This window comes from Adiantum capillus-veneris, chromosome 14 (genome assembly GCF_014529385.1).
Source record: "Adiantum capillus-veneris isolate H3 chromosome 14, ASM1452938v2, whole genome shotgun sequence".
NCBI classification, from domain to species: domain Eukaryota; kingdom Viridiplantae; phylum Streptophyta; class Polypodiopsida; order Polypodiales; family Pteridaceae; genus Adiantum; species Adiantum capillus-veneris.
This window is the reverse complement of record NC_140944.1, coordinates 92966797-93038885: the sequence shown is the minus strand read 5'-3', so window position 1 is coordinate 93038885 and position 72089 is coordinate 92966797.

The following is a 72089-nucleotide window of genomic DNA, read 5'->3' as shown; positions in this document are numbered from 1 at the left end:
GAATTTGTCCAAAACTTCTTGTGCCTCTCCCGAGGGCCCACATACCCCTCTCCTCGACTATACGCCATGGCTACATATAAAAAATGGTATCCTATGATTGGACGTGTGTGTGTTCTAAATTCAAAGGTCAAAGCCTTTTGTTTCAAAAAATAGTTTGAAATTTGCTACAGTTGAGCCAGCTTGTTCTTGCAAGGTGCAAAGGGTGCATGATATAAAGCCCACACAAAATCCCGTCTAAATGAAAGCATTCTCAATCAGTGAGTTGCACGAGAGCTTGAGGTGTAGGCAATCATGGAAAGTGGAAAGCTGCCACATGTGCCTGAAGAGATGCACTTTGAAGACAGCCTCTTTCCGCTAACATTCCATCCGAGGCTTGCAATTGCAAAAGAGATGTTGCACGCATGGGCAGAGAAGAGTCTCAACCCTCATGACATAGAAGCATTGCATAAGCTTCGCATCGATCAGCTTGCATTCAGCATGTGGCCAATGACGTTGGTAGAGCCGCCCAACCGATTACTTACATTGGGCCAATTCATGTTTTGGCTTTTTTTGTTCGATGATGAGGTGGACGGTTGCACCGGTGAAGATGGTGGGGTCCTCCAAGTGGAGTCTCTGTGCAAGCGTGTCCTCGATGCTTTGTTTGGGGACGACAAGGCAACGCCATCATCTTTGGAAGGGAAGGAGCCGGCCTGTGTTACCGTGGCTAGAGAATGGTGGGTGGAACTAAAAAAGAGAATGCCACACAGTCAGCAAGCTCGCTTTCAGGTAAGCCTCACTGCATACGTGCAAGCGCATCCAGACGAGCGGCGGATCATTGTGGGCTCCAAGATGCAGCCGGCCAGTGTGGAGGAGTACATGAAGTTACGCTATGATACGTATGCATCGGCGGCATTCTATTTACTGACAGAGTATAGCTTGGGCATTGACCTAGATGAGGAGGCGCTCCAAAGCTCTCTCCTTCGCCAACTACACCAAGCTGCGGGTGAGTACATGTATTGCATAAATGACATCGTCTCCTTTCCAAGGGAGTTCAAGAAGGATCAAGATGCCGTCCTCAACATTGTAAATCAGCTCCACACCCACACTTGCAAGGAGCAGAAGGGTCATGTGCCCATCCACGTCGTTGTGTCGCAAACTTGGAAAATGATTCAAGAACGCAATCTTGACTGTGCACGCCTCGCCCAAGAAATCACTGCCTCTCCTCTGTTGGCTTCCAAGCAAGATCTTCAGAGCTATGTGAAGAGTCTTTGCCTTGCGACAACCGGCAATTGGGCTTGGCACGTGATGGCCGAGCGATACAAGGTAGAAGATGCTCCAACTCCATATGATTAGCTAGGCTTGCCTCCCCGAACTCTCTCATATATATGTCGAGGATGTTAAAAAAGCTTTACTTAACGTCCAATCAAGTACGACACGCAGCTTCAGAGATTTGAAAATCAACATATTAAGAATAAAGCCTTTGTCATCACTTGGTTCATGCATATTCCATGGTATGAATGTCTCTATATTAATTTTTTCGTTAGAGTATTATATGCAAATCTATACTAATAGATAAAAGGGGAGGGAATCCGGCTACAACACCCGAAGAGCGATGGTGCCAGACTACGAAGCGGTAGCCCCTGCCAACCGCTCTCTCTCTCTCTCTCTCTCCCCCAACTTTCCTCCTCCTCCACTTCGCTTGCCGTTCGTGCACCTGCAGTAGCGTGAGAGGCTGCGAGATTTCGGCTCATGTTGGCGCTTCTAGCTGCTACTGGTCTAGGAGGAGAGCACTCAAAGAGCAATAAATGTGAGCACATTCGTGTTGGGCAAGCTACAACTCAAAGCCCTGGACAAGACGCTTCCTTTGGACACGACCGCCACTTCCTCTTCCATTGTGGGCTGACAGCACAGCGCACAAACCTCTCAAGTCTAGAACAGTGGGCACCAACTGGCACACTCTAACTGCATATTGCGGTGCCTTGAGCTGCACGAATTCCCTGTTCCATCGCCACCCAAGTGCGGGACCGGGGGTTATAAGAACCTCAATGGATCAGTGGCTATATCATCACGCCAAGGATATCGTAGCAATGTACAGGTTTGGTTGCCTATTGAGAGGTTGCCGTAATGTCTGCTCAGGCCACCATTTTCTTTCTGTACGCCTTGCTCACAACTTCAATGGAATGCTCACCCACAGATCCCTCCTCACTTCTCCCACGCAGGGTTGCTGCCCGCCAGCTCTCTCTCTCTCTCTCTCTCTCTCTCTCTCTCTCTCTCTCTCTGTAGCGTTGCAATCTCTCTCCTCTTTCTTCTCCGACACACTTGCACTCTCCCTGCACCGCCCCGCTTTGCCATTGCATATATTGAACGCCCTTATTTAAGATCTCCACGCCTCTCTTGGTCTCATCTGCCCTTCTTGATTGGCTCACCGGGCGAGAGAAAGAGAGTAGAGAGGGAGAGGGAGAGAGTAGAGAGGGGGGAGATCTATGTGGATGGGGGCAGGTGGGAAAGGACGTGCGTCGGAAGAGAGAGAGAGAGAGAGAGAGAGAGAGAGAGAGTGGGGTGAGCGGTCACACAAAGATTAATGCTAGAAGCTGCATCTACGACCAGCTTTGTCAACATATCGGGAGTTTTTTCCTTGGAAGGCTGACCTACGTGCATGCAGCGAGCGTTTCATTTCCTTGATAGCAATGGTGAATACTACCTCAGCATCTCAGATTGGCCTTGCGACAACCGGCAATTAGTCTTGGCACGTGATGGTCGAGCAATACAAGGTAGAAGATGCTCCAACTCTTGGAAGGCGGGGACAGGGGTGGGGTGGGGGCAAGTGAGGGAAAGAGGGGCCATACCGCAGCCGGACGCGGCGCTGCTTCACTAGTATATATATATATATATATATATATATATATATATATATATATATATATATGCATGTGTGTGTGTGTGTGAGAGAGAGAGAGAGAGAGAGAGAGAGAGTATAAATGCAATGTGTGTCTGGTTTTGTTCTTGAAAATAAGCACAAGAATAAAGACTTTGTGATCACCTAGTTTCCTACATATTCCATGGTATGAGTTTCTCTATATTAATTTTTTGGTTGGAGTATAATTAAATGTACTTATATTTGAAACTTGAATTTGAAACCCTTTTTTGGCCTGTCCCAAAGGGGTGAGGCCATAGCGATGACTCCCCTTTTTTCTTAAGGAAAAAGGAGAGTTAATTTCTTTTATTTCCTATTTTTTGATTGGCAGATGTTTATTCATTGTTTGCAGCACGAAGCCTCTCAAGGAAATGATGAAACGGAGAGGTTGAGGGAGGAAACTAGAAAGGGATAGATCTCTCTCTCTCTCTCTCTCTCTCTCTCTCTCTGTGCATGCACAAGTAAAGATGGACGTGCAGAAGAGGGCTGAAGGCCGACATTTTGATGACGTAGCTATTACAACTCTCTCCTCATCCTCTCGTGACCTAGCTCACACTGATGATAAGGATCTGCCCTGGATCTTCCTCAGCCACTCTGGCCACCAGAAGGACGAGCTTGTGAGCCCCTCTACCATGCCCTCCACCGTGCCGAACACAACCCTTTCTTCGACCTTGACTGCGTCGATTCTCTGCCAGTGGCCACAGCTACGGCGTTGGATAGATATCGGGGCGCTTGCCATCGTGGCAAGCAACGCCTCCTAATTTCTTAGTCACCTTCAACGGGTCAGAACCGGTTCACCAAAAGGAAGGTCAACACGCAACCAACACGATAACGAGCTCAGGACCTGGCTTGTGAGAGACAGTGACTCTACCACTACGTCGCCCATGTCTGCAAGATGCAAGCAATTGTATCTAGCTTAGCTTGACGCTCTAGCCACCCAATAAATTGTGTGACCGATTGTGCCGGTTACCTCCACCTACACGGGGGCAAGCACCCCAATACTTAACCATTGCCCCATAGCTACCCGCCCCACATCTTCCAAGCTTGCCGAGCTTGCAAAATGGGAGTGGTGGTGCTGAGCGAGGACTACGTGCAGAGCCTCTGGCCGCTCTATGCTGGCTTTACCTGCTCCGGTGGAGTCACAATCGCAACCTCAAAACAATTTTGCCGCTTCAGCAGCGAGTCGACCTCCAGCAATAGATCTCCTGAGTGGGGATTCATTTGTAGGTCCAATTGAATCACCTCCCTAACTTGACATTTGAGAATAGTTGAAATCAAAATTTTCCACTTAAACTTGTCCTAAAAACCGTCATTTGTTGTAAATTATCCTGTTTAATTCAGATTTTGTACTAGCTTCATCATGGTCAAGGTCGCTTTGGACTTGCAGCATCTACGATTTTATGTATCACCAAGATAATAAAAATTATGTTCGAGTATGTTTTTCTTCTTTCTGGTCTGCAGGAGTGTATTATGATCTATACAGTCATTAATGGGGAATGAACTGTTCCAGAATGTCCGTGTTTTGCACCTTGAGGACTTCAAGAGTTCATGACCTGGTACCATATTGGCATGAGAGAGAGAGAGAGAGAGAGAGAGAGAGAGAGAGAGAGAGAGAGAGAGAGAGAGAGAGAGAGAGAGAGAGAGAGAGAGAGAGAATTTGGTTATCCCTGTTCCCTCTTGAGCAAGAGGTTTAGACTTCAAAACTTGTCTGATAGATCTTTGCCGTCAACTCTTGGGATTGTTCCCACAGATGTCTCTTCTTCTTCTTCTTCACACACACACTTAACATCCTAGAAACAATCTTGAGAGATCTCAAAGATCTTTCTATAAAGTCTTGAGTTTAAGATCTCTTACTCAAAGAGGGAGCTGGGATAACCTATCTGCCATGGGTGGGTGATAGGGAAGTCATTCTAGTTTCCTCTTCTTATTCACATCTAGTAATGCTCACCACTGTTGCTACCTCTAGCCCTATGCCCAACCATTTCGAGCTCTCGTAGCTATACCCTTTTGCCATCCCACGCTTGGATTGTGCTGCCACTACGCGCAGCTTACTGTTAGTGCCACCTTTGCCTCATCAGCATTTACTGCTTGGTTGGTATCATCTCTTTTGCCTCGTGCTTGTGTTTGCTGCTCATGGCTGCAGTATGGCATTGCCCATGTCTGTTGCCGTGTGCTTTTGGTGTTCCATTGGCCCTTTTGCACGGCATGAGGGAGAGCTAGTTGTGGGTGTGCTTGTGTTGCACTTACCTATCTTCATCTGCCTTCTCCGACTAGGAAAGAATGTTAGAAACAGAGAACTCACGTACATATGTTATGCCAGGTTTTAGCATCCACTTTACCATTGTTGTCTGCCAACACGGTCGCTTCTTTGGATGCATCAATGGTGGCTGCACTCGACTATGGAGCTTTCGTTGCTGCTTTGGTTTGTTGTCTCCTGACAGGTGATTTCCTTCTCTTCTATTGGTCTCCTTGGCATTTTTCTTCCTTATTTTCTTTTTCTTTGATTGATTTGTGTGGTGTGGCGTTTGTGTGTTTGTGTTAGTCTTGATGAAATATGGAGCCAACACAGCATTAAGGTAGGAAGAGTCGACTTCTCTCTCTCTCTCTCTCTGTGTGGACGACGGACAATTGCTTCTTGCCCTCCCAACTTTCCTCACGAGCGGCAGGGCTGGGTGTGCTACTGTGTTTTAAGCATGGAGGGGGTGCAAAAGAAAGCAATATTGAGCAGTGGCAATGTACGGTACAACTAATTCGTTCAAAATGGTGAAATTAATGTAAGAAAAAGGGAAAATTATCAAAATACCACTTTGATTTGTGGAAATTCCCAGAATACCCCTCAAATTTAAAAAATTCTCAAAATACCATTGTATAAAAAATTCTTGGTTGATCTTTGTTGGTTAAAGATTAACAAGTTTCTGTCTAAAGATTGGTTTTCATAGGGTAAGCCTCGTGATTTTATCACTTTTTTGCCTCTTGTTAGTAAATAAATAAGGGGCGAGGATGGGCCTGAGTACGAGTAGGGTAGAGAGGTTTAGGCGTAATTATCATGAACAAATTGAGTTAGTTTGCATACAAGTGTGCTTGGAGATTATATGCGTAAAAAAACAAAAAAGAAACATAGGAAGATTATTGTGCACTCGTAACAATTGGAAAGACACCAGAGCGGGAGCACATGCCTTGGCCCGTTAACTTTGTATAAGCCAAGTATTTGTTGGCAGTTCCCTAAGGCACACAGGCATTGTTTTGATTTGGATGTTAAAATAGTTTGACAACTAGCTTTAGAGATTTGCGTTAACTCTAAGTGAAGTGGAAATTGATGGTATGAATTTCATTTTAATCCATCTCTCTCTCTCTCTCTCTCTCTCTCTCTCTCAAGTTTGTGTTTGTGTATGTGTGTGTGTGTGTGTGAAAGTGAGATTCTTGGGCTTGTTAAGCTTGTTAAGAGCAAGCCTTTTTTGTGTGTCTGGTTACTAGAAGCTACTTGTCACCAAATCCTGTTGGAATCTAAATAGTTTCAAGTATGCATCTCCTTTTGTGTACCATAGGTGTTTTTCTTCCAAAACTCCTATTGCCTGGTTATTGCTCCTTTTCCTTTCATTCTTTCAATTGCCTCTTGTAGGTACTCTTCCATATTGTTGTTTATAATTGTATATGTAATCTTACATATCATCATAGATCAATAATGATACTCGGAGACATATTTGTGTGCAACAGGATGTATTTATCTATTTGCGTGTGTGCATTTCCATTCATTTTATTGAAACACATGCATGTGCATGTTGCTCATGGTAGCATAGCTTGGTTTCTTTGGAGAGATGTCAATAGGAGAAGTGTATGATTGTTGCTGACAACACACCCTAGTTGTTATTGTGTGTGTGTGTGTGTGTGTGTGTGTGTGTGAGAGAGAGAGAGAGAGAGAGAGAGAGATTATAAGAATAAAATTTTAATAATGTTACACTATATTCTCAAAAATTTCAATAAGTGTAAAGATGTCGTTTCTTCTTCTTGAAAATCAGCATTTTAACAATAAAGACTTTGTGACCACTTGGTTTCATGCATATTCCATGTTATGAGTTTTTGTATATTAATTCTTTGGTTGGAGTATTATATGCAGTTATAAATAATTAAAATTTGGTTTTGAAACCCTTATTTTAGCAAAAAAAGGATTTAGGATGGGATTGATTACAAGTAGGGTAGACACGTTCATGCTTAATTATCATGGACAATTGAGTAAGTCTGCATCCAAGTGTGCTTGGAGATTTGATGTGCAAGCAAACACAAAAGGCGCATGCATGGGAATATCATGTGCCCTCATAATAGTTGGCAAGACACTAGAGCGGCAAAATCATCACAATGCCTAGGATTGGCGTTGTTTAAGTGTAAGAACTAGGGGAAACTAGACTCAAGATCCTCCTCCCAACCTCCCTTTATATAGGCGGGCTCCTAACCCCTTGCCCTAGACGGATCCCTTGTCCACAGTGTCTAGTCCGACCCTTGGCCGTAGTCCATGACCATCCTAGTGAGGCGGTCCGGGGCGGGCAACAAGAGAGGCGACCTCTAAACACCCCTCAAGGCTCCCGTGCTGCTCAATTGGGGCTGGGGCAACCACAAGCACAACAAAACAACAAACCCACAGCCAAACCCAAACAAGATAGGGGCACCACCTAGTTATGGTATGCGAACTAGAACACAAGAGAGATTTTGGCACAACCAAGAAGATGCACCACACAACACACACAAGCAACCTCACACCAAGACACACACAAAATGGACCAGAGAGAGCTAGAGCAAAGGGAAGAGAGAGAGAGGAATGGATCTTGCGTAATACCTTATTTGTGACTTGCAAATGGAGATGTTTCGTTATGATGCTATCGTAGAACTTATACAAAACTCACTCAATGCTTAGTGATTGCTAAACATTGCCAAAACACACACACACACTGTCTTAGGGTGTGGGAGACCTCTCACCACAATACCCTCTTACAATGGACACAAAACTGGCAATGAAAAACACACTAAAACACTTTCTAAAATCAAGAGCAATCGATAAAAACTCAAATACACAAGTCACCTTGAATTCACCAAACCGTTGTCAGGAGTTTTTTGGAGCAAGGGATTTCACTTATGTACATACACATGCATGGTGCATCAAATAAAGGATTGCCCATTTTCTAGAGCCAGGTGGTTATGTGGGGCCCACATGTGTACAGGTAGGACAGCATGTACATAGTGCATCGATTTTCACTATCATCAGTACCAGTATGTTTTTTCTACAATAATGAGGAGTTTATAGCGCGTAAAACTTCTCGAGGAAGCTATCCGCGGGCCGACGACGTGAGATCAGCAGGTGCGTCAGATGGCATCTAGTGGCGTCGGGAGGGCGAGCAGGGTCAATACTTGCACGTGGATGAGTACGGACACAGCTTGGGTGTTTTCTTGTGATAATTATGCAGAAAGGTCATCATTAGGACCACTTTTTGGGGCCACTTCACGTGGTGGCGAGATGCATTATTGGAAAAAAGCTGAGTGCCAGGTGTGCGAATGATGCAAAAAGGTGACAACTATGCACTGCGAGGTCAGTTTTTGGCCTGTTCGGGGTCCGTTTGAGGTCATCTAAAAGGCCAAGGGTGCCCAAGTAATAAAGCTAAGTGTGGGAACTGAAAAAATAGAGAGAAGACCAGAAAAAATGTGGAGAAGAGAGGAGGAACAGCCGCAGGTGTGTTTTTGGAGCCTGTTTTGGCCGTGAACTGCTCATCCGAGGTTGGATTTGAGCACTTTGACATTGTAGACTGGGGTTTTAGGCCGTTCCGGACGCGATGGGGCTGTCCATTTTGCCAAATTCCTCACTCTTTTTCTGCTGTTTTTCTGTGTAAGTTTCTCCTATGAGCGAAGTTTCTGCTCTAGTTTGTGATTGTATCTGGCTTATTTTACCCATATTGTGTGAGCTATTTGCCCCATTGGTGTTGGCCCAAGCTCAATTGTATCTAAACATCAGAAATTCTCCTCTTTTGAGCTGAGTTTTTTGGGTGTGTGTGTGTGTGTGTCTGTGTGGAGTGGGCAAGTGGATAGTCTCTCTCCTCTCACTCCAGAGGTGTGTTCCCTGTCTCGGCCAGGTGTGTTGTCTAAGCCGAGTGGTGCCCCATAGTTTGTGTGTGTGTGTATCTTCCCAAGAGTGTGTGTCGGGTCGTTATAGAGGCGTTGTGTGTGTTTTCATCCCGCTCACATTCTTTTGGCGCCCCCACGGAGGATCTTCTTCGAGTACCTTCTGCTTCGAGCTTCGAGCTTCGGGATTACAGGTTGCAGATTACAGATTACAGGTTACAGGGACAGGTACAAGTACAGGTGATTCACTCAGGTACAGGTAGCTGGAGTACAGTGATATACTAGCAGTGATGTCACTTGCAGTTGTTGTGGGAATGCATCACTTGGCGCCTATTTGAGCGCATTGTCTGCTGGATTGTACGTTACTTGTGGAAACTGCCATTGTACGCATTTGTGGAGCCATACTTGGTTGTATTTGGCAGTCCCAGCCATTTCTGAGACTTGGTCTGGAAGATAGTCATTTATGAGACTTGACTATATGCGATTTGCATTAGCCTTCGTGTGAGGGTCGATAGCGTGAGGTTTTTATTGAGCTAGGGGATTCTCAAATGTAGAGATCCTTTCGGTGATACAGGTAGCTCGAGCACCCTTTTTGTGACCTCGCCATAGGCTATGTACTAGTGAGTCCTATTTGATGCTCGGGTTCTATTGTTGGCAGTTTATGCATACAGATACAGGCTATATTTTGGGTTCTCATTGCTCTACTTCTGGGGAAACTCTGTCAAAATTTTCCCAAGTTATGATGGCTGGTTTTTTGGTATTTTGAGCCATTTATGCTGTTATGCTGCTGAAATTTGGGCAAAAATCAGAGGATAAGTCAGGTGTGCCTTCTTGGGAGCTTCATGGTTGGCTTTAATGGATGATCAAAATGGCCCTCATTTCACTCCTTTTCATTTAACTCAAAGGATTCAAATTAATGTTCATGTGTCCAGGAAGATCTTTTTCCAGTAGCGCATAGTCTTTATGTTTGGGCCAAGAAGGTTATGAGAGATCTTGGAATGTCCTTTGCCTGTTGTAATTTCGATGATCAACTATGAAAACTCATTTGATGTGCATGTGTTTGTTCTCATCTAAACCTGAGCTCCATTGAAGTTTCTGGGGATTGGGTAGTGAAAAGTTTTGGGTTCTTGCACGTGTGTTTGAAGGGGTTCTCTAGCCATGGCTTTCTCTTATCCGGAGTTTCATGGAAGAAGTGATGAAGATGTGGAGGACTTTCTGGAAAAGATGGAGGTTGCCTGCATTAGCAACCAGATTCATGACCCTACGCAAATGTTACGCCTTCTCCAAATTTGTTTGAAGAGTGATGCACGAGTTTGGTCTAAAGCATTTGAAGAGGAGTTGCGTGTGGCTGATCCACCTGTAAGGTTGAGTTGGGAAAATCTACGACATGGGTTGGAAGTGGAGTTTGTGAAGATAGAAGATCCTGACAAGGTGTGGCAAGAAGTACAGGCTTTGGTGCAAAAGGAAGGTGAGCCAGTAGATGCGTACATACGTAAGTTTTCATTGGCATGGGAGCGAATGTGCAAGGCTTTAGCACCACAGGTACCCCCGCTTGACATGATGAAGAAGGACAGGTTCTTAGCTGGTCTTTGGGAGAATATACGTTGGAGAGTGGAGCTAAAGAAGCCTAGGACATATGAAGATGCACTAGAGGTAGCAAGGAACAAAGAGTGGAAGCTGAGGAAAATGAGCCAGTTAGGGGTGGAGTCTTTTCCCATGAGGTCTGAATTTCAGCCTATAGAGTCTTTACAAGGGCGCATGTCAGGGGTTCATCATGAACCAGTAGTTCCTGTTACTACTCAGGTTATGCCAACAGTGGTCACTACAGCAGTGCAAGATGATGGGCTAAGGCAAGACATGAGGCAAATGGTAGATTTGATGAAGAATCTCAGTCTAAACATGCTAGGTCAAGTGGGAAATAATCGAGGTCGAGGGAGGTTTGCAAATCAGCAAGGAGGTGAAGAAAGGCCTAGGAATGGTGTTGGACAAAGCAATGGTAGGTTTTGGAGGCAGACGCCCACATGTTATAATTGTGGAGAGTTGGGTCACATCAGCCCACAATGTGATAAGCCACCAAGGATGGGGGGAGACATGTATCCATTGCCAAGACAGGTGCTAACTAGGTCAAATGATTATGGCATCGAAATTAAGGGAGACGAAGGAACCAGTGGACTGACCCAGGAGGAAAAGGGAAAGACAAAAGTGCTAAGTGTAGTCACCTTGGAGAAGGCATCAAAGCTAGAGGATACACTAGTGATGCCTATTGGGAAGAGGACCACAGAGGATAAGGAAGGAAGAAGTGCCCCAGGTCCTAGTAAGAAGAAAGGAAAGAGCCATGAAGGCGAGGATGTCAAGGCCAAGAGGAAAAGGAGAGCTCGTCGAAAGTTTCATGTTTCAGATTTTCCACTAGGGGATGGGCAATTAAGCTATGACTTGAAGGAGGATCTAACGAGCAGGAAGGCAGATGCTACTTTTGGGCAGCTTATAGAGATGGTGCCTAAGCTAAAGCGACAGTGGAAGAGGATGGTTAACCCAATGGAGAAAGAGCCAGAGAGAGGTTCAGTGAAGGTGTTGGCAATGGACGAGCTACCAGACATTTGTCCAATAGTAGATGTGTGGCATAAAAGGAAAAATTTGGGACAAGGTTATGTGGATGGCGGAGCCCAAATATGCGTCATAACACACTCATGCGTTGAGAAGATGGGTCTCACAGTGGCTGGGGTGTCAGGTTTTCGGATCAGATTGGCAAACCATCAAAAAGTAAAATGCTTAAGTGTTGTAAAGAGCTTAGAAGTGGAGGCATATGATGCAAAGGCAGTGGTTGATTTTCATGTGAGGCCAGCAGGGTTGGGAGCATATCCTATTATACTGGGAAGACCATGGTTACGTGTAGTGGGAGCTGTTCAAGATTGGCGACATGGTACGATTAGCCTCTATGGAAAGACTGGTACCAAGAAGCTTTATAATATGGACACAAGGAAACGATTAGAGGAGCTTTATGAAGATGAGGATGAGTCTAGTGATGAAGACTCTTCCACAGTGACAGATGAGGACAGTGATAGCACTACCAGCAGTGATGAGGATGCTGATGTTGCATTTCTTTTGGTGAAGGGCCTTATGAAGTGATTGAAGGGCTGATGCAAACGAAAGTTGAGTTGTCAAAGAAGCAGGAATTAATGACGCAAATGATTAGTGGAGACCTCTCAGCTATGGAGAAGGATATATTTTTGCATATGCTGGCTAGTTTTCCTGATTTGTTCATTACTTCATATGAAGAGATCAGAGGGTTCAAGGGTGAAGAGATGCATATAGAGCTGAAAGAAGGTGCTAAGCAAGTGCAGCAAAGGCTAAGAAGGATGGGTCAAGAGCAAATGGAAGCCTTGCGGGTAGAGGTGGACAAGTTATTGAAGGCAGGGTTCATAGTTCCAGTGGAGACCACAGAATGGGTGAGTCCAGTTGTAGCCAGTCCAAAGAAGGATGGGAAGTGGAGAATTTGTGTGGATTTTAAACCCTTAAACGCAGCCACTAAGAAGAACCCACATCCTCTTCCATTCATTGATCAGATCTTGGATTCAGTGGCAGGTTATGAGAGGTACAGTGTGTGTGATGGTTTTTCAGGCTATTTTCAATTGAAGATTGCTCTTAAAGACCGCACAAAGACAACCTTCATTACGCCATGGGGCTGCTATTGCTACACAGTGTTGCCGTTTGGGTTGTCAAATGGACCATCTTTCTATCAAGAGAGAGCGAATTGGGTGTTGGGACCATTCATTGGTAGTTGTGTTTAAGCTTTTATGGATGACTTCTGTGTTTATAGCAGTAGGGCTAAACACCATGAGAAGCTACAGATGGTATTGGCTCGATATGATGAATGTGGAGGACAACTAAAACCAAAGAAATGCCATCTATCACAGCCAAGGGTGAAGTTATTGGGCCACATGGTGTTAGAAAATGGCATTGAGGCTGATCCAGACAAGGTTAAGTCTATTATTCTTCTTCCATCACCTACGAGTACGAAGCAATTGGCAACCTTTATACAAAAAGTGAAGTACATGGCACGGTTTATTCCATTGTCTTCGTAGCTTCTTTATCCATTACAGCAAGTGGCAAGGCATGATCCATTGCAATGGGATGACAAGTGTGAAGAAGTGTTTCAAGAGGGGAAAGAGGTGTTAGGGGGGTTGTCAGCCATGCAGGCTCCTGATTGGGAGAAAGTTTTTTATGTAAATCCATCAGTAGGGGATGATGCCATTGGAGCCATGCTATTGCAAAAGGGGAAGGGCAGCCATTATATGAGGCCAGTGTATTGTGCAAGACGAGTGAAGTTGGTAGCGGAGAGAAAGTTATCGGAAGTAGAGCTAGTGATGGCCAGTGTAATATTTGCTTGTCGATGATTTCGTCATTACTTGCTACCACGGCCTTTTGTTTTCTTGACGAGTTATGCCTTTTTGCCACAGTTAATTAATGGTACTAACATGTCAAATGTGGTGAAGAAATGGGTAATTGAACTGCAAGAGTTTGAGTTCTCTTTTCTAGTGGAAGATAGTACAAGGGCTACCCTAGCTGATTTGTTGACCTACAAGGAGAATCCCCTTATTGTTAAGGAAGAGGTGGTGAGAAAGGTAGTTGAAGAAGTGCCACATATCAGCAATGCACATGTGTTGTTCTTTGATGGTTCATACAGAAAGAGCCACGATGCAGCTTCAGGGGGTATAGCACTTTATGATCTAGAGGGGAAGCTAGTATGCAAGAGAGGGTTTAAATTGGATGCTCATAGTAACAATGAGGCTGAATATGCTACTCTGGAAGCCGGATTACACATTTGTTTGAAGGATGGGGTTCGAAGGTTGAGCATAAAAGGTGATGCCTTGTTAGTGGTGAAGCAAGTGCTGGGTGTGTGGAAGAGCAAGAACACCTCATTGACGGAAATGTGCTTCAGAATTAAAGGCCTGTTAAAAAAGTTCAAAGCATGGATCATCAGACACATTGAACGTGCTCTAAATGGAGAGGCACATGAAGCAGCTCAAGGCATGATTGGGGAGCTATTCGTGTTGAGGACCACTTTACCTCTTTATCATGGCCGGGAAAGTTTGGCTCAAGAAGAGGAGTTTTTGCTAACAGGAATCATTCCAAAGGAGATTCAGAAGTCTAAGAAGTATGGCTTTGTGCGTAGAGCATACAGGTACAAATTGATTGGTGATGTCTTATACATGAAAGGGGCTGATCTCGTGTTGAGACGTGTACCTTGGCGGGAGGAGCTTTACAGAGTGTTGGAAGAGAATCATGAAGGCGCATGTGGTGGCCATTTTGCTCTAAAGATCACCTTGCATAAGATTTTGCAAGAGGGGTATGTATGGCCTAGTTTGCACAAGGATGTTCACCATTGGTGTAGGTCTTGCAATAGGTGTCAAGCATTTGGGAAGAGAGTGTTGAAGCCAGAGCTACGAAAAACCATTATGGCGTTTGATGTGTTTGAAAAGTGGGGAATTGATGCAATAGGCCCGTTACCTATCACAAGAAGGGGAAAAAGCTATATCTTGACAGCAGTGGACTATCTCTCTAGATAGGCAGAGGCTATAGCAGTAAAACAGATCACTGCAAAGGATGTGACAAAATTTGTGTATGATGAAATATGTTGCATGTTTGGGGTGCCATTAGAGCTACTTTCAGATAAGGGGCCAGGATTTAGAGCTAAACTGCTAGACTTCTTATGCACAAAGATGAAGATTAGGCACCAACATACCACTCCTTATTACCCGCAGTGTAATGGCTTAAATGAAAGATTCAATGGTGAGTTGGTACAAATTCTTTCTAAAGTGACAGAGCACCAAGGAAAGAATTGGGATTTGGAATTGCCTAGTGCATTATGGGCTTACCGTACTTCGGTGAAGACAGGTACAGGGTTTACTCCATTTCATTTGGTGTATGGAAAGGAAGCACTATTGCCTGTGGAGGTAGAGTTGCCTGCGGTCAAGATGTTAGAGATGTTGCTTGGGTCGCCTAGTGATGCATTCAAAGAGAGGCTCTTGCAGTTACAAGAGGTCCAGTTGGATAGGATGAGCGCTTTGGAGCATTATGGGCAGATGCAGGATAAGGCTTTGGCAAAGAAACATGACTTGGTTTTGCGCTACAATAGTAAGCTGGACAACACCTTCCAAAAGAAGTTTCAAATTAAGTGGGAAGGCCCTTTCAAGGTAGTGGAGTGTTTTCCAAATGGCACATATCAGCTGGCTAACCTGGATGGTGTTCTACATAAGTCAAGGGTAAATGGGTTGCGTCTTAAATTGTATCATGCTAGATTGATGATGGTGGAGCAAGATGAGATGTCTGTGGATCAAGCAGTGTTGGTGAGGGATGAGGAGACCTGTGATGCGGCGAGTCTCATATCTCTCTTTGCTGCTGCTGATCATGAATGATCTAGCAGGCTAGGGGATGGGCAAATTATGTCAGGAGTTTTTTGGAGCAAGGGATTGCACTTATGTACATACACATGCATGGTGCATCGAATAAAGGATTGCCCATTTTCTAGAGCCAGGTGGTTATGTGGGGCCCACATGTGTACAGGTAGGACAACATGTACATAGTGCATCGATTTTCACTATCATCAGTACCAGTATGTTTTTTCTACAATAATGAGGAGTTTATAGCACGTAAAACTTCTCGAGGAAGCTATCCGCGGGCCGAGGACGTGAGGTCAGCAGGTGCGTCAGATGGCATCTAGTGGCGTCAGGAGGGCGAACGGGGTCAATACTTGCACGTGGATGAGTACGGACACAGCTTGGGTGTTTTCTTGTGATAATTATGCAGAAAGGTCATAATTAGGACCACTTTTTGGGGCCACTTCACGTGGTGGAGAGATGCATTATTGGAAAAAAGCTGAGTGCCAGGTGTGCGAATGATGCAAAAAGGTGACAACTATGCACTGCGAGGTCAGTTTTTGGCCTGTTCGGGGTCCGTTTGAGGTCATCTAAAAGGCCAAGGGTGCCCAAGTAATAAAGCTAAGTGTGGGAACTGAAAAAATAGAGAGAAGACCAGAAAAAACGTGGAGAAGAGAGGAGGAACAGCCGCAGGTGTGTTTTTGGAGCCTGTTTTGGCCGTAAACTGCTCATCCGAGGTCGGATTTGAGCACTTTGACATTGTAGACTGGGGTTTTGGGCCGTTCCGGACGCGATGGCGCTGTCCATTTTTCCAAATTCCTCACTCTTTTCCTGCTGTTTTTCTGTGTAAGTTTCTCCTATGAGCGAAGTTTCTGCTCTAGTTTGTGATTGTATCTGGCTTATTTTACCCATATTGTGTGAGCTATTTGCCCCATTGGTGTTGGCCCAAGCTCAATTGTATCTAAACATCAGAAATTCTCCTCTTTTGAGCTGAGTTTTTTGGGTGTGTGTGTGTGTGTGTCTGTGTGGAGTGGGCAAGTGGATAGTCTCTCTCCTCTCACTCCAGAGGTGTGTTCCCTGTCTCGGCCAGGTGTGTTGTCTAAGCCGAGTGGTGCCCCATAGTGTGTGTGTGTGTGTGTATCTTCCCAAGAGTGTGTGTCGGGTCGTTATAGAGGCGCTGTGTGTGTTTTCATCCCGCTCACACCGTATTGCACAAATGGAAGGACGAAGATTTGAACGTCGAATCACGCCTTTGATGCACCAAACCTCAATTTATTGATGATGAAGGAGCATATACAATAGTGGTTTTGAGATTTGAGGAACTCACGCTCTCTCACTTGCAATGTGTAGCTTGAAGGCTTCTCTCACACCAAGAGTGAATCTCACAAGTGGTTGTTACACCTAAGTCTCTCCTCACGCATAGAGTGTTGGGGTGCTATGTGAGATGTTGGAGGTTGTTTTACAAGAAGGAGAGGGGCCTATTTATAGGTTGGAGACCCCTCATTAAGATTATTGGAAATCCTAATTTACAAGCTAACAAATCAGGATTATGATTTTTTTGAATATCAAAACATTGTGGGCCTTCTTTGTCTGCTTGAGTCATGGGTGTGGGCTCAAAAGAGAGCATTATTGATGGTAGATAAGGTGAAAGTAAGTAAGGAGAGAGAGAGAGAGAGAGTGAGAGAGTTACTTTGTACATGTCTTGAGGTGAGGTGTCTTTTATGGTTAGGTCAATGCTATTTTGTGTTAGTATGTTAGTGGTTAGTGTTAGTAATCACTAGAAAGTTAATGATATATTTACAATGGGTAGAATGGGGTGGATGGTTGGAGTAAGATGGTTGAATGAAGTGAGCAAATCCTTGTGATGGTGAAGCTTGAAGAAGTTTTGGACTTACTTGTGTAGGTTCTCAAAATGACTATCGATCTTCTTCTTCGTCTTCTCTTCTTTACGCCACCGCCGCCAAGGTTGATCATCGTGATGAAAATGGTAATTCCGTTGATGAGATCTTTTGATTTGCAGAGGTTAAGCATGGTACACATGCTGAATTTATGTATATATATAAGGAGTAAGATGGAATTGTACTTTGGAGATAATAGAGAGAGGCATAGAGATGGTGTATGTACATGGAGAGCTCATATGAGAGCTATGGGAGTAAGTGGGGAGGTTAATGGTGAAGAAGGTGAGAGAAACCATTGAAGGTGCAGGTTTGAGTGAGGGATTGAGAGGAATGTGTGTGTGTGTGTGTGTGTGTGTAGAGAAGTGTGGAAAGAGGTGAGAGAAGACTATGGGCTACTTGTGATAAAAGTGGACAGACTAGGGTCCACTCAAAAAATCATATCTCATCGTTGGTAGCTTCAAAAATCATGAAAAAATTTAAGGTGATTATTCAAAGCGTGGGCTATATTTTCTCTTTTGACCACTGCTCCAAATGCGGAGTGGAGATGGATATTAAAAATCCCACCAAAAGACCTGTTTTTTCTTCACAAAAAGTCTTCAGTGGCCCCCTCCTTTGTTGAATTTGTACAATGCATCCAAGAGTGAGCCCCTCCTTTGTCATATCATAATACAAAGCATCCAAGTTGCCCTTGACACATGCATGGAAGAGGATTATTGGTGAATAAAAAAATATATACATGGTAGGACTAGTGTATGGACTATTCATGGACTTTAGCTCAATGAGCACATGGTATTAGAATAATGAGTAAAAATAATAATAAAAATATGGAGGAGTTATGGATATGGAAAGATATTGGAATCATACGATATGGTCCCTGAATTATTTTGGGTGAAAGAGGAAAAGGTATACAAGTAAATAATATAATAAACGTGACCAATGAGTAGAAATCAATTTTTTGTTTTCACGAGGGTGAGGGTGAAAATGTGGGAGTGATTTGTATAAAGGAAAAATATAAGGTTATAGTATGTACATATTGGCAAAAAATATACTTATGGTGTAAGAGGGTGAAAGAAGGCATACACAGGTTTAATAAAACACACACCTAAGGATAAATATTTAAATAAAATACCAGAATAATTATAAAAATCTCTATATTTAGGCCATATATATAATGAAATATTTACACACAAATGGGCCATAATATATTTTATTTTTTTGATTTTATTTATTTTTTTGATTCAACTAGCTTAGTGACTAGCTAGTTGAGGATTTTAAGAAGATATGGGAAAAGCCCCCTAACTCACACACGCCTATTTACAGTGAAATGGTAGGGATAGCCATAGTGTTTGGGTGAATTTGGTAGGGTGAGGTAGCTTACTATGGCAATTATGGAAAGCCGACAACAAAACAAAAAACCCACAGCCAAACCCAAACAAGATAGGGGCACCACCTAGTTATGGTATGCGAACTAGGACGCAAGAGAGATTTTGGCACAACCAAGAAGATGCACCACACAACACACACAAGAAACCTCACACCAAGACACGCACAAAATGGACCAGAGAGAGCTAGAGCAAAGGGAAGAGAGAGAGAGGAATGGATCTTGCGTAATACCTTATTTGTGACTTGCAAATGGAGATGGTTCGTTATGATGCTATCGTAGAACTTATACAAAACTCACTCAATGCTTAGTGATTGCTAAACATTGCCAAAACACACACACACACTGTCTTAGGGTGTGGGAGACCTCTCACCACAATACCCTCTTACAATGGACACAAAACAGGCAATGAAAAACACACTAAAACACTTTCTAAAATCAAGATCAATCGATAAAAACTCAAATACACAAGTCACCTTGAATTCACCAAACCGTATTGCACAAAAGATTTGAACGTCGAATCACGCCTTTGATGCACCAAACCTCAATTTATTGATGATGAAGGAGCATATACAATAGTGGTTTTGAGATTTGAGGAACTCACGCTCTCTCACTTGCAATGTGTAGCTTGAAGGCTTCTCTCACACCAAGAGTGAATCTCACAAGTGGTTGTTACACCTAAGTCTCTCCTCACGCATAGAGTGTTGGGGTGCTATGTGAGATGTTGGAGGTTGTTTTACAAGAAGGAGAGGAGCCTATTTATAGGTTGGAGACCCCTCATTAAGATTATTGGAAATCCTAATTTACAAGCTAACAAATCAGGATTATGATTTTTTTGAATATCAAAACATTGTGGGCCTTCTTTGTCTGCTTGAGTCATGGGTGTGGGCTCAAAAGAGAGCATTATTGATGGTAGATAAGGTGAAATTAAGTAAGGGGAGAGAGAGAGAGAGAGAGAGAGAGAGAGAGTGAGAGTTACTTTGTACATGTCTTGAGGTGAGGTGTCTTTTATGGTTAAGTCAATGCTATTTTGTGTTAGTATGTTAGTGGTTAGTGTTAGTAATCACTAAAAAGTTAATGATATATTTACAATGGGTAGAATGGGGTGGATGGTTAGAGTAAGATGGTTGAATGAAGTGAGCAAATCCTTGTGATGGTGAAGCTTGAAGAAGTTTTGGACTTACTTGTGTAGGTTCTCAAAATGACTATCGATCTTCTTCTTCGTCTTCTCTTCTTTACGCCACCGCCGCCAAGGTTGATCATCGTGATGAAAATGGTAATTCCGTTGATGAGATCTTTTGATTTGCAGAGGTTAAGCATGGTACACATGCTGAATTTATGTATATATATAAGGAGTAAGATGGAATTGTACTTTGGAGATAATAGAGAGAGGCATAGAGATGATGTATGTACATGGAGAGCTCATATGAGAGCTATGGGAGTAAGTGGAGAGGTTAATGGTGAAGAAGGTGAGAGAAACCATTGAAGGTGCAGGTTTGAGTGAGGGATTGAGAGGAATGTGTGTGTGTGTGTGTGTGTGTGTGTAGAGGTGTGGAAAGAGGTGAGAGAAGACTATGGGCTACTTATGATAAAAGTGGACAGACTACGGTCCACTCAAAAAATCATATCTCATCGTTGGTAGCTCCAAAAATCATGAAAAAATTTGAGGTGATTATTCAAAGCGTGGGCTACATTTTCTCTTTTGACCACCGTTCCAAATTCGGAGTGGAGATGGATATTAAAAATCCCACCCAAAGACCTGTTTTTTCTTCACAAAAAGTCTTCAGTGGCCCCCTCCTTTGTTGAATTTGTACAATGCATCCAAGAGTGGGGGCCCCTCCTTTGTCATATCATAATACAAAGCATCCAAGTTGCCCTTGACACATGCATGGAAGAGGATTATTGGTGAATAAAAAAATATATACATGGTGGGACTAGTGTATGGACTATTCATGGACTTTAGCTCAATGAGCACATGGTATTAGAATAATGAGTAAAAATAATAATAAAAATATGGAGGAGTTATGGATATGGAAAGATATTGGAATCATACGATATGGTCCCTCCTTAAATTATTTTGGGTGAAAGAGGAAAAGGTATGCAAGTAAATAATATAATAAACGTGACCAACGAGTAGAAATCAATTTTTTGTTTTCACGAGGGTGAGGGTGAAAATGTGGGAGTGATTTGTTTAAAGGAAAAATATAAGGTTAGAGTATGTACATATTGGCAAAAAATATACTTATGGTGTAAGAGGGTGAAAGAAGGCATACACAGGTTTAATAAAACACACACCTAAGTATAAATATTTAAATAAAATACAGAATAATTATAAAAATCTCTATATTTAAGCCATATATATAATGCAATATTTACACAGGGCCATAATATATTTTATTTTTTTGATTTTATTTATTTTTTTGACTCAACTAGCCTAGTGACTAGCTAGTTGAGGATTTTAAGAAGATATGGGAAAAGCCCCCTAACTCACACACGCCTATTTACAGTGAAATGGTAGGGATAGCCATAGTGTTTGGGTGAATTTGGTAGGGTGAGGTAGCTTACTATGGCAATTATGGAAAGCCGAAAAATGGCTATCACTAGTTCTTAGGTTAGAGGACCCTTGTCCTTACATTACTCCCCCCTTAAGAAGAGTTTTCGTCCTCGAAAACAAAAGTGGTGATATCTTCGTAAGGAGACTGATGTTTTCTGTGTTGGCATCCTATATGTGAGCCCACTGATACATGATGCAATTGAGGTTCAATGAAACCATGAGCAACATCTTGATTTTCAACATTGTTGTCCGTTTGCAAGAACTTAGTTCTAAATGGTAACTCCATTTATAACTCACTTGAGTACTGTAAAGGAGGAACCATAACTAAGAGTTGTCCAAAGGCATAACCAGTTTTCAGATCTTTTGAAGGTATTGGAATAATGCAAGAAAACCTTGGCGCAACTGTCCACGAAGTTGAGAGCTAGATTTTCCACTCGCTTGAGTATCTTAAAAAGCTTCATAGCTACGAAAAAGTAGAGTAGGGTGTGTCCTTATGTCAGACTTTTGATCATATTGAAACACATAGAACTACATGTTCATCCCTAATGAAGGTTACTTGCCAACATACTTTGTCAGCACACCTGGTAAGTCCTTGACGTATGAAACTATTGTAAGAATCTTCAACCCCACCACAACAGGTGTTCAAAGTTGAAAAACCGTACTTAAGCAAATTCTAGAATAGGGAGAAAATTGTCTATTCAGAAATGCGTTGTGCTAACGTATGCTCTTAGCATATCCTTTAGCAAAAGAAATATTTGTAAGTTGCACATCCAACACGAGATGAATATCAGCAGTAAGAGTAAGGTGTTGTTCCCCAACCACTTACAGATGGTCTTTCCTGACTGTCGATAAACTAGGACTCAATCATTGAGTAACTCGCCATATATTTTATATGGAGTGAAGACAATCAACTAGATTAAAAGCGGGTGGACTAGAGTAAGCTCCTAGAGTTTAGACCATTCAACCATAGACACCTATCCTGAGCCAGTGCCTTGTATGGCAGGGTGTAAACTCCTAATAAATCTGCAGGAGAGATTGCACAGGCAGTGCAAGAAGATGCGGAGAGAATAAAGTTTATGAATTGGCATGCCGCTTCAAATAAATTAGTGTTAACCACTAGGGCCCATAACACCTAGTGTGCATGCATTTAACACAGATTCATCCAAACCGCAATTCCATGACGAGACTTTCCACAGTACGTAAGTGAAAGCCATTCAATAAGAGTTGGACCATAACAGAATGTGAAAGATCAGTCACACCTAGGTACCAACCCTGAGACATTCTTAGTAGCTTAGCATACTTGGCTATATGTAGAAACGACCCTCCGTTAAGGTGGTTTCACAGCACTTGTCATCGCAAAAAATCTGTACTGAGTACCCGACAATTTCTAGCCAACTAAAATTGTTCTTGATACGGTGTGTTCCAAATGGTCTAATAAACGGATGCGATCAGCACATAGGGACTTCGTCGCGACAGATCATTAAAAATTAGGCGACAGTGTCAGTCCCAGAGACTCATATTCACCACATGTGGAAGATGTCTCAAAGAAAACCTTGGCGCAACTGTCCACGAAGTTGAGAGCTAGATTTTCCACTCGCTTGAGTATCTTAAAAAGCTTCATAGCTACGAAAAAGTAGAGTAGGGTGTGTCCTTATGTCAGACTTTTGATCATATTGAAACACATAGAACTACATGTTCATCCCTAATGAAGGTTACTTGCCAACATACTTTGTCAGCACACCTGGTAAGTCCTTGACGTATGAAACTATTGTAAGAATCTTCAACCCCACCACAACAGGTGTTCAAAGTTGAAAAACCGTACTTAAGCAAATTCTAGAATAGGGAGAAAATTGTCTATTCAGAAATGCGTTGTGCTAACGTATGCTCTTAGCATATCCTTTAGCAAAAGAAATATTTGTAAGTTGCACATCCAACACGAGATGAATATCAGCAGTAAGAGTAAGGTGTTGTTCCCCAACCACTTACAGATGGTCTTTCCTGACTGTCGATAAACTAGGACTCAATCATTGAGTAACTCGCCATATATTTTATATGGAGTGAAGACAATCAACTAGATTAAAAGCGGGTGGACTAGAGTAAGCTCCTAGAGTTTAGACCATTCAACCATAGACACCTATCCTGAGCCAGTGCCTTGTATGGCAGGGTGTAAACTCCTAATAAATCTGCAGGAGAGATTGCACAGGCAGTGCAAGAAGATGCGGAGAGAATAAAGTTTATGAATTGGCATGCCGCTTCAAATAAATTAGTGTTAACCACTAGGGCCCATAACACCTAGTGTGCATGCATTTAACACAGATTCATCCAAACCGCAATTCCATGACGAGACTTTCCACAGTACGTAAGTGAAAGCCTTTCAATAAGAGTTGGACCATAACAGAATGTGAAAGATCAGTCACACCTAGGTACCAACCCTGAGACATTCTTAGTAGCTTAGCATACTTGGCTATATGTAGAAACGACCCTCCGTTAAGGTGGTTTCACAGCACTTGTCATCGCAAAAAATCTGTACTGAGTACCCGACAATTTCTAGCCAACTAAAATTGTTCTTGATACGGTGTGTTCCAAATGGTCTAATAAACGGATGCGATCAGCACATAGGGACTTCGTCGCGACAGATCATTAAAAATTAGGCGACAGTGTCAGTCCCAGAGACTCATATTCACCACATGTGGAAGATGTCTCAAATAAGGTTGGCCGAAAAAGCGACATCCATCAAGTACAAGATATACTTGTGTGTGGAGGAACTGCAAAACACTCCGCAACAAGAGGGAGAGGGACGCTCATTATCTTGCTCCACACTGGCTAAACCGAACTCCTTGGGTTCCTAGACCATGTTGTATCCCATGCGACAACATGTGCCAAATTGAACCTTACAAGTAGGTTCGTAACAGCATAAGACAGAAAGATAGTTTGGACACTTCGCCCAAAATACTTTGTGCCGACAAGCCCTTGGCATGGCTCAGTAGTATTCAAGCGTACTTAGACGTCCTGAAAAACCAAGCAAAGCATACTAAAAATGAAATGACACCAAATCAATAGATGCGTACCTGGAGATTTGAACGTCAAATCAACGTAACAGCTAGGTTACCTAAACGGGTGAAGCTCTCTGTCTTTAACCATTTAGGAATGCAATCATTGTTCTTTAATTGGCTGCTCCGCTCGGGCTTTCTACACTTACCTGGATTCAAATGGAGAGGAGCACGTCCCCTACCTGAAAAAAAAACAACATTGCACTGGGAACCCTAGGTGTTGCCTTTGCAATCCAAGCCCTTGGATTAGAATCTACCTAGTCAAACCCCTTGATAAGACTCTTTGTAGGAATTGCTCAACTAGCAGATAATGGTAACCAACATAGTTAACCGTGTACAGATTGAGTGGAATCAACTTGAAAAGTGTGTTCATTTGCTACCGCGTGGTAGATTGCGGAATTCTTTCCTTGAAAGTATAACTAGGAGAGATCAACTCTGATCCTCAATGCAGATCAAAACTGTGATCCTTAATGCCTATGGGGTGATGTAGCAATCACCCGCCGGGTCTTACCCCAAAACAGTATGTCCATAGACACTCTGTAGTGCTATAGAGAGAGCAGGAGACCCACACAAGTGAATTACGATCTCTTATGGACAACCATGCTGTCACAACTGATTGCTGCATTTATACTCCATGGTAGAGATCAGCCGGTGTGAGTTTACAAGGAATACCAAGAAGTGGATCTTACCCTAGATTTAGCAATGGGTCTTAGCCAACGTGCGTGGTTCATACCCCTCATCGCAATTAGTGTTCAATCATCGAACCGATGAAGACTAATGTGGATGGCACCTTGCCCCATTCCTAGCCGAGAGTTTAGAGCATCTTGGCTCAGGAGGAGTCACTGGTGAAACATGTAACAAAACCTTCGTAGAAGATTTTCATTTTGTTCCTTAGAGAAAGAGATAAAGAACGAAAAGAAGAGCATGATGGGCTGAGGAACTTTCCTTACGATTTTAGAGTGTGTGCCTAAGCTATGTGCGAGTGTGCTAGCGGAAGCGTAATCCATGAAGTGGTGGAGGTCATTCCTCCTGGCTAGCATGCCTTGCATATAAAAGTCGAAGCCCGTGGCTACCGTAAAAGTTAATACCAAAAATGCCTTGCATCTATTGGACTGGTAGTGATTCGATGAAATAAATTTCTTGTACCGACGGGACTGGTAGCAAGTCAGTGAAATGTGGTCCTAATTAATGTAGATGCCCTAAACTTGGTTGCCACTGCTCTTGGCCCCAAGTTAATGGTAACACGATTTAGAAACTGTTGGTGCAAAAAAAGTTGGTTTGCACGAGGAAGAGCTCTATGCCGAGCTATGGGTACTAGCAGGCGCATGGCAAAGGGCTAAAGCAGGAATGAAGGCCCTGGGCAGGCAAGTGGTAGCACATATATATACGCGATGCAATTTTTTAGGCCAAAAAGGCCCCAGACTGGTCCATTTGGGGTGATGGGTAAAGGTGCTCGAGATTCTGATTTGATGCTCTAGAATATGGTCTTCGAGATGCTTTGCAAGTTGGTCCAGACGGCTCCTCAAACGGAGTCCGGGTGTGAAAGTTATGATTGTCCGAAGATGGAATGCTTTACAGGTCCCGACCAGCAGGGCAGGTACAGACAGGTGGCAAAAAACTGGAATCAGTGGACATGCGTGTAAAGCTCGAGTTGTGGAGCATGCCGGTCTTTTCGGTTCGACATTCGGAGCTCAAACAAGCAAGTTATGGCCTGAGGAAATATTTGATGGAGGTCAGGTACGTGCTCACTAGGCCACGTCGATAGGCATGATGACAAAGATATTTTTGAGCTTGCTCGGGTCCTGGAAAATTGCATCCAACGTGGGGAGTCAGTCAAGACTTGCAACTGGCTGATCGAAGTCGTGTGCATCGAAATGGGCTGAATCTAAGTTGGCAAGCGGTTACGGCGAAAAGGGTTCAGATGTCTATTTTTATTTCTTGAAACGAGTTTTCCGAAACCATGGTGCACAGTTGTGGAGAAAAGCAAGGATTTCGGGGCCGGTCTCTAGAGATCCTATGTGGTGTGATTGGAAGAAATTACACGGCAGGTGCAACCATGCACAAGCAACGACTCTGTGGAAAGCCCATGCCTAAAAGCCTCCTTGGCTATAAGTGCAAAAAAACTTAAGTTTGGTGGAGGGAGCTTCAAAAGCAAAAGAGAAGAGAAGTGAGGGAAAAAAAACAAAAAGAACACCTCAAAGAGGCAGTGGTAGCGCTGGCGCCACTGCCAACAAAATAAGCCTTTTTTTTCTTTGCCTAAAAAAGAAACCAAGAGGAAAAGAAGAGAGAAGGCAGCGGTTTGGAGGATTTTGGTTTTCCTTGGTTTTTTGGTTGGACTGAAGAAGAAGGAAAGGAGGTTTTTTCAAGCTGTGGGATTTTCTTTGGGCCTTGGCTTTGGAGTTGGGAGAAAGAAAGAAGGAAGAGGAGAAGGTGTTTTCTAGTGTGCGCTTGGCGAATCGGAGCCGCGCGAGAGGAAGGAGCTTTTTGGCGAAGGAAAAAAGGAGGAAGATCTTCATACGCTCAGCCTCGGCAGTCGAAGCCGAGAGGCATGGTCCGTGAAGCGGCGCAAAAAGAGCAATCACCTTGCAGAGGAAAAGGCCTTCGAGGGCTCGCTCCTTAGAAGCTGGGGAAAGCTCACGAGGAACAGGTCTCATGAAAACCTTTGTGTATGGCTCGAGCGGGGCTCGCCCTTGGTGTTTTTTTTGGTGTGCGCCGGTTGCGGCGACGGTGTTGTACCTATATCTGGTGTGAATGAAGAAGAGAAGCCCCCATTGCAGTTGATTTTGGCGTAGTCTCGTCCCCCCTTTACCCCCTTCTCTTCTGATCTCGTGTGTGTGCGTGCGGGCATGTCGGCAAGTGTGTGCCGCCCCAACGAAGTGTTGCAGAGAGAGAGAGAGAGAGAGAGAGAGAGAGAGAGAGAGAGAGAGAGAGAGAGAGAGAGAGAGAGAGAGAGAGAGAGAGCGTGTGGCATTTTGGGCGTGTGGGAGAGCGTAAAAGCTACTGCATTGAGGTGCGCGGCTTGTGTGAGTTAGGGTGTGGAATTGAGACAGTTATTTCCAATGTTGAAGGATTTCAGCTACTAGTGTGGAAATATTTCAGACAGCAGACTAAACAGAAATCAGAGACTAAACTGAAATGTGGATGCTGAAATAAGAATCAGACTTATAGACTGTAGTAAGGTTCAGATTCAACTTCAGAAGACTGGTCGAGAAGTAAGTATTACTGAAATGTATACCATGATCGAGATTACGACGAATATGATTAGAGAGAGAGAGAAAGTATAGCCAACAATACTGCCACTAATGCTCAAGTACAATTATAGCCCAAAGCGCTAATACAAGTGACAACAATTGCCCCCCCGATAATAATGTAATGGGCCCTATTTATACACTTCGGGTTTACTGCAGTAATTACTAAGTAATTCGTTGCCCATCTTCTAAGAACACGTTCCTACATGGTGATTATCCAGCCGTCTACATCCTTCCCTTCTTTCTTGAATTTTGGCAAGATTCCAAAAAATTCCTGTCTGATGCTGATGTGAGACTGAAAAATCCATCGTCTGGTTCTAGTGGGGAACTGAAAAATCCATTGTCTGGTTCTGATGTTGGGATGCAGGAGTTCAAGAAGGACGAAGGATTGCGGAAAGCAGCGGAAAATGCCAAGGTGGAGCTCTCACCAGGCCAAGGTGGAACTGTCATCTCTCCCTGTCTGCTGAGAAGAAAAGTCACCACTGAATTCTGAGATGGAACTACCCAGTATCCTTCCATTGGACCATCTTCCTTTTGCCTTTGCTCTTTGACCGGGATGGTGCCTGAGAAGTCCCAGCACCAGCATTCTCCTTGTGAATCAATCGGTAAATGGCCTCCTGCTCAAGCTAATCCCGCCGTTTTGTGGTCATCTCTACCTCATAAGGTGTGAGAGAATGATAGGTTTTGGTGTCAGGATCATAGAGTGTACGCCTACCCTTGATCAGTCTAGTTCTGGCCAGCTTATGACAATGCGAAGCAGTATGGATCCATCCTTCTGGAAGAGGCTGATTTGTTTTGACGCGAGCTTCAAAAAGAATCTCAGCCATCTCTCTGTACTGCGGTGCTAGACCCGGCTTTGCTGCAATGTCTTTCTCAGGCAGTTTGGAAGATTCGACCGTAAGCTGTAGCAACTGATTAGTAATCCTAGTCAATCCTCTAACCTGAATCTTCCACTGGCCCATACACAACTGAATCCTATTTTGAAATTCTTTCATTGCCTGAATGTCATTGATTTGAAGAGCATCATTGAGCAATGTCTGCCAAGTCTTCCATTCCATAGTTGATCGCTCATACAAATCCTGAAGCTCATCAATTATTTTGAAATATGTGAGTCGATCAAATGGTTCTTGATGTTGAGGATACAATGCTGGAAAGAATCTTGGCAGCTCAGTTTCTCTTGCTGGAACAACATACAAGAGAACTGGAGAATCAAACACAAATTCCAAGAAATTGAGAATAGCCTGGTTCTCTTGTTGCATCATCTTTCTAGTGATTCTCACTAGCTGGAATAGGGTTCGGAGAGCAGTTGCCTGTGCTCCTACTGACATTCGCGTTTGGGGTCCTTTGCTAGTGGCTGTCTGGTCCTCAAGAATGGCTTTCACTCTCTGATCCAAAACACCTCTGGCAGCTTGCAGTTGTACTAGAACTTCCTTGAGTTGGACCCTAACATCCTTCATGCAGCAGCAAATTGGTTTGTTACCCAGAAAAAGTTCCAGTTCTAGAGCTAAAGACCAACAATCTGTAGTAGATTGTCTTTGCCAGTGCGGGTTTGCCACTTTCTCATCAGCATTGAGTATCCATTCCGAAACTCGTTCCAACAACTGAACTGTACTGGGATGCGCAGGTAGTCTACAAGCTTTTTTATCATGGAAAGAAGCGGATTTCCAATGTTCTACCATTTCTCTCGCTCCCACATATAGTCTTTGAAATCTTTCTAAATCAGTCCAGAGAGCATCATCTTCTATATACTGTCTGGTGATGGAGGCTTGTTGATGTCTCAGCTGCTTATTCAAAGTAATGAGCTGTAGTGAATGCTGATGATCAGTCACTGGTCCCTCATCCTGAACCTTCATTTTCCCTTTAGTCTCTCTGCTGTGATGGGACTGATCAGTTGGCTGATTCCTAGTGTTACTGGGCTACTGCTCTTCAGTCTACTAATGACCCGGCTGATGCTCTTTATCATGTCCTTCCTGCTGACCCTCATTCTGGTCTGGTTGTGACTGTCCTCCTTCATCTGGCCCTGTCCCATCAGTACCAGGTCCTGGAGGTGGAGATGGTGGTGGGGCATCATCATCATCCTTTGTATGCCCAGTTTCTTGATCGTCCTCCTCCTGATCAGCTTCATCTTCTTCATCTTCTCCAACCTCATCCAGGGAAGTTTGTTGCTCAATATAATCCATTATAGCTTGGTTCATCAGAGCATTGTTGAACTCACCCATCTTGTCCTGCAAATCGCTCTGCATACTTTCCATCAAGGACTTTAAATTTTCTAAGTCAAAAACAGCATTGCCTGCGGGGTTTAAAATTTCTGACAAGCTATTGTAGATGTATCTGCCAGTCAGCGAACGCTTCAGAGCTGTATGGTGCAATAACAGCTTTTTGAATTCTGCCCGCTTCATCCTGAGCATTATTTCAGCTCGCTCGGCAGCTCTCAGTGCTTCATTCCTTTGACTTTTCATGATCATAATTTTAGACTCAGCTTTAGCTAACTTTTTGTTCAACAACTCCTGAGCCCTTTCTGATTGAGCTTCCAGTACCCTGTGTTGTATGTTCTGCACTTCCTGGGATTTCTGGAGTGTTGCAATATGATGTTGTGCTTCTACCAAGTCAGCTTTAAGATTTTTGACTTCGTCTTCTGATCCAGCAGCCTCCACCAATTGTCCCATACAACTGACAATGGTATTCCAAGAAGACTATATCAGTACTGAACATCTGTCTTTGACCGTGGTTGGATCAGAATCAACAGGTTCATATATTGCCACAGGAGCAACGTAGGGTAAAGTTGCATAATCAGTGTTGCTGAGCAAAAGATGCCCTCTCAATTTTTGAGTTTGCATATGCTGCAACTTATCCTTTTTAACCAGTTGCAGAAGGTTTCTAGAAATGGCAAGAACTTCTCCAGACAAAGTCGAGGACGGTGGACCTTTCCCTTTGTCTAGTTGACTCTTGCCTTTGTCCCCTGACTGGTCTGGTCCCTTCTCCTCAGTGACTGGCTTTACATGATCTTTTCCAGAGCTAGTAGCAACTGTATGTTTGACAACTAGCTGATCAGGCACAGTTTTCTGAGCAATTTGCTGCTCAGTTTTACTTTTCTCAGCTTTCTCAATGCTCACTGCCTTAACCTGGCTTTCTATCTGCTTCAAGAACTCACTGCTTTTTGTGAGTGTAATTCTTGGCTTCTTTGAACTACCAGCTTCCTCTGTAGTGGCTTTCCTTTTCAGGTCATTGGAAATCGTTTGACTGTCTGTTTCCTTGTCGTCTGAAGACAAATCAATCTTCTTTGGTTCAGAAATGGGCTGCTCACTCCAAGCCTGCTTTACCTGCTCATTAACATCTGCAGCAGTAGCCCAATATAGGAATTGCCAGACATACCATGCCTTGAAAACAATTTTAGATTTCAGCTTGGCAGTCTGTTGGAGTACATTATGCGAGAGTGTTTGACAAAGGTTGATATGGACTTGTGGATACAGTATCTTGGCCAACAACATAGCAAATAATTTCTCTGACACATACGTTGGGTTATTCTTAAGACTGACTGCTTCAGATACAAACCTGTAAGCAGTGGAGGCTTCCAGTCCTGCTACTGGAACTCCTTGAGCACTTGCCTTGCACTTCTTTCTAGCTGTTTCATCCTCCTTTAGAGAAATACTTATTTGCTGCGCAATCGCCACAGACGGTTTGGGCTCATTAGGCATCCGAAATGCAAATGCAATAGCTTATGGTGTCACTGAAACCTTCCTATTATTTATCATAGCACTGCTAGTTTCAACATCAAAGGAATCAAGAACTTGCTTGATGATATCTACATCAAAAGAAATCCTTGTATCTTGCAATACAATTCGCAGATCCTAGAGTTGTAGCAGAGTCATTGCGACATATCGTTGGATTTTACTGTATGGAAGAACAGGAAGACTTGCCTTTGCCTCAGAAACTATAGCCTGGGTTTCTTCAAGAGTTTCCTGCATCTTCTCTGAGCGTTTCCTTCTACCCATACACTGTGAGGTCGACGACGATGAAACAGGCGAAGGCGAAGAGGACTTACTTGTGCCAAAGCCGTTTCGTGGTGTCGCTGGTAAGGCTGTCTGACAGTCAGCTGTCTCGTCAGAGGTTGAAGTTTGCGGTTGTAGTGAAGAAACCTTGGAGCTTGGCGACGGCGAATGGTTGACAAGAGGAAAGCGTCGCGGAGGAGATTTATGAGGAAAAATGCTAGCTCTCCTTACTGTTATACGTGTTCGCGCCATAAAAGCTCCACCACTCTCGCCGCTCCTAGACTTGTGTGCACCGTGGCTGTCGTGGCAAACATGCATTGGACAAGACTGCAACCCATCCTCGTAATAATTACCACTGGCATACCACTTGACCATTGGCCACTTAAAATTTGGAAAGTGTGTGCATATTGGTTCTGAACTGACTCCCACTCTGGCTGGACCATACTGGTACTAGTTCTTAGGTCAGCCTGATCTGGTTCTTCTAGTACTGGTTTTGAATCTGGAACTGTTTGCACATGGAAAAGACCAAAAATATCTGCTTCTGGTATCTCTTGATCAACAAACTCCAGTTCCTTAGTACCTTGTTCCAACCCAGTTTGTCTGGTCTCTGAGTAATAAAGTTTGATCTTTGCCCCATTATATACTCCTGGCAACATCAGTCCAGATAAATCTTCCAATTTGACTGTGCCATTGGAGAAGACCCAATCGACCTCAAAAGGTCCTGCCCAGGAAATCTTCAAATTCGGCTTCTTTGGACCAAATTTAGACTGATATAGAAGCACTAAGTCTCCTTTCTGGAATTCTCGGACTTTAATTCGCGATCATGCCAGTGCTTCCTTCTTTGTTGAACAATCTCCTGTTCCAACATAGCTCTTTGCCTGAGTGCATCTAAATGCATCAGTTCATTCAGTCTTTTCTTAAGATTATGGTTGAAGTCTAATCCATACTTCACAGCCATTCTTAGACTGGGGATTACAAACTCCATAAGAACCACAACTTCAGTACCATACACCATTCTGAATGGTGTCATTCCAGTAATTACCTTATAAGTTGTCCTATAAGCCCATAGAGCAGTTTGAAGCTTCAAATCCCATTGGTCTGGTTTCTTTTGCACCACCTTAGTGAGGATAGTCTTAATTGTCTTATTGCTACTTTCAGCCTGTCCATTGCATCTGGGATAGTAAGGAGTAGATTTCCGATGCTTGACTGAAAGCATATCTAATAGGATTTCCATAGTATCGTTGATAAAATGTGTCCCTTAATCGGTCACAATTTCTACTGGACATCCATATCAGCAGACAATATTCTCAAACAGAAACCTTGCAGTTGACTTGGCTGTGTTGTCAGGAAGAGCCTTAGCTTCAACCCACTTGGTAACACTTGGTAACATAACAAGTAGCCATCACAATGTACTTGTTCTTCCTGGGAGTCACCTTCTTAAAAGGTCCCATGAAATCGAGTCCCCATTTCATGAATAGTCCCAATGGTTGTATTGGCATTAAGGGAGTCATGTCTGCAGCTGTTGGTTGGCCCATTCTTTGGCATATGTCACAAGTTTTACAAAAGCTTCTGACATCAACAATCATTGTTTGCCACCACAGACCTGCTTGCAGAATCTTCTTGTAGGTCACTTTGTTGGAAAAGTGTCCACCCGACTCGCCATTATGCGCTTCTGAAATAACTTGCATTCTTCCTTCCATAGGGACACATCTTCGAAGTATACCATCCACACCTAATCGATAAAGTACTCCTCCGATGATGGTAAATTTCAGGCTTTTTATGATCAGAGCTTTCTTCTGATTCTGTTTCCAATCCTCTGGAAAGGCACCTTGGGAAAGGAATTGATAAATATCATACCATTCAGGATCCATTGATTCTTCTACTTCTAACTGAAATAAATCAGCATCCACTGGCTCATCTCTCAGAGGTGATTATGAATATCCTTCTGTACTTCTGGAAAGAAAGTCAGCTCCACAGTGGTTTCGGCTAGGCTTATGGAAAATTCTGAATTCAAATTCCATGAGGAACATCATCCATCTTATCAGCCTGCTTTGAATAATAACTTTGTTAATCAGAAACGGAAGAGCTTGATGATCCACATAAAAATGGAATAACTTCCCCAATAGGTAATGCCTGAACTTCGTAGCGCTAAAAACCATTCCGAGGGCTTCTCTTTCAGTAGTGGTATAGCCTTGTTCAGCCTGACTGAATCTTTGACTAGCAAAATAGACCAGATAGTCTGTTCTGCCATCTGACTGAGCTAATATTGCCCCCATTGCCAATCCTGAAGCATCTACATGTACATGAAAAATAATATCCCAATTCGGCTGCCTGAGGACTGGTTTACTAGTAATGGCTTTTTTCAAATTCTGGAAACTCTCCTCACACTCAGCAGTCCAATTGAACTTACTAGTCTTCTTTGTAAGCTCATATAGTGGTACTGCTTGAGAAGCAAACTTGTGTACAAATCTTCTATAGAAATTCACATACCCCAAGAAAGAACTCAACTCAGAAGCAGTTCTGGGTGCTTTAGCTTGCTGGACACACTGTATTTTGTCATTGGCCATATCTATTCCATTGCGGGAAACCACATGTCCCAGTAGTTGTCCCTTCCAAACCAGAAATACAGATTTGAATGGATTCAAACAAATCCTTTTCTCCTGACAGCGTTTAAAAACCATCTCTAGGAATAGAAGCTGTTGTTCCTCATCTGAATAGACAGTGAAGTCATCCATGAAAATGGCTAGGAACCGATGAAGAAATTCATTAAACATCTCCATCATACACCGCTGAAAAGTAGCTGGTGCATTGCACAGGCCAAAAGGCATCACCAGATACATGAATGCTCCCCACTCAATGATGAAAGTGGTCCTAGCCCTATCTTCAGGAGCAATCTGTAACTGGTTATAGCCGCTATAACCATCCATGAAGCTGTACATCTCATATCCTGCAATCTCATCAAGCAACATATCAGTAAAAGGTAAGGGAAATGGATCCTTAATGGTCTGGGCATTTAGTTTCCTATAGTCAACACAAACTCTTAATTTCCCATTCTTCTTAGGAACAACGACTATGGGAAATAACCAATCACTTATTGCTACTTCCGTAATGAACCCAGCCTTGAGAAGATTATCAATATCCTCCTTGACTTTCTTTGCATAGTTGGGGTTCATCCGGTATCTTTGCAATCTGACTGGCCTAGCATCCGGTTTCAGTGCTATTCGGTGCTAACAGACTTCAGGATCTACTCCCTTCAAATCTGTACGTTCCCAGGCAAATACATCTTTATAGTTCTGGAACATTTTTTGTGCCTTTTCCTTCATTGCTGGTTTCAAGTGCTTGTTGACTTTGATCATTCTGGGATTTTCCTCTGATCCCAGGTTCCACTCCTCTACTTCCTGATCATCTGGAAGCAACCAGTTTGGTCCGCCTCCTTTTCGTTTGGTCGATTCTTCAGCGTAGTCCCAAGAAGGTCTATTTATTTCTGAATCATTGTTCTGATTCAGTGGGTACTCTTCATGACATACTGGTTCTTCCATTATACCAGTATCAGCTGGTTCCTCCATTCTTCCAGTTAGCTGAACTGTTCTTTCCCCTGTATTGATTTCAGTAAACTGATCAAGGAATTGTCTCTTCTGCTTGTCAGCTTGCTCTTTGTTCAGCAGGACTGCATTCAAATCAATTTTTGCCAAAGGAAATATGTTCATAGCTGCTAGCATTCGCTCAATTTTCTTAGCTCGGTATTTTTGACACAACTCCTTCGGCCTCAGTTCCTTTTTCCATCTCCTGGTGTTGTTGGTCTGGATTTTGATTCTGCCACTGGCCCCTTCTATGGTTAAAGTTTGGTTTGCGTAGTCATGAACAACATGTGCTGTTCTTAACCATGGGCGGCCTTGTAGCATTCCATATGCTCCCTGCACATCCAAGACTAGGAAACTGGTTTTGAATTTCTCCCTCCCAACTCTTATCTGCATGTTTTCAATCATACCCGTCGCTTGTACGACTCGATGATCTGCCATTATTACTTTGAATGGTGCTGGTTTCATGTTAGTGATACCCATTCTTTGCTGAAGATGGGCTCCCATTATGTTGACTCCTGCTCCTCCATCCAGTATGACGCTTGAAAGAGGTTCCCACTGCTTCCTGACCTTGTAGTCTACCTGAATAAGTGGAACTTCATCATCTCGGACAGCCGTCAGGTCCACTGTTCTGGCCTCTGCCTCAATCTTCCTACGTTGTCTGATTAAGTTGGCCACCTCAGGTAAGGTCTTTCTTATATCCACCAGCTCTACAGTCAGCTTCTGGATTCTATCATAAATTTTCACATGAATTTCCTCTTGCTCCTGGTCAGATTGATTGTCAGAGCTTGAAGAACTAGTGTCTTCACACTGCCATTCTTCTTTAGCAATACTTCTACTCTTTCCATCCACTCCCATTTCATCAGCTAGTCCATGTACTACAGCTAGCACGGTCTCTGTCATGGCCCGTACTGGCTGATCTTCATCCGCCATACTGAATGACTCTTTTGAATGGGCTGGTATCTTCTGAATGACTCTAGCTTCGGAACTCTTTGGCTGCTCTGGAAGCTTCTTAGCTAAATCCTCTATGATTTAGCTGCTAGTTCCCGCTGCTCTTGCCACTCATCTACCACCTTTTCTTTACCTTTGGCCTTCCAAACTTCCCTTTGTTGGGTCCACTTGCTGCTGTCAGGATTGACTGGTACTTCTGAAATGTCTGGAATTTCTTCAATGATCACTCCCTTGCTCCTAGTAACTACTCTGACTGGGACTGGCTCTGGTGCCTTAGCCTCAATAGCAGTCATTACCGGTGCATCTGGACATTGGGCTGCAAAATGACCATACTTCCCATAGGTATAGCAATTCATGCTTCTCGTCTGGAAGTTGTCTCTTCCTCTTCCTCTGCCCATTCCTGGTTGGTATCCGCCACGTCCTTGACCAGTACCACTGGTACCTGGTCTCTCTTCTTGAGCTACTTTAATTGGTTCTGCCTTCACTGGTTCAGTGTAGGCAACCACTGATAGATCCTTTCCTTTCTTAAAATGGTGAATTATGATGCCACAATTATTCCAAAGGTGACCAAAGGCCTTGCAGTAGGTACATTGTGGACATTCAGTGGAGATGTAGTCCTTGGATTTACATCTTGAACACCAAGTCTCCATCTTCCGGATCGGCTGTCTTGTGTGGCTAATTTTTGCAATCTGCCTAGCCATTTCTTTAATTTTCTTGGTCCATGATCCCTTCTTTGATTTCTCCTTTGTCCATTCATTGGAGCTTCTCTCGGAGCTGCTGGACGTTGCACTGGAATCAGAAGCTTCAATAGCCGAACTACTGCTACTGGTCCTTCGCTTCTTGTGGCTCTTTTCTTTCTTAGCCTGCTATTCCAGTTTTAATGCTCTTTGGATCAGATCATTGAATTTCTTTGTAGGGGCTGGTACTTCTTGTTCTCTAAGCTTTTTGCTTATGAACCCATTCAGAAACCATGCCCTCAATCTCTTCTCAGACGGTGGTTCTTGCAACTGCCTGGTCAGTTCTTTTATCTTTTCGACATAGCTACGGACTGACAAATTCCTTTGTTTGATCTGATCCAATTCATAGAGAATATCCTCGTCCCCTCGATTGTCGGAATATTCCAACCTGAAGGCCTTAAGTAATTTGTTATATGATCTTAGCTGGCATGCAGGGTAATGGTAATACCATTTCCTCACCTCTTCCTTCAAGGTTTGTGGAAAATATTTCCCCCAATCATTTTCATCAATGTTTTTCAGTTCAGCATACTGCTCGAAAGCTTGTATGTAAACATCTGGATCATCCTTTTTCCCTCCTTTGAATAAAGCTGCTCAACACCAGACATTGCTATGTTGCAGTGGATTGCCTACATTAAGTCCTTAAATCCCGAGTTTAAGCACATTGCAGGTAAAGACAATACAGTGGCAGATATGCTATCAAGGGCAAGGTATGAAGATGAGTCGCAAATGATTGATGAGGGAGATGATGTAGGCACAAAATTCTATTCTATCTCTCATGTCAAAGGTAATAATGTCTACATGACTAATTCACTTGAATTGTTCTTGAAAGATCTTTATAAAGGTGATTGGCTTTCTATTGGAAGGTACTTGAGTACTCTAACAAAACAGGATGATTGGTCTGAACGAGAATTCAAGAGGATACGCAGGAAAGCATATGGGTACTTTTTAAGGGATGGTTACTTGTGGAAGCATCCTAAACAAAAGGGTGCTACACCACAACGGGTTATATGTAAAAAAGAGACTCAAGTAAAGCTCATGCAAGAGTTTCATGAGAGTCTATGGGCTGGACACAGGGGTGTGTGGGCAACCTTCTCCAAGTTGAAAGAAAAATACTGGTGGAAGGGTATGTATAAAGATGTATCTCAGTTTGTAGAGTCATGTGTAACTTGTCAAATGTATTCAAATGTTCGACATCATGATGGATTGCACCCTACATATCCACTAGCCATGCACTATAAATGGGTTGTGGATCTAGTCACGATGCCTTTAGGACTCTGGCAGATGAGATACTTGGTTCTTGCACGAGAGGACCTAACTAACCAGGTTGAAGGAAGAGCATTAAGAGCTAAGACCACAGAAGCTGTGTGCAAATTCCTTCTTGATGAGGTGATTTGCCGTTATGGTTGTGTGGGAAAAATCACTGCAGATCGAGGTGAACTGGATGCCGAAGAAGCAAGGGAGTTCTTTTCTAGATTAGGAATCAAGCTTTCTCTTACTACAGCTTACAACCTTGAAGGCAATGGAAAGAGTGAAAGAGGGCATCCTCCTATCATCAAAGCTTTGGCCAAGGCTTGCGAAGAAAGAGTTGGTGAGTGGCCAAAATTGTTACCATATGCTTTGTGGGCTGATCGTACAACACATAGCTCAGTAACTGGCTACATGCCTGCGGAGCTAATGCATGGTCAAAAGCCAGTGATGCCGATTGAGGAAACAATTCCCACATGGAATGTACTATCTTGGCAAGAGGGGCTTAGTAGGGAAGATCTACATCGACTCAGGAGCAAAGCAATTGACAAAGGTGACTGGGTTTTAGTGTATGATAATAGCCTTGATAACCAGCACACAGTCATGCGTAAGTTCTCAAAAAGATGGTTTGGACCGTATTTTGTAAAGCATGTGCATGAAAATGCTACTTACAGCTTGTCTGAACTAGATGGTACAGAAGTAAAGATTCCCATTGCAGGAAAAATGATTAAAATGTTTAAGAGAAGAGGAGATAATGATCTAGAAGATATGGATGAGGAAGAAGAGAAAAACACAGGTGAAGATCAAAGTGAACATGAAGCTCTGGAATCATCCAATGAGGAAGAAGACAAGGAAGATGTACAAGAGGTCTAATCTTACAAAGAGACAATGTGGCACATACCGGAGGATGTGCAGGTTTAGAGGGGGTGGATGTCATGCTGTGACATGTACATAGTGGGAACGCATGCTACAAAATCTATCTTGTATTTTTTTAGATACATAATTATATTTCCTATAGTGTACATATGCATATTTAAGTACAATAATAAGCCTTCTATCTCATCCTATTATTTTTCTCAAGGGTAACATATCCTTACTTTACCATCAGAAAATACTATGGGAAAAGCATCAATAGCTCCGCCTCTTTAACTTGGGGCAAAAAGCATTGATTCTTTATTTCTACTATTTCATTATCATCTCACACCCTAGCTAAATCCTATATCTAGGGTAGAATCCAATATATATATATTCTATGTATTTTTTATACTTTTCTTATATTTCTTTTTAAATAGCTACTAGGAGAGAATCAAATCCTAGTGGGACACTAGGTGGCATGATTTCAAAGATACACTTATTTTAATGCATTATTGCAAGCATGATTACAAAACTTTATCAAGGAGCAATGTCATGCTTTCATATGGCATGAGGTGTCCTTTGGAATTAAATGAAAGTCTAGGCTAAGGAGACCACATGAAGACTTTTGCTGCCATAAATGGACCCTATTTTGATAAATTTTTTACACAAGGTTCCAATCCGAATTGGAAAACGAAAATCAAAATCGTAGCTAATGAGCTGAAGTTTTTGCCCATATTTTTACTTTTTTATTTGGAGCCACGGTTGAGGAGATATGATCAAAATACTGGACCCTAGTCTGCCCACATCATGTAGGGGCAGCTCATTTCCAACTTTTCCAATTCCTGTTCACACTGGCTCCTCTCTTCTTGTGTAAACCCTTGGGGGTTCCCTTCACCTATAAAAGGGGACCTCTTCTTCCTTGGAAGGAACTCAAGCATTCAAGCCATTGATGAGAGAAATTCTCGAGGGAGTGAGTAGTAATGCCTAATTGTACTTAGCCATTAACATAAGCCCAAGCCTACACTTTCTCCTAGAGGGAGACTAGCCATTCTTGCAACAAGCTAACCTTGGAGGATCAACTCTAATCAAAGAAGGTCTTGCACTTGGTGTATCATTCAAAGTGGAATTATCCACTCTTCTTCTCTCTCCCATCAATAATGGTGCCGAAGGGTTTCAAGTAAGATGTGTTCTACATTGATGTTTTCTTGATTTCTTGTTGTTTTCATTTTCATCTCTAATCCAACATATATATATATATATATATATATATATATATATATATATATATATATATATATATATATATATATATATATATATATATATGTATGTATGTATCTAATCTCATCTCCTTAACCAAACCTATCTCTCTCATTCTTAGTAATTCATCCTCTCTAAGTTCTCTTTGCTACAGATACATCTCTCCCCGCAGTATCCTTATTGCCTACGGGCAAGAATAGGGCTTGGGAGGGAAACTTCTCATCTCTTCACTTCTCTCATATCTACATTTCTCACATACTATCATAGATGAATAACCCACATAATGATCATTTCTATCGCTTTCACTCTATACGATCTATTAGAATTAACGTATGGATTAGCCGTAAAATACACTTTCAACAACGTATAGTGTTTCTCTTCAGCCCTGAAAGGCTCAATGAAATACTTCTATCACCGGATCCCATCATACTACCTCTCATAGACTATAATTTTTCTTTTGATGTAAGCGTAGTTATCTTGCTATGAACCAAGAGGATTTGTACACACAATTAATCCCAACCACTAGACAAAATATCTATATTATGGTAAGCACAAAACTACAATTCCAAAGAACAATTCGTAGCCTATTTTGTCAGCCAAGATTGAATGCCATTAACTCATCCATTAACCCTTTCATATTACCCATGATACGATATGACCATAGCCTTGATGTTTTCATCTTCGTATTGTTTTGACATTCTCTTTTGCGTTCTTTCTTTGTGTGTGTGTGAGTGCAAGATAGAAAGAGTGAGTCTTCTTTGATTGCACTTCTTTCCAAACCCTAGTCTTCATGGCATCTATGGTTTAACTCCTTCATATAGTTTTTGTTGAGTTCTCTCACAAACTCTCACAGCCATAAGCCCGGTGCTTTCTTGGCAAGACCGCAAATTTCTCGACAACATGGTTTTTTGTCCATTTTTTTCTATATGCATCATTGCATCATTGTATGTAATGGTCTTTGCATCCACTCCAGGTACGTATGCTCTATGTATGTTCTCACAAGCAGGGACGACAAGCTCTGCACTCCGAGTGGGATGGAGACTGAAGCTGCAATCCCGAAGGTCTGCTCAATATAGATGTTGCTCGTCCCATCGCTAGATCTAGTTGGTCGGGTGAAAAAGACACTAAGAAGCAGTACTACTGCTTCTCAACGTCTCTTTCACCTGATCAATTATATTTAGTGGTGGGACAAGCAACTTCTATGAGTAGACCTTCGTGATGCAATTTCAGTCTCCATCGCACCCGGAGCGCAGTGCTTTTACAAATTGCTAGAAATTGAACGAAATCTCTCTACATAGGAATCCCATCCTCTTTATGAGTCCCCTCTCTCTCTTTCTCTCTCTTTCCCCCTACTTGTCCATGTTTTTTTGTCCATTCATTTAATATTAATTTTAAATGTTCGTGTGTTTAATGCAGGTATGGATGATGAGGAGCTTCTTTCTTCTTTGTCACCCGAGCAGAGACAGTGGTACATGGAGTGTCATCTCTCTGGCGCACCATCGTGCGTTCCTACTCCTTTAGCGTCTCCCTCTGTTTAGGAGCATTCAGCGCACTTCGAAGCTTCGGTGTTGACAAGATGGTCTTCACACTTGTCTAGGCACCGGCACTCTACTGGTGCCAGCGGCGATTGTTGTGGGGATGCCGCCGCTGATCCCTCCACACCACCTAGTGTTCAACGAGGCTCTTTACCCTCCCCTTCTTTGCCCGCCCCCACACTAGCCACGGCATGGCCATCTACACCAGGTTTTGCATGGCTGACTACCGTTCCTAACAGCTACACACCACTAGCTACGAGGACCAGACTCTAGTGGAGACACCTGCCGTCCATACCCCCATCGACACGCCGCTAGAGACCCCTTTTGAGACACCAAGGCTCACGCGTCACTGGCGAGAGGGCTTGCCTTACTCCGTCAACTTCAACGGCGGCATCATCTTGGATGATAAAGGCAAGAAGGTGATCTCGCACATGCGCAGTGTTTGCTCTCAGGTGTTTAGAAACTACATACTAAACACTGGAGTGAAGTAACAAGTGATTTAAAAGATAAAGTCATTAGCATGCTGCATGACGAGTTTCTCGTTCCACTACGGAGTGACCGCTTCAATGAAGACCTGATGAAGGTTCGACTATGCGAATACTGCAAGCACAAGCGTTCCGAAGTGCAAAAAGCAATTAAGAAACATACAGATTGGCTGGCCAAAGAAGATTGGAAGAATGCAAAGAGAGCAGCGCGCAAGAATCCCGACAAGTGGAAGCAGCAAAAGGAGGCAGCCAGAGCGCGAGTAGAGGCAAGAAGCTCGCGCCACTTGGGAAGCGGCGAGTGGACATCATTTGAGGCTGATTTTGTAAGTGTTTTCGCATTGCTCTTTAGGTTTGGGGTTTTTAAATTCTAACATAATGGATTATTTGTATGTTTCGATGTGAAAGGACGTAACCCCACACCGTACAAGCGCGAGTACGTAGGCAGGAATGGCTTAAACGCTCTGATGGACATTCTGAGTCTTCGTGACGGCATGGTTAGTATTATATTTACTCTTTTCTATATGTTGTATTGATTTATAAATTATATGTTTATACTTACAAAAAGCTCTCTTATTGTTTTTTTTCTGCAGAATCGGATAGATACGCCACTTGGATGCGATGAGACGTCTGATTAGACGACGTCAATCTAGTCGTAGCTAGATAGCATTAGTTTCCTTTTGTCATAGCATATGTATCATGAGATGACATTTATAAGTCTTTTTAAAAACCATGTATATTTTATCAATAATGACAATGGTGTTGTAACTATTACATTTCCAAAGTTTAACAATCAAGTTCTTTTTTTGGGGGAGAGAGAGAGAGAGATCTTTTAAGAATACAATTTTAATAATGTTGTTGAATATGAGAGAAATATTCATTCAAACAAATATTGTGGAAGGGAGGAAGAGAGACAAAAAAAAAAAAAAAATATTACATCTAAACGCCTATTAGGATACAAAAGTTTTAGGTGTTATACAAAAATGAACAGGATCGTTTATTCTTATGTATTAAAAATTTTGGGTTCTACGTATCTAGAGAGCATTGGATTATTTGTAGACACAACCGCAAGTTTCTTCTTTTTTAATTCTTTTAAATGTGCAAAAGTAATTTGTACTTTGTTGAGAAGTTAAACAAAGATTAAAATCTAGGAATTTTCAATGTGCATGTCGCTGTATATGTACATGGTAGGAGATTATGTGAATGTGTGTCTTTTTCATCTGATTTCCAAGAACATTTGCATGCATACTTACTCAATTGTCCACATTATTTTTTTTCCATAAAGAAGGGTTTCGAAACCAAGTTTCAATTATAAGTTCACTTACTGCTCCAACCAAAAAACTTAATATAGAGAAACTCACACCACGAAAGTCTTTACTCCTATGTTAATTTTCTAGAAAAGAAAAAAAAAACACACACACACACACACACACACACATATATATATATATATATATATATATATATATATATATATATATATATATATGAACTAATATTTGTCAACTGGCTATTTTTTAGGAGTTTTCCCAAAAAACATTTGTCAAACTTCTTTAAACATTTGCCTAATTTTTTGTTGTTTTGAAGATTTCTGGAAGATTTTCTCTCAATTTTGGACAGTTTAGGGCATTTTTAAAACCATTCACCCCATTTTCTATTGTTATTATCTCAAATATAAGGAATAATCACCAACTCATAACACTTGTAAATTCTTGAAGTGCTCTTATTTTTTACCATATATATATATACAAGCACACATAGAGGAAGAGAGAGCGACAAACAAACTTGCATGCGAGAATGTGTGTGTGTGTGTGTGTGTGTGAGAGAGAGAGAGAGAGAGAGAGAGAGAGAGGCATGTAAATCATACCATCAATTTCCACTTCACTTAAAGTTAATTCAAATCTATAAAGCTAGTTGTCCTACTTGACTGACGTTAAGTCAAGATTATTTAACATACAAATCAGAACAATGCCCTTGCCTTAGGGCAGTGCCAACAAACACTAAGCTTAGTGTCAAGACAAGGGTCCTGTAACCTAAGAACTAGGATGGTCATGGACTACGGCCAAGGGTCGGACTAGACAGTGGGGACAGGGGATCCGTCTAAGGCAAGGGGCTAGGAGCCTGCCTATATAAAGGGAGGTTGGGAGGAGGATCTTGAATCTAGTTTTCCCTAGTTCTTACACTGGTATCAGAGCTTAGGAGTCTCTCTTCCACTCTCTCTCGAGGCATGGTCACTTTTTGCTCCTAAAAATAGGGCCTTTAGGTGAGAACCGTGTCCTTTGTAAGGCTTTTTCCAAATTTGGTGAGAGCATTGCCTAAATCGGACACGCTTTCCTATTTTGGACGAGGAGCTATGGTGCACGAAATTCTGCGCGCTTGGACTTGACGGAGGCGCCTTGGGGAGGAAGGGGGGAGTCCAAGAGCTCGTGGCCTCATACTGCTCATGCATACCGCACACAAGGTTCTCTCTCCTCTCGTTGTCTCTGCGCACTGCCTGCATTATTGGCCTTCAAGAAAGTGAGTTATTTTCACATGGCAAGGCCAATCGACATACAATTTTGAGCCTTGGTCATTGTTGGTGGACTTTCCCACAATCAAGGCAGCACAAGCATCAAGCCGTCTCGGTTTTCCAACGAGTCTCACGACTTGCGGTTAGGCTCAGTTATTGCAGAAAATTCCAAAAACCTGCATATTTTTACAGTTACGATAGTTTTAATTGGCTTTCATACAACATAATCATCCGACGATTACGAAAGATTTCAATAATCAAGCTTCTTCACAACAAGAAGAAGCTTTCTGCGGTTTTTCGGAGTTCGCTTTCTACGTCGATTGTACAAGTTGTTTCTTCTACAACGGACAGCTTGTTGGACTCCATGCCGGTTGTAACGTTCAATTAACCGAACAACCACGGATCCAAGAACGTCTTGGGGTTCGGGTTCAATTATTTCCCACTTCACTCACAACTTGATTTGACGGAAATTTTATATCTTTTATTACGGGTCTACTTGGCGTGGTGCATACTACGGCTGCAAGCCTTTCTGCAATCCGAGGTATTGTTTTCTCTTTTTATCGCACAACAAGTTTTTGCCATGAATGCCGAAGTTGATGATCAACACATATTTGATTTTGAATACCTGGAATTGGCTCCACCTGTGGATGTCATGGGGCCAGATACTCTCACGGAGGGTACCATCGTGGCAACAGGGATGGATGGTGCAAACCCAGGTGATCTATCTCTGTCTCCTCATTTATCAACCCCTCCTCCTCATAGCAGGTTGGATATTCTAGAGGATGACAGTCAATTGCCGGATGCCAGGGAGTTTGTCACTCGACAGGACTGGCAAACTTTTGATGCCCGATTTCGCAAGCTAGCTGTAAGGGTCCAAATATTGGCTACGTAAGTAGAAAATCTCACACAACTAATTTTCAAAATGCTACCAGAATAAGCTCCCCACTTGCCAGCAACCCAAGGGGTTGTCAATCTACCGGTTATGACCAAAGAGGTCCAACATGTCCAAAATAATTCGGTTGTCGAAACAATTCGGGGCACGACCAACATGGTTAGGAAGCGATGATGGAGCAAAATATGTCGTGCGCATACTCACACACCCAGAAAACTCAACACAACACAAGGAATTTACTTAAATTCCTCACCTCACTCACCACCACTCAAAAGCTCCCTGAAAATTCTACCCACAAGCTCAATTCAAACTCCAAACGCCTCGACCTACAAGCCCTTGCCTGCCCGCAGACACTACAAGGTGAGTCGAGGTGATCGACCTTGGAAATCACGCTTGATGGTGACCAAAATATACAATAAAAACCATCAAAAACCCGAAAAATCCAGCCACAAAATGCCACTCTCAAACCATTGCAAAGCCTTCACCAAACTCCACTCTGTTGGACTCTTTGGAGTAGCGCCAACCCTAATGGCACCGATAGAGGGTCACATAGTCTTGCAGAAAGCCGCACCTTCTTCCCTCAATTCCTCGCACACACACATCCATGGAAACCTCAGAACTTCCATAGACTCTCCCAAGTGCAAAATTGAAGAGACAAAGCTCTCATTCACTCCTCCACACATTCGAAAACAGGACGCGAACGCGACGGGACTGCACTACACCACCTGTAGGAACCCTGCTTCCTTCCCCACACAGAGAGGTGAAAGTGCCAAAACTTGGCTTCCAAAATTCTCTATCAGCCCAAGAACTCATGGCAACACCACCGATGTGGCAATTTGATGCCTTTTCACACCATTTTTTGACCCTTTTTGGCCCAGTTTTGGCCAGTTTTGACCCCCGGCGGGCATTTTTCGTGGAAAAACCCCAAACGGACTCCAAAATTCACCAAATCTTTTACACTTGATCCTCAATACCCAAATCAATTTTCCACATCCCCATATTCTATTTTTGACCACTTCTAGGGCGGTGCACGCATCACCGCAGATCAGGCGCCGCAAATAGACAGTTACCGCATGTGTCAAACTTCTCGAGCGGGATGAGAGTACCCACACTTGTCACTTGCATTATTTACATTCTAGAAAGCTCAAACACCTTATCTAGAACCAAAATAAGCCACCTAAAACCATATCCAAGGCCCCGATACCCTATACGGGCATGTACACGTGTCCGATTGCTAGCACGCGAACCTGACTATTCACAATGTGTACACGTTGCATCCTTTTTCGAACTTGAAACCACTTTGAAAAGCTCCCAAATGCATGTATTTACATCTTTTTGTACATATGACCATGCATATACATGCTACCTTGTACACACCAAAAGCGGTCTATCATCATTGCCCACCCTCTAGGTAGAGCATTTATGCTCAACCAAGAGACTATTTGCATCTGGAACCACATCCCTTGCAAAATATTTCTTCAGTCTATAACCATTTATTCTATAGCACAAACGTTCACCAGAGAATTTTTCCAACTCATAGGTGCCATTATGAAATACATGCTTCACTCTGTATGGACCCAACCATTTGTCCCTCAACTTCTTTTGAAAAGTAAAATCCAAGCGAGAATCATACTTCATCACCAGATCTCTCTCTTTGATCTCTTTCTTTGGCAGCCTCTTATTCATCTTCTCCATCCTTGTTTCTGCTTGTTGAAGAAAATAATCACTGGCTTTCTCTCTATTCATTCGCAACAACTCTAGAGAAAGAATTCTTTCTTGCAACTTGTCATTATGCTCACCTTGCATTTTTCACAACAACTTCAAGGCATCCAACTGCACTTGTATGGGCATAAGAGCTTCCTTTCCATAAACAAGCTCATATGGTGTAAATTGTGTTGACACTCTATACGCAGTTCTATAAGCCCACAAACACTTTTCCAAGTCCAAATCCCACTCTTTAGGATGCTCTCTAGCATACTTTGATAGCATCCTCACAATTTGACCATTGCAGTTCTCAACCAACCCATTGCATTGTGGGTAGTAAGGAGAAGAATGCCTATGCTGAATTTTCAATTTCTCCATGAGAGCAGCAACAAGTTTTCCCCTAAACCCTGGTCCACGATTAGAAATGATAACCATAGGAGCTCCAAACCTGCAACACACCTGTTCATATAAAACAGAGGCCACTCTTCGTACTGTTACATCTTTTACTGCTCTTGCCTCAATTCATTTTGTCAAATAGTCCACAGCCACAAGGATATACCTTTTGCCATTGTTGGTCCTCGGCATTGGACCTACAGCATCTACTCCCCATTTTGCAACTGCATCAAAAGACATTATAGCTTTCTGAGGCTCAGCCAAAAGCTTCCGATTTGCAAACACTTGGCATTCATGGCATGACTTGCACCAAAAATAAGCATCCCTCATCATAGAGGGCCAACAGTAACTTGCTCTTAAAACACGAAAGACAACCTGATCCTTGCCTTGATGGCCTGTTTCTTCATGGCAGTGCTCCAAAATCAAGCCTATCTCTTCTTTGTACGGCACTCTTCTCAAAATGCTATCCTTGCCATAAAGCATGAGATCCTCACCTACCAATATGTAGTTTCTTGCTTTTGCAACTATTCTCTGACGCCGAACTTTTGACATGCCCTCCGGACATTGCCCTTTACCAAGAAATACTTCTACATCTTGCAATGATTCCCTTCCTGCATACAAGGTTTCCTTGACCTTTAAAGGAGCTACCAAGGCATCCAACTTGTCCCTAGCCAACTAATCAGCTTCTTTATTCTGCTAACGAGGAACATGCTTAAACTGTATCTTCTCAAACTCATGCAAAAGCTTCTTGATGCCATAGAACCACTTCTTCAAATTGTCTTTCTTAACATTCCACAACCCAAGCAACTGATTCATGACTAGCAATGCATCCCCTTTTGCAATGACCCTCTTCAGTCCAAACTCAACACACTGCTTCAACCCAAGGAAAAGCGTGAGATACTCGGCCTCATTGTTGCTTTCAGCTTCATCAAGATCGTAAGCTCTAGAAAAGATTACAGTTCCTTTGGGGTCCTTAATGACTACCCCGCCACTTTACTTTTGAAGAACTTTCCTGTATACACCATCAAACATCATTGTATATGCATCTATAATATCTACTTCCTCTTCATGATCATCTTTGTCAACCCTTGGGTAAGATGGAAGCTCCCCTCCGTTATGTACTACTATGTCTGCCAAGTGAGATTTAACAGAATGATCCACTTTAAACTCAAACTCATACTCTTGAAGCTCGAAAGTTTACTTTAAGATGCGCTTGCTAGGCTTCAAATATTGTACTACATCAGGCAAAAGATTCGATGTGGTGAGCACATAGAATTTTTGGGGCAACAAATAGGTTTTAAACCTTCGACAAGCAAGAACCAGGGCAAATACCCACTGTTCCATTTCCGTGTAGGAGAAATCTCTTACATTCTTCATCTTGCTCTCAAAATAGAGTGGCTTGAAGTTCCTTCCTTGCTTTTGTAAGAGAACCGACCCAAAAGCTACTGACCCCACACTAATAGATACATAGAAAATTGATTGCAAGTCGGGAGGACTCACTACTGGTAAAGCACACAATACCTCCTTGATGCCATCAAAAGCCTGTGCATGTCTTCATTCCATTCAAACCCTTGAACTCTTTGACTCAATTTCTAGAGAGGATACACATACTGACATAGCATCTAGAAAAAACGTGACAAGTACCTGAGCTTATGCACAAATGATGCTAAATCCTTTGTGTTGTTGGGCGGATTTAACTTTCTCTGGGTCAGCTTCTATTCCATTTTGGGAAACCACATGTCCTAGCAAATGGACTCTGGCATGAGCAAATTTACACTTCTTTGGGTTGAGTTCCCCACCCTCTTGTTGAAGCCTTTCAAAACTCAACCTCAGCTTCTCCAAATGTGTGACCCTTGAGCTATAACAACCAATGTCATCCATGAAAACACGAATGAACTTACCCAAGTAGGGACCAAACACTCTATTCATCCATCCTTGGAAGGTAGCATATGCATTAACCAGCCCAAAAGGAATTCTTTTGTAGGCAAAACAACCCCAAGGAGTAATGAAGGTCGTCTTCAACCGCTATCAAGATCTGAAAGTAGCCAGAAAATCCATCCATGATTGAGTAGCGTTCATGACCTGCAACCTGATTGAGGATTTCATCTAGAAAGGGTAGTGGATAATGATTCCTTTTTGTGGCAGCATTCAAAGGTTTGAAATCAACACATATCCTAAATCTTCCATTCTTCTTGGGCACAATAACAACTGGAAAGACCCATTCAGACTCCTCCACTCGAAAGATGAAATCTGCTTCCAAAAGCTTCGTCACCTCTTCATGAAGTGCCTTCTCATGAATGACCCCCAACCTCCTAAGCTTTTGAACCTTTGGCTTGGCACCTTCTTTTAGATTGATTCTATGCTCGACTCATTTAGCTCCTTGCAAGTCTGTATATTCAGTGGCGAATAGCTTTGGAAACTCTATAAACATGTCTTCATAGTCTTTTTTTTCTTTTTCTGTCAAGTCCTCTCCTAGCATGCTCCTTACATTCACTTTGGCTAAATCTACAATTGCTTTTGGACTATCCTTCTCCTCCTTGACCTTCACATCATGCATTGATGCTTCCTTTTCAACACTTATTCCAAAAAGATCAGAACATAATTGCATCAATCCTTCCTCTACACTTTATTCTGATGTCGTAGACGATGCATCACTATCGTATGACGTAGTTTCTGTAGAATCTGTATCTTGCATCTCCAATAGGGGCTCTGTACGGCTCTCGTGTGTCTTCATGTTGTAGACAATGGTCCTTCCTTTCTCTTTGTCGGGGATGGTGATCAAGCTCGTGCCCTAATCCTGCTTAGCACTAAGGGTTATAAGCCATGGCCTCCCTAAAATGATCGGATAAGCATTCTCACCCGCTTGCATCACGTAGCAATCAACCAAGCACTCAATCCCCAAGACTTTTATCTTCACATCTTCAGCTATTCCAAGACACCTTGCCTTTTTGTGGTTGGCCATCCTCATACGGATCGAAGCATTCACTGACATCTTAACGCCTGCTTCCTTCATGATAGCCTCGGTCATGACACACACCTGGGCAACACCATCCTCATATGCTTGCACTTCCGTCTTCTTTCCCAGCATAGCTTCAACTATTGGCACCATATCCACTGGGTGACCAACCCTCAAAGATGACACCATGCTTTGACGCTTTTCCTTCTTGGAAGGAAGCCGCGTACTCACACACTTGGTCCATTGCCTCCTCCATTTAGCATTCAAAGCCACCAACTGACCAAAAGATATATTTGCCTTTTGATTTCGTATGTCGTCGACAATATCATAGTATTCAACACCTTGGCCAAGGAGGTAGTCCTTTGGACCAATTCTCCTTCTTCGCCGCCTCTTGCTACTTTCTGGTTTGTCTTCTACCTTAGCCTTTCCTTTTCTTGCTCTTGTTTCCCTCTCTTCTTCTGTCTCTTTCTCTCTATCATGCCTAGCTCTCTTATTGGCCAAGACCTCCACATCTTGATGCTCAAGGGTAATGATGTTAATAGCTCTACCTTCTCCACTTCCAGGCAACGGTTGTGGTGGTTGCTGCGGCGGTGGGGTTTCTAGTGCTCGCTCTTGATGATTTTCTTCTATTCTCCCTCGACCACATCCATATAAGGGGTATGTCCCTCCTCTCTCTCTTGGTGGTTCAGGACAATCAGGGGCGTAGTGACCCTCTTCATCACAATTGTAGCATCTTCCTTGTGGCCTTCGTCCCCTACCTCTCCCAGCTGGCCGCTCCTCTCTTTGGTTCCTATTCATTATGTTAATTCTTAATTCTTGCAACTGACCAGCAAGATCATGCAGAACCCGGGATGTTACAGGATATGGACCTTGAACCACTCGCTCCACTCTATCATCCGTTGTCACAGGGACCATTGGTTGCACCACAACTGGCTTAGTATGTGTGAGGCCTTGCTCCCACCTTCTCTTGATCTTCTTGCTCTTGGCCTCGGCAATTTCCAAAGCTCTTTCAAATGTAGCAGGGTCATCTTGATTGACCTTCTCTCTTACACTTGGATGGAGACAATCCATAAACTGATGTACTTTAAAGAAATCCCTTGGAGGTACTTGGGATGCCAACTCTAATTGAACCCAAAGCCCTTTGAAGTGTTGCAAAAACTCTTTAAAGTTAGCATGAACATCTTGCTGCAAACCTCTCCATTTCATTGTCGCTTCTGTTGCGGTTAGTTTCTTTCCAAACCTGTCAAAAATTGCCAACTTCACCTGCTCCCATGTTTGCTTTTTGTCTTCCTCTAAACCTTCAAACCACTCGCGAGCTTCTCCTTTGAGTGTAAGTGGAAATACATGAAGCTTTGCTTCATCATTCACAATATGCATACCAAGCTTATGCCATTCGAAGTCCGCAATCCAGTCCTTCACATCCTCCTTCCCTGTGAACACTGGCCGACTATAAGCCATCTCTTCAGACTCGCTTCTCCCTTGCGTGAGTAACTCCACAAAAGTTGAAGTCATGCACCTCAACCAAACCACAAATTTTCTTCAAAGAAGCTCAAACTTCACAGCAAAATTGCTTCACCTGGGTGCACAACCGGCAAATTTCTGCTCCCCAGCAGGATCGCCAAAGGATGATGGAGCAAAAGATGTCGTGCGCACACTCACACACCCAGAAAACTCAACACAACACAAGGAATTCCTCACCTCACTCACCACCACTCAAAAGCTTCCTGAAAATTCTACCCACAAGCTCAATTCAAACTCCAAACGCCTCGACCTACAAGCCCTTGCCTGCCCGCAGACACTACAAGGTGAGTCGAGGTGATCGACCTTGGAAATCACGCTTGATGGTGACCAAAATATACAAGAAAAACCATCAAAAAGCCGAAAAATCCAGCCACAAAATTCCACTCTCAAACCATTGCAAAGCCTTCACCAAACTCCACTCTGTCGGACTCTTTGGAGTAGCGCCAACCCTAATGGCACCGATACAGGGTCACACAATCTTACAGAAATCCACACCTTCTTCCCTCAATTCCTCGCACACACACATCCATGAAAACCTCAGAACTTCCATAGACTCTCCCGAGTGCAAAATTGAAGAGATAAAGCTCTCATTCACTCCTCCACACACTCGAAAACAGGACACGAACGTGACGGGACTGTACTAGACCACCTGTAGGAACCCTGCTTCCTTCCCCACACAGAGAGGTGAAAGTGACAAAACTTGGCTTCCAAAATGCTCTATCAGCCCAAGCACTCACGGCAGCGCCACTGATGTGGCAATTTGATGCCTTTTCACACCATTTTTGACCATTTTTTGACCCTTTCTGGCCCAGTTTTGGCCAGTTTTGACCCCCGACGGGCATTTTTCGCGGAAAAAACCCCAAACGGACTCCAAAATTCACCAAATTTTGTACGATTGATCCTCAATACCCAAAGCACTTTGACACGTCCCCATATTCTATTTTTGACCACTTCTAGGGTGGTGCACGCATCACCGCAGATCAGGCGCCGCAAATCGACAGTTACCGCATGTGTCAAACTTCTCGAGCGGGATGAGAGTACCCACACTTGTCACTTGCATTATTTACATTCTAGAAAGCTCAAACACCTTATCTAGAACCAAAATAAGCCACCTAAAACCATATCCAAGGCCCCGATACCCTATACGAGCATGTACACGTGTCCGATTGCTAGCGTGTGAACCTGACTATTCACAATGTGTACACGTTGCATCCTTTTTCGAACTTGAAACCACTTTGCAAAGCTCCCAAATGCATGTATTTACATCTTTTTGTTCATATGACCATGCATATACATGCTACTTTGTACACACCAAAAGCGGTCTATCAACGACTATCACCATCCGTCTTTCAACATGCAAAAAGTCAAAAATTATGTTTTATTTGCTTAGGAACGCATCAAAAAAAGCAGTGTCCACATGTCCGACAAACGTAAACATGATGCATTAGTTAATGATTCGACATAAACTCCAGTTTTGGTGCAAGGCACAGTAATTATATGTCTTTATATGTGCATGTGATCTTTTCAGAGTATTGCCCATTTGTTTTTCCAATTGGGTAGGATTATGCCCTATTTTCTTTTCTGAAATAATCATCCTTTTTGGTACAACCAATTTCACGTGCAACACGATGGTGCAGCCAAAGTTGGTCTGCGCTATAAAGTGTGCTATGCAGTGCAAAGGGTGCTAGAATGTGCATGGCAAAGGGCTAGAGCAGGTATGAAGGCCCTGGTAGGAGAGTGGCAGCGGAAATGTATGCTTAAAGTGGTTTTTTAGGCCACGGGGCCCTCCAAAGTGGGATAATGATGACGGAAAATCAAGGTGTTAAAAATGCGGAAAATGTGTTCCGAAATGTGTTGTTCAAGATGCTCTAGAAGCTCGTACAGACGGCTCCTCAAACGGGGCTTCGGTGTGAAAGATATGCCAGTCCGAAGTTAGAAGGCTTCGCACGTCCCGACGGGCAGGGCAGGTTCAAATAGGTAGAGAAAAATGGGATCAATGGATACGCGTGAAGTGCTTGAGTTGTGGAGCATGCAGGTCTTTTCAGGTTGCCATTTGGAGCTCAGACGGGCAAGTTATGGCCTGTGGAATATTTGCCGGGAGTCGGGTACGTGCTCATCAGCCACGTTGATAGGCGTGCTGAGAAAGATATTTTTGAGCTCGCTCAAGTCCTGGAAAATCGCATGCAATGTGGGGAGTCAACCAAAATTTACGGATGGCCGATTGGAGTCAGGGGCATTGAGGTAGGCCCAGTTCATGCTGGCATTCAAGAAAGGCAGAAAGGGATTGTCAGGTGGCTTGTCCCGTTTTTGAATGTGCTTTTCAAGAGCATGAGATGGCCGGACTTGATGGCTTGTCAATCGAGGTCTCAAGTGGTGAGATACGGGGGATTGAAGTTGGGACCACTTGTCGGACAGAAGAGAACGTGTGATTTTTACCAAGTTCAAAAGGCATGTAGAGGTTGGAATGCGGTGGAGCTCCAAGAGTCCGAGGACAATAAGATGAAGTTTTGGTATACCAAGACCGAACGGGTGGCCGGCAAGCATGTGCGTAAAAAGCACCGATGCATGGGAAACTAAGACTAAAACTCCTTGGTTGTAATAAAAGAGGCAAAGGGGTGGCTGGACTTTGGGGGGAAAAAGAAAGAGAAAGTAAGCCTTATAAAGCCATGAGGAGCAAAGGCAAAAAAAGAAAGAAAGTAAACTGCCAACTGCCAAAAAAAGTATGTTTTGATTTTTCCTTGAAAAAGAAACAAAGGGGGCAAAAGAAGAGGGAGTTCTTCGACGAGATTTTTCGGCTTGAGTGGGGGGCCTTTGGTTTTTTCTTTGGCTTGAGGAGAAGAAGAAAAAGGAAGAGGGAGACCTTCGTGTATGTGCGCTCGGCGATCGAAGCCAGCACACAAGGTGTGGTTTGCGAAGCGGCTCGAAAGAAGCGAAGGCTTTGAAAGAGAGACAGTCAACGAAGGTTGCCAAGGGAAGTAGTTTCTCTCGGAACGAAGGCAAGGGTGATTTTTCGGTCGAGGCATGTGCCGACGGATTCAGTTTGTCGAGGGAGGTGTGCTCCCCTCTGTATGAAGCGGCGATGGCCTTGGTGTAGCCTTGAGCACGGTTCATGGAGTTTGTACATGGTTTCTGGTTTGAAGGAGAAGTTGTCATTGTCGATTTTGGCATCGTTTTTCCCCCCTTCTCCCCTTTCTTCTTTGCTCGTCTCCAAGGTGTGTGGTGTCGGGGTGTGTGAGCGTGTGCGCCCCTCCGGGCCCCCTGTGTGTGTGAGAGAGAAAGAGAGAGAGGTGTTGAATTGTGAAAGTGCGAGAAGCGGGCAAGATCGGTGTGGTAGCTGTCTGAGGATTGTGCAGAGTGTTTGTGCGTTGGGCGAAGTGCAAGCGAGGCCTTGCTAGTGTGAGTTGTTTGTTTTGAAGGTGTTTTCGAGAGGACAGGGGATGTTGTGAATACCCTGAGCTATATAGGGGCCATTGTTTGTGTGTTGGGCGTGTTCCCCATTCCCCCTCTCCATCTTCTGGTGCCCCCACGGAGGAGCGCACTGATGCTCCTAGTTGAAGTCAAAGCGGTGATTTTGGTGATGCCAAAGGTGCGGCCTTTGAAGAGCAGGTGCTGCTAGAGAAGTAATGTCTTGGACGGGATTTCCCATTTTCACTGGGGTCGAAGATGCAGGAACCTGGCTCTAAGACTATGGGTTTTTCGTGCTGGAAAGCGGTTTGTCGAGGGAAGAAGGTGCGGTACAGGTGTTTCCTCTCCTGGTTCATGGTAAAGCGAGGCTATGGTTTGATGGCCTGCCTAATGAGGAAAAGGTGGATCATGAAGCACTTGAAGCGGCTTTTCGAAGCAAATATGTAGCAGATGCGCAGTTAGATGAAGTAAAGAGAAGGATGGACAATTTGAGGCAAGGCTTGGAAGCCGATTTTCAAGCGTTCCTATGGGAGTTTGAGGTCCTTTGGGGAAAGCTGATAAAGGTAACTACTGCTGAGAATGTTGGGTTTTTAAAATTGAGCAAGTTTTTGGACTACTTGCATGAGGAAGTGCGTGATAAGGTGGAGATTGATGGCCCGGTGTCATACGAAGAAGCGGTGGCTCTAGCGAAAGGGCGAACCAAGAAGATTCTCAAGAAGCGTGAAGCTAGACAGGGTTTGCCAGGTGTTGTGATCCCAAAGCAAGGTAATGTAGTGGTAGCCGAGCCAAGGATGGTGCAAAGATAAGTGCATGTGCGAGAGGAACCGAGGGTTCTGTGGTTGCAGAAAGACAGGGTGGTTCCTATGCCAAGGATGCTAGCTAGAGCGTCTCCGATTGTGGAGGATATGCAGGTTGTTCCCGTTCAGGCAAAGGATGTGCTGCCAAGTCAAGGTTGTTAAGTATGTAGCCTGATTTATCCTTGTAATTTTCTGTGGTAAAAGCGCACATTTGTAAGGCCCCCATTATGAGGAGAAGCCATCGTGCGTGAAGAAAAATCACTCATCGGAAACCAAAATTTTCACGGACAAGAATCAGGGGCAATTATAAAGGCCTCGCGGGCGGAGGCCCCCGAGACTTTTTTTTGCCGGAATATTCTTTTTCGTCGGAATATTATGGCCGGACGGCGGCCGAAAAGTGGTCGGAAAATAACCGGTTGGTTGGCCGGTGGCCGGTAGTCAATGGCCGATGGCCGGTGGTTGGAAGTCAATGGCCGGTGGCCGGTGGTCGGAAGTCAATGGCCGGTGGCCGAATTCAAAAGCGGACTTGTCTTCTCAAGGGCGGCCACACATGGGCGGATTGGAGGGTACGATTTGGACTTATTCGCACAAGGCCGGCTACACATGGCTGTCTCTCATAAGAGAGGGCATCCCTTTTGGCCTATAAAAGGAGTCCATTTCTACACACATTTCATAGTGTGAAGTTGATGCAACAAGGTGAGTGTGAGGTTGTGAGAGTGAAGCGAGGCGGGAGCTCCATTAAGGGTATAATCCCTTTGTAAACTACTTCTTGTTTTGAAGTACTAAAGCCATTGAGTGGCTGCTTTCCCGTGGACGTAGCCCACATTGGGTGAACCACGTATATCGTGTGTACTCTCTCTCTCTCTCTCTACTCTATAATCTCGTGTATATAAATCTGTCTCTCTCCATTAAGTAATCTACTCAATTATCTATTTAGCTACGTCTTATTTCCTAACAACTGGTATCAGAACAAGGTTTGCTCGTAGCTAAATTATCTCAAGGAAAGGATTCCTTGAATTAAGTGGGAGTTATGGCGGAGGAAGGGAAGCTCAAGATTGAGAAGTTCAACGGTAAAAACTACCAACATTGGAAGATGCACATTGAAGACTATCTCTACCAGAAGGACCTCTATTTGCCACTAGGCGGTCTTGCGAAGAAGCCCGCAACAATGGCAGATGAAGCATGGATTGTCCTTGATCGAAAGGCACTGGGAACAATCCGGTTAAGCTTGGCGTCAACGGTGGCCTTCAATGTTTCGGAGATGAAGACCACGGAGGACTTGATGAAGTCACTTGACGACTTCTACAAGAAACCATCGACATCCAATAAGGTATTTCTTATGAAGCTCTTGTTCAATCTAAAGATGGCAGAGAATGGTTCAGTTGCAGAACACCTAAATGACTTTAACACAAACATAAGTCAACTTCGATCAGTGAAAATCAATTTCGATGACGAAGTGCGAGCTCTCCTTATACTATCATCTCTACCAGATAGTTGGGACAGCCTTGTGATGGCTGTAAGTAATTCTATCTCTGGCACAAATACTCTTAAGTTTGATGATGTTGTGGGTGTTCTCCTAAGCGAGGAAATGCGAAGGAGAAGCACAGGAGAATCATCAAGTGTTGCACTATCAGTGGAAACAAGAGGAAGGCTTAAGGAGAGGTTCAAAAACCAAAAGGGTCGTGATCGCTCAAGGCGGAACAAGTCACGCACAAAGTCAGTTCTTGAATGTTGGAACTGTGGCAAGAAGGGCCACGTCAAGAAGGATTGCTGGTCCAAGAAGAAGAAGGAGACAGAGTCTCAAGACAACAAGCCAACATCGGAGGCCAATGTGGCAGGTAAAGTAGAGCAAGATGCTCTAATTCTCTCATTAGACAATGTGTCTAATTCCTGGATAGTAGATTCCGGAGCTTCATTCCATGCGACACCACACAAGCAACATTTCCAAGACTACACCAAAGGTAATTTTGGGTATGTATACTTGGGAGATGATGAAGCTTGTGAGATTGTCGGCAAAGGTACAGTTTCTGTCAAAACTGCTAACGGAAATGAATGGAAGCTTAAAGATGTTAGGCATGTTCCTTCTCTTCACAAAAATTTGATCTCTACAGGACAATTGGACGATGAAGGTCACAACATTGCATTCGGAAACAAACGGTGGAAGATCTCAAAGGGATCTTTGGTGGTTGCCAAGGGTGAAAAAGTCGGTACACTTTACTTGTGTACAGTTAGCACGCAACCTTCAGCTTGTGCAGCAACTACAGAAGTTGACAGTGCGGTGTGGCACTACCGACTTGGGCATATGAGTGCCAAAGGAATGCAAATCCTTCAAACAAAGAAGCTTCTACCATGTTTGAAAGAAGTGGCCTTAGAGTTCTGTGAAGATTGTGTTTATGGTAAACAAAAGAGGGTAAAATTTCAAAAATCAGGAAATGAAAGAAAAAAATAAAAAACTTGAGTTGGTTCATTCTGATGTTTGGGGTCCTGCAAGTACACCATCACTTGGTGGCTCATTGTACTATGTAACATTCATAGACGATGCGACTAGAAAAACATGGGTTTATGTCATGAAGAATAAATCCGATGTATTTTCCATATTTCAAAGGTGGAAAGCCTTTGTGGAGAATGAAACAGGTACCAAGGTTAAATGCCTCATATCCGACAATGGAGGCGAATATTGCAGTCAATCTTTTGAAAGCTTTTGTGCTAGCAATGACATTCGGAGGCAAAGGACAACCCCAAGGACACCTCAACAAAATGGGATTTCGGAAAGGATGAATAGGACAATCATGGAACGATCACGAAGCATGCGGCTACATGCAGGCCTACCGCTTGAGCTTTGGGCGGAAGCTGTAAGTACGTCTGTGTACTTAATCAATCGGTCACCCTCAACGGCATTGGATGGGAGAGTTCCAGAAGAGGCATGGACAGGTAAACCGGTGAATTATGCATTTCTCAAAGTGTTTGGGTGTGAGGCTTTCATGCACATAGATAGAAGCTTAAGATCAAAGCTAGATGCAAAGTCCAAAAAGTGTTTCTTCATTGGCTATGGAGAAGGAGACTTTGGGTATCGCCTATGGAATCCTGAAGATGGTAAAATCTTAAGGAGTAGGGATGTAATTTTTAACGAACAAAATATGTACAAAGACTACTTGGAAAGAAAACAAACAAAAGAAACAGGTGATGAGTACATGGAGCTTGAGGACGGTGAAGACTCAAGGACTGCAAACGGTGACAATGTGCAACAACTTCAACCAAATGAGGAGCCTCAACCTATTCCACGAAGATCTACAAGAGCAAGTAGACCTCCAGAAAGGTTTGTTCCTTCCTTCAACCATCTCTTGATCTCAGATTTTGGAGAGCTGGAAACATATGAAGAAGGTATGCAACATGAATCCAAAGAAGAATGGACGAAGAGCATGCAAGTGGAGATGGACTCACTACATCGCAACCAAACATGGGAGTTGGTTGAGTTGCCTAAAGGTAAGCGGGCACTTCAAAACAAATGGGTGTACAAGCTGAAGGAAGAAGAAGGTGGGAAGAAAAGGTACAAGTCTAGGCTTGTAGTAAAAGGTTTTTCTCAAAAGAAAGGTATTGACTTCAATGAAATATTTTCTCCTGTTGTAAAAATGAACTCAATTAGGCTTATCTTAATCCTTGTGGCTGCTCATGATCTAAATCTCGAGCAAATGGATGTAAATACGGCATTCCCTCACGGTGACTTAGAGGAGGAAATCTACATGCTTCAACCAAAGGGGTATGAAGTAAAAGGTAAGGAGAAAATGGTTTGCAGATTAAAGAAGAGCTTGTATGTTTCAAAGCAAGCATCAAGACAATGGTACTTGAAGTTTGATCGATGGATGTTGGATCATGGATTCACAAGATGCAACTCGGATCACTGCGTCTACACGAAGAATTTGGGAGATGGAAAATTCATAATCCTAATATTGTATGTTGATGACATGTTGATTGCAAGTGCTAACATGCAGGACATCAAAGACCTAAAAAAGGAGCTGTCCAAATCTTTAACAAATGCTTTGTATTTTGGAGGAATTGATATTTTTCTAGAAGGGTATGCTGATGCAGATATGGCAGGTGACAAAGATACTCGAAGGAGCACTACTGGCTATGTGTTCACGGTTGGAGGCACAGCAGTAAGTTGGGCTTCAAAGCTGCAGAAAGTGGTTTCACTTTCTACCACGGAAGCAGAGTATGTAGCAATGACGGAGGCAACCAAAGAAATTCTGTGGCTTCACAGATTCTTAGAAGAGCTTGGATTCAAACAAGACAATTGTGTCTTGTACAGTGATAGCCAAAGCGCTATCCATCTTGCGAAGAACTCAGCCTTTCATTCAAGGACAAAGCACATTGGGGTGAGATATCACTTCATACGCACTCTTTTGGAAGAGGGACAACTAAAGCTAGGAAAGGTGCATACAAGTGAAAATCCTGCAGACATGTTTACAAAGGTGGTCAACAAGGAGAAGTTGAGCTTTTGCTCATCTTCAATCGGCATTCAAGGATAAGAAGCCAGAATGGAAAGGAGTCACAGGTTTGGTTTGGAGATCAGTCTGCAAGTGGGAGATTGTTAAGTATGTAACCTGATTTACCCTTGTAATTTTCTGTGGTAAAAGCACACATTTGTAAGGCCCCCATTATGAGGAGAAGCCATCGTGCGTGAAGGAAAATCACTCATCGGAAACCAAAATTTTCACGGACAAGAATCAGGGGCAACTTTAAAGGCCTCGCGGGCGGAGGCCCCTGATACTTTTTTTCGTCGAAATATTCTTTTTCGTCGGAATATTATGGCCGGACGGCGACCGGAAAGTGGTCGGAAAACAACCGGTCGGTTGGCCAGTGGTCGGTAGTCAATGGCCGATGGCCGGTGGTCAGAAGTCAATGGCCGGTGGCCGAATTCAAAAGCGGACTTGTCTTCTCAAGGGCGGCCACACATGGGCGGATTGGAGGGTCCGATTTGGACTTATTCGCACAAGGGCGGCTACACATGGCTGTCTCTCATAAGAGAGGGCAGCCCTTTTGGCCTATAAAAAAAGGCCATTTCTACACACATTTCATAGTGTGAAGTTGATGCAACAAGGTGAGTGTGAGGTGGTGAGAGTGAAGCAAGGCGGGAGCTCCATTAAGGGTATAATCCCTTTGTAAACTACTTCTTGTTTTGAAGTACTAAAGCCATTGAGTGGCTGCTTTCCCGTGGACGTAGCCCACATTGGGTGAACCACGTATATCGTGTGTACTCTCTCTCTCTCTCTCTCTCTCTACTCTATAATCTCGTGTATATAAATCTGTCTCTCTCCATTAAGTAATCTACTCAATTATCTATTTAGCTACGTCTTATTTCCTAACAAAGGTATGGCAGTTCAAGCTCCATCAAGTGGTGGTAAAGGTCAAAGAGTGTGGTTTGCAGATGACATTGAAGAAATGAAGCTAGAGGAGCTTCCCGAGCTTGAGACAAAGGACGAGGTTGAGCCAAGTGAAAGTAGATTTTTGGATGTTGACACCAGTTGGGAGACCGAGTCGTCTCAGTCCAGGTATGATGAGTTTGATCTCTTACAAGTGAGTGGAGATGCGGTGAATGCATGTGAAGAGCAAGGATCAGTGCAAACCATTATGTTCGGTGGAGACCAAGTGGAGGAGCCCGAGCCTACAGATGATGATATGGAGGTGAAAGTGATGTGCGGTGCCATGTTAATGGCCATGCTGATGAAAGTGGCAGTGGAGTATGCCATGGTAGTGCAATACGTGCAGAGTTTTGCCAAGAAGGATGGAGGAACCTTGCCTATGGGAGAGGACGAGGATAATGCGATAGAGAGTGAGTTTCTCTCTTCCTTGATGGAGCATGATGGAGCAGTAGAAGAGATGCTTGAAGAGCAAGTTATGGAAGCCGACAAGAAAGTGGTGCTTATCGACCTTGAAGGGCCAATTCATGAGGGAGATCTTGATGATGTTGGAGTTGAGTACATGGCAGGTGTGAAGGCGAGGGTGGAGCCAAGGATAGAGGTGCTTCCTATGCAGCAAGTGTACTCTGTGTGGCAGGTGATACGGATTCCCAGATTGTGTCCGAGCTTTCTAAAGGGATTTGTGAATGGTGGTTGAAAGGGATGTTGATAAAAGCGGCTCTGCAGTGGGCTGTCGAGCAGGTGCAGGATTTGCTTGAGGAGGATCTCACTTTATATGGTTTGGAGGGAGGGCATGGCATGTTCAATGTAAATGATGATGTACACCCGGAGAGTGGTGATGCTTTTGGTGGTGTTTTTTTGGAAGTAGACAGTATACCTATGGATGCTTGGAGTGATGGAAGCATGGTGAGAACAACTTATGTGGATTGTTGGCTAGATGCCTTGGTGCGGCACTATGTGAGCATGTTACAGGTGGATGGACGAGATCAATGTCAAGTGTTTGATCCAGGTGGATGATGGCAGTCAAAGCAGGGGGTTGGGCAACCCGCATGAACAAAGGCAGCGCGTAGCAGATGCCAAGTTTTGTACATATGATAGGTGGTTTTGTGACGTGCAGAGAGTTTGTTTGGGTGTGGTAGTTTTTTTAGTGCAATAAGCCTGTTTATGGTTAAACATAAATGTTCAACAAGGGGGTGGGCAATGATGGTGCAACCAAAGGTGGTCTGCGCGAGGAAGAGCTCTATGCCGAGCTATGGGTACTAGCAGGCGCATGGCAAAGGGCTAAAGCAGGAATGAAGGCCCTGGGTAGGCAAGTGGCAGCACAGATATATACGCGATGCAATTTTTTAGGCCAAAAATGCCCCAGACTAGTCCAATTGGGGTGATAGGTAAAGGTTCCCAAGATGTTGATTTGGTGCTCTAGAATATGGTCTTCGAGATGCTTTGCAAGTTGGTCCAGACGGCTCCTCAAACGAAGTCCGGGTGTGAAAGTTATGATTGTGTGAAGATGGAATGCTTTGCAGGTCCCGACGTGCAAGGCAGGTACAGACAGGTGGCAAAAAATTGGGATCAGTGAACATGCGTGTAAAGCTCGAGTTGTGGAGCATGCCGGTCTTTTCGGTTCGCCATTCGGAGCTCAAACGGGCAAGTTATGGCCTGACGAATATTTGCTTGGGGTCGGGTACGTGCTCAATGGACCACGTCGATAGGTATGATGACAAAGATATTTTTGAGCTCGCTCGGGTCCTGGAAAATCGCATGCAACGTGGGAGTTAAGTCAAAACTTGCAACTGGCTTATCGAAGTCGTGTGCATCGAAATGGGTCGAATCTAAGTTGGCAAGCGATTACGGCGAAAAGGGGTCAGATGTCTTTTTTTCGTTTCTTGAAATGAGTTTTCCGAAACCATGGTGCAAAGTTGTGGAGAAGTGCGAGGATTTCGGAGCCGGTATGTAGAGATCCTATGTGGTGTGATTGGAAAAAATTACACGGCAGGTGTAACCATGCACAAGCACCTACAGTGTGGAAAGCCCATGCCTAAAAGCCTCCTTGGCTATAAGTGCAAAAAAACTTCAGTTTGGTGGAGGGAGCTTCAAAAGCAAAAGAGAAGAGAAGTAAGGGAAAAAAAACAAAACGAACACGGCCACTGCCAACAAAATAAGCCTTTTTTTTCTTTGCTTTAAAAGAAACCAAGAGGAAAAGAAGAGAGAAGGCAGCGGTTTGGAGGATTTTGGTTTTCCTTGGTTTTTTGGTTGGGCTGAAGAAGAAGGAAAGGAGGTTTTTTCAAGCTGTGGAATTTTCCTTGGGCCTTGGCTTTGGAGCTCGGAGAAAGAAAGAAGGAAGAGGAGAAGGTGTTTTCTGGTGTGCGCTTGGCGAATCGGAGCCACGCGAGAGGAAGGAGCTTCTTGGCGAAGGAAAAAAGGAGGAAGATCTTCATACGCTCGGCCTCGGCAGTCGAAGCCAAGAGGCATGGTCCGTGAAGCGGTGCAAAAAGAGCAATCACCTTGCAGAGGAAAAGGCCTTCGAGGGCTCGCTTGTTAGAAGCTGGGGAAAGCTCATGAGGAGCAGGTCTCATGAAAACCTTTGTGTATGGCTCGAGCGCAGCTTGCCCTTGGTGTTTTTTTTGGTGTGCGTCGGTTGCGGCGACGATGTTGTACCTATTTTTGGTGTGAATGAAGAAGAGAAGCCCCCATTGCAGTTGATTTTGGCGTAGTCTCGTCCCCCCTTTCCCCCCTTCTCTTCTGCTCTCGTGTGTAAGTGGTAGACAATCTGTTTCTACAACCACACATGCACCAATTAGGTACTCTTTCCCACTTTTCAAGGCTGTAACCATACCCCATAACTCTCTCTTTATCTGTGGATAGTTTCTTTGGTGAGCACTTAGTACCTTTGCTCCAAATCTTACCACACACCTGTGTCCTTTGTCATCTTGCCCTATTGCCCATCCAATCCCTGTAGGACTGGTATCTACTGTCACAATCACTGGCCTTTGACACTCATAGTCTACCTTTCTCAAAGTCGTTGCTGACTGGAGTAACTCCTTTAGCTTTTTCATGGATTTTACATGTGCTTCTGTCCATTTAAACTTTTGATTCTTTCTAAGCAGCTGATAAAAAGGATCAGCTACATGTGCATAATGTGGAATCCAAATAACATAGAAGACACATGCTCCCAGAAACCTTCTAACCTCAGTGATGCTAGTGCATGTTTCTTTCGTTCTTTGGATGGCATCTACCTTTGATGGACAAGGTTTCCTACCATATGGCCCACACATGTGCCCCACAATGAGCACTTCTTTGACACCAAACATAGACTTTTTCCCCGACAATGTAAGATTCACTTCTTCCAACCTAGACAAAATTTTATCAAAATCATTTATGTGATTTACCACAAACCTGCGACATCCCTTGAGATCCAAAGCTTCATCTTTGTCAGTTTCTTCACATCCTTTGATAGGCAAATCATCAATGAAAGGCATTGTGATTTCAGGAATAAAGTCACGTAAGACCTTATTCATCCCATTCATCATATGTGCAACCGAGTTGGTTGCTCCCTGTGGCAATGTACACATCCTTACCAAACCCAAAGGTGTCCTCATGGTTGTCAAGTCTCTGCTTTCAATTGCAAGCTGAAATTGATCATACCTTGAGTAGAGATCCCCCATTGAGTAGATTGCGCTCCCTGCAAATGCCTCTGCAAATTCATCCACAATTGGACCTGTACCTACATTTCTAATTGTCACCTTGTTCACTGGTTGCATATCTTGGATGAAGCGTAGAGAACCATTCTTCTTTGGAACTGTGAACCACCTGTTTGAGTATGGATTACAAGAAGGCTCCAAGATTCCCATTTTGATTTTCTCATTCAGTAGCTCTACTAACTTTGGCAAATGAGCCTTTGGAACTAGAATAGGCCGCAGATTCCAAGGCATATGAGGTATTGTAAAAATTACCATAGGAGCTACAATATAAGTATCAACACATCCTATATCATGTGGCTCAAATGCAAAAGCCTTACCATGCTTTGAAAGCATTTCTTTGAAGCACTTTGTCTCCTCCTGTGTTAGAAACTCTTCGCAACCAATCTGCAACTCTTGAAAGGACTCCTTTGTGAAGGTATGCCCGATCTTTTTAGGATTCCACAAACTTGGTTGTAAAGAATCTTGTTCAATCTTTTCCTTGTTGTTCGGTGGTAAGGGTGAAGCTACTGGTTTCACCTTCTTTGCTACACTCTTGTATTTAGTTTCAACATGGACTTCTGGGCCAACTGTTTGGCTTTCTTTAAAGGCTTCTATTACTTGATACATTTCCATAGAGCAAACTTCCACAACTTCATTTTCAAGATGCAAACTAGACCTCATTATAGCATCAAGCTCACCCATAGTATCTACAAAAGAAACTTGTTCACACAAACCCAAAACATTTTCAGTAGGCTTTAGCAACCCACTCTTTTTCATGCCTATTTGTACATTATGCACATATTGCCTCTCATATCTCTTCAAATCTTCAAGTTTTGTAAAACATACTGATCCATTCCTTGTTACCAAGGATCTCATCGAGAAAGTCACATCATTGCCAAAACCCATCATTTCTCTATGATCATGAAACTCTTTGCTTACCTTTGGTAGAGGATGTTCTCTGAGGTTGTCATGATTTCTTTCATGGTTTACACAGACTGTGAGAAATTGGACAACTTGTTTACCATCTTTGCTACGTATTCTAGCATATGCTAAACCATCGTCCATTACCTTTGTTTCCATTCGAACTCCCACAATGTAGGGTTATCCAAGGATGAGATGATATGAAGATGTATCCTGTACAAAGAAGTTTTGGTCAATCTTTACATCACCTATTGTTACCTTCACACCTGGACATGCTGCATACAATTCACCGGATGAATTGTTTGCCACTTTTACCATCCAGTCATGATCTGAGCCATGATCTGAGCCATGATCTGTGTCCATCGGCCATTTGCACTTGTTGTAGAGACTCTTTGACATTATGTTTATTTCTGAACCATGGTCAATCAAGGCAACAAATGGATCTTCAAGATCACCTACCTTGACCAAAGTTTCTGTAGTATCCCTTGCCCAATGACTTCATGAATAGTAACTCCTAGGAATATCTTCAACTTCTTCGTCATCATTTGAGAAATACACTTGCTTCACTCTCCCACTAGATTGGTAGCATCCTACCACAGCTCCATCATTCTCCTTATTTTGCAGTTGCATCCCTTGTGTCTTTGAGGTTTCCCCTTCAACCTGTTGACGAGAAACTTCAGCAAGGGTTTGCCTCTTTCTCTTGATGATGTCAATGATCTCCTCATGGAATTCACGCTTTGCAATGCCAAGAACTTCTCCCAGAGTAAACTCAATCTTGCTATTCAAGATCCTTTCCTCCAAGACTTTCTTTAAATCTGTAGCAACCTCAATATCAGATTGTAGTTTATAAGTTGGGCTTTTTGTCTTACCTTTCGTTGGCTCTTTCTTCTTTCCTGTTGTAGACTCCTCCATGAGTACTTCAGGTGGAGATGCTCCTTGTGTTGAGGGTGTTTGAGAAGGCATTGAGTCGCTTCTTCCCCCACTTCTAGAAGCTCTTTTTGATGGTCCTTCATCAGCATTCTCGCGTCTGCGCTTCTCTTCTACAATTGCCTCATTTTGTTGGCATTTTGTAATGTAGGCATGCACTGACAATGAGTCCACTGGATCATTCCATCCTGTTTCTAGACGTATGCAATCACCTGCTTCATGTAGAATCTCTTTTGTAAGCTTTCCCTTTTTAGCTAATTGCATGACATTTGGCCAAATTGGACCATGATGGTCACTCACCTCTTCATCACAAAAATGTTCAATTTTTACTCCATAAGTAGCTGCCTCAACAGAAGAGGTGGCATGCTTGGTTGCCATATCTTCAAGTAAGGTTTGCATTCCCCCCTTCCCAAAGTTAGTTCTCAAGGGTAGACCTGTCTCTCTTAAGTGGATTTTACCATCCTTAAAAAAGACAACATCTTTTGACAAAGCATCACTAAAATCATCACAATCCCTTCTTACATGGTCTGTACTATCACACCAAATACATCTATTAACAAACCCTTCTTTGGGTTGTTGTCTTTGCCTAGGAAGTGGCCCTGATGGTTGGCCTTTTTCTTCAAGCTTTGCAAACTTCACCTTCAAGTCACGCATTCCCTTCACAAGCTCATCTAGCATGGACTCATCAAACTTAGGAGCGATAAAAGTAGGCTTTACCATTTTGTCAGAAGTTGAGGTGGAAGGACTTGTAGTGTTTACTACCATCTTGTCCCTTCTTCTTTGTCATTTGGCAAGTAGTGAGACAACACCTTCAACCTCATTCCAGTCGGTCTTTAGTCCTTGCTCAACATCTTTATCTTCAAGAAGAAGCTCCAAATTTCTTGAAACTCTTTACCTGAAGCTTGTAAGAAAAGATCTGTCTTCTCTGCATCTAGTGTGGCCCTTTCTGTCCTAGTGAGTTGTGCATAGCGCCGCTCAAATTCCCTAAGTAGCTCTGTTATTGATAGTCCTTGCTTTGGCTTGACTACCCATTCTAAGAATGTCCTTTTGGTCACTCTCTCCAAGTCCTCGATGAAATATTCCTCCTTTAAAGCTACTTTGAGTTCTTCCCAATTTCTCCCATGCCCATCTTTAATTGCCCTAACATGCTTCCTAATTTCTGGAGCAAAAACTAGCTCAAAGCTTTGAATCATCTCACCTTCTGACACGCGATGCATCTCCATCTCCTTCACATACTCACGTAAGTACTTGGTTACATCTTTTCCATTGAAGTGATCCATTCTGTTGACGACCGCTTGTATGGCCTTCGTTGCTGAAATCTCCCTTCTTTCAGTAGCATGTTGTTGTTGCATGAACATTGCAAATGCTTGAAACATTTGCATTGTTGCTGGGTCAAAATGCATACCCTGTTGCTCAACATGATCACCCATGGTTACCCACAAACTCTCACCCTAGCAGATTCGCGTCAGGTTCACCAAAAATATGTCGAGAAATTTGTGGTCTTGCCAGGAAAGCACCGGGCTTATGGCTGTGAGATTTTGTGAGAGAACTCAATAAAAACTATATGAAGGAGTTAAACCATAGATGCCATGATGACTAGGGTTTGGAAAGAAGTGCAATCAAAGAAGACTCACTCTTTCTCTCTTGCACTCACACACACACAAAGAAAGAACGCAAAAGAGAATGTCAAAACAATACGAAGATGAAAACATCAAGGCTATGGTCATATCGTATCATGGGTAATATGAAAGGGTTAATGGATGAGTTAATGGCATTCAATCTTGGATGACCAAATAGGCTACGAATTGTTCTTTGGAATTGTAGTTTTGTGCTTACCATAATATAGATATTTTGTTTAGTGATTGGGATTAATTGTGTGTACAAATCCTCTTGGTTCATAGCAAGATAACTACGCTTACATCAAAAGAAAAGTTATAGTCTATGAGAGGTAGTATGATGGGATCCAGTGATAGAAGTATTTCATTGAGCCTTTCAGGGCCGAAGAGAAACACTATACGTTGTTGAAATTAGTGTATTTTACGGCTAATCCATACGTTAATTCTAATAGATCGTACAGAGTGAAAGCGATAGAAATGATCATCATGTGGGTTATTCATCTAGGATAGTATGTGAGAAATGTAGATATGAGAGAAGTGAAGAGATGAGAAGTTTCCCTCCCAAGCCCTATTCTTGCCCGTAGGCAATAAGGATAGTCCGGGGAGAGATGTACCTGTAGCAAAGAGAACCTAGAGAGGATGAATTACTAAGAATGAGAGAGATAGGTTTGGTTAAGGAGATGAGATTAGATACATATATATATATATATATATATATATATATATATATATATATATATATATATATATATATATATATATATATATATATATATATATATATATATATATAGGATTAGAGATGAAAATAAAAACAACAAGAAATCAAGAAAACATCAATGTAGAACACATCTTACTTGAAACCCTTCGGCACCATTATTGATGGGAGAGAGAAGAAGAGTGGATAATTTCACTTTGAATGATACACCAAGTGCAATACCTTCTTTGATTAGAGTTGATCCTCCAAGGTTAGCTTGTTGCAAGAATGGCTAGTCTCCCTCTAGGAGAAAGTGTAGGCTTGGGCTTATGTTAATGGCTAAGTACAATTAGGCATTACTACTCACTCCCTCGAGAATTCCTCTCATCAATGGCTTGAATGCTTGAGTTCCTTCCAAGGAAGAAGAGGTCCCCTTTTATAGGTAAAGGGAACCCCCAAGGGTTTACACAAGAAGAGAGGAGCCAGTGTGAACAGGAATTGGAAAAGTTGGAAATGAGCTGCCCCTACATGATGTGGGCAGACTGGGGTCCAGTATTTTGATCATATCTCCTCAACCGTGGTTCCAAATAAAAAAGTAAAAATATGGGCAAAAACTTCAGCTCATTAGCTACGATTTTGATTTTCGTTTTCCAATTCGGATTGGAACCTTGTGTAAAAAATTTATCAAAATAGGGTCCATTTATGGCAGCAAAAGTCTTCATGTGGTCTCCTTAGCCTAGACTTTCATTTAATTCCAAAGGACACCTCATGCCTTATGAAAGCATGATATTGCTCCTTGACAAAGTTTTGTAATCATGCTTGCAATAATGCATTAAAATAAGTGTATCTTTGAAATCATGCCACCTAGTGTCCCACTAGGATTTGATTCTCTCCTAGTAGCTATTTAAAAAAAATATAAGAAAAGTATAAAAAATACATAGAATATATATATATATTGGATTTTACCCTAGATATAAGATCTAGCTAGGGTGTGAGATGATAATGAAATAGTAGAAATAAAGAATCAATGCTTTTTGCCCCAAGTTAAAGAGGCGGAGCTATTGATGCTTTTCCCATAGTATTTTCTGATGGTAAAGTAAGGATATGTTACCCTTGAGAACAATAATAGGATGAGATAGAAGGCTTATTATTGTACTTAAATATGCATATGTACACTATAGGAAATATAATTATGTATCTAAAAAAATACAAGATAGATCTTGTAGCATGCGTTCCCACTATGTATGTGTCACAGCATGACAACGTGAATACAATATACATTATAAAATGGAGCTAAATTGTTCAAATACAATATTTATGGCTTTAAGAGGTCTCTCTCTCATCCTCACAAAGCTCAGCATAAATTACTATGTCTATATAGAGCTCTCCGTTTAAACAGATGTCCTCTGTTTCATTTTCTAGATCCTCTGCATGCACCCCATAGAGAGTAGTAGCTTGATGCTCGTCTGGCACCACCTCAGCGGCTTCTGACTGAGCATCTTCTCCGATCTCCTCCATTGATGCCACTGTGATTGGCACATGGTAGCCTTCATACGTCCGTGCGCTACGAGGGGCTACCTCTATGACATACCACCAGTTTGATGCAGACCTTGTAAGATGAAATATCACCTGCCAGAGCCACATAACTTACATGAGAGCTTCCAAGCACATAACTTCTAAAATTGGATGTTAACTATTTACATACTTACTTGTTCACAATGCTTGGGTAGTAGGAAAATGTCTCTTAGGTCAGTCAATTTCTTAGTTGAATCCACCTCAAGAATGCCAGACTCTCCTCGACACACAGTAGAGTTGCGACCCTCCATGATTATCTTCAACCATTGCACGTCGAACAAGTTGACAAAAAATCCTCTATAATCGATCCTCAAAATCTCTTGTAGCGTGCTGAAGTAAGTGAGTTCCACCACCATGGGATCTGCATCAGAGGACCGTCGTCGACTAGACTGTTCAAATTTTGCCATGATTCCACAATCTTGAGTAAAACGTTTTTTGTCAATTCGTTCCACCGTAAATGTCGACCTTTACACCATGCTGCTGTGTATGACTTATACTACAACCAACAAAGATTATGTGTGGCCGTTGAAACATCTAGAAAGTCACTAGTCGATATTGCAAACTTACCTTGGTCGTGCAACCTCGACAGTACTCCCACTCCTCCTCAGTGACTTCTTCACCGCACTGTTGTGCGCTTTTCAATCGGTTGTTCAATCATCTTAAGCTCATGAATGTTGGTAGGCTCTCCTGACCCGTTGGATAGTGCATCGGTGGTCGTCTTCCCCATCTCCACTCGATTCGTGCCCTTTGGTGCTCTTGTTTGCATACTCATATTGTGAAATCCACTTTTGCATTACTAGATTGTGAAGCCTCTAGATCTTCCATCATCTTCGTCTCAACACCAAGATTTCACATGATAATCATCTATGGTTCTCCGTAGCGTGTCCCGGGCTTTATCAGATCCATCTAGCCACTCTCCAATGTACACTTGGGACTCTGATACCAGC